At 42.4% G+C, this 72,089-nt stretch overlaps 1 protein-coding gene and 1 long non-coding RNA gene across 7 annotated transcripts; one reads left to right on the top strand and one right to left on the bottom strand.

Annotated features, from left to right (window-relative positions):
• Positions 1–16,667: 16,667 nt before the first annotated feature.
• On the bottom strand, positions 16,668–22,946 carry LOC116545446 (saoe class I histocompatibility antigen, A alpha chain-like). 6 transcript variants are annotated; one of them, XM_032271985.1, is made up of 8 exons: positions 22,603–22,944; positions 22,204–22,473; positions 21,683–21,958; positions 20,844–21,119; positions 20,605–20,721; positions 20,137–20,187; positions 19,983–20,030; positions 19,394–19,818 (listed from the first exon to the last, which is right to left on the bottom strand). In XM_032271985.1, exons 1-8 carry the CDS (start codon positions 22,664–22,666, stop codon positions 19,814–19,816), a joined length of 1,107 nt encoding a protein of 368 aa, XP_032127876.1. In that variant the 5' UTR covers positions 22,667–22,944; the 3' UTR covers positions 19,394–19,813. The 6 variants fall into 6 exon arrangements, with proteins under 6 accessions (XP_032127880.1, XP_032127876.1, XP_032127877.1 ...); XM_032271986.1 differs by having other exon boundaries at positions 20,137–20,169; positions 22,603–22,943; XM_032271988.1 differs by having other exon boundaries at positions 22,599–22,728.
• A 27,999-nt stretch (positions 22,947–50,945) lies between these two features.
• LOC116545451 lies at positions 50,946–64,694 on the top strand. Its single transcript, XR_004266320.1, has 3 exons — positions 50,946–51,110; positions 57,513–57,520; positions 64,658–64,694. It is a non-coding gene; the product is annotated as an uncharacterized LOC116545451 (long non-coding RNA).
• The last annotated feature ends 7,395 nt before the right edge of the window (positions 64,695–72,089 follow it).

Here is a 72,089-nt window from a genome sequence, read left to right as displayed (position 1 = left end):
TTAGATAGATCAACGAGACAGAAAATTAACAAGGATATACAGGACTTGAACTCAGATCTGGACTAAGCAGATCTAATAGACATCTACAGAAGTCTCCACCCCTAATCCACAGAATATACATTCTTCTCAGCACCACATCACACCTACTCTAAAATTGGCCACATAATTGGAAGTAAATCACTCCTCAGCAAATGCAAAAGAACAGAAATCATAACAAACAGTCTCTCAGACCACAGGGCAATCAAAATAGAACTCAGAATTAGTAAACTAACTCAGAACTGCACAACTTCATGGAAACCGAACAACTGGCTCCTGCATGTCAACTGGATACAATGAAATGAAGGCAGGATTAAAGATGTTCTTTGAAACCAACAAGAATGAAGACAGAACATACCAGAATCTCTGGGACTCATTAAAAGATGTGTCTAGAGGAAAATTTATAGCAATAAGTGCCCACATGAGAAGTGAGGAAAGATCTAAAATTGACACCCTATCATCAAAATTGAAAGAGCTAGAGGAGCAAGATAAAAAAAAAAACTCAAAAGCTAGCAGAAGACAAGAAATAACTAAGATCAGAGCAGAACTGAAGGAGTTAGAGACATAAAAAACCCTTCAAAAATTAATAAATGCAGGAGCCAGTTTTTTGAAAAGATCAACAAAATAGATCACTAGCCAGATTAATAAAAAAGAAAAGGGAGAAGAACCAAATAGATGCAATAAAAAACAATAAAGGGGATATCACCACTGATTCCACAGAAATACAAACTACAATCAGAGATTACTACAAACAACTCTATGCACATAAACCAGCAAACCTGGACAAAATGGATAAATTCCTGGACACTTGCATGCTCCCAGGCCTAAACCAGGAAGAAATTGAAACCTTGAATAGATGAGTAACAGGGGCTGAAGTTGAGGCAGCAATAGCCTAACAAAAAAAGTCCAGGTCGAGATGGGTTCACAGCGGAATTCTACCAGACATACAACGAGGAGCGGGTACCATTCCTTATGAAACTCTTCAAAACAATCCAAAAAGAGGGAATCCTTCCCAAATCATTTTATGAGACTGACATCCTGATACCAAAACCTGGCAGAGACTCAACAAAAAAGGAAAACTTCAGGCCAATATCCATGATGAATATAGATGCAAAAATCTTCAATAAAATACTGGTAAACTGACTGCAACAGCACATCAAAAAGTTTATCCATCATGATCAAGTACGCTTCATTACAGGTATGCAAGGCAGGTTCAACATACACAAGTCTATAAACGTAATCCACCACATAAACAGAACCAAAGACAAAAACCACATGATTATCTCAATTGATGCAGAGAAGGCCTTTGACAAAATTCAACAGTGCTTTATGCTAAAAACTCTCAACAAACTAGGTATTGATGGAATGTATCTGAAAATAACAAAAGCTATTTACGACAAACCCATGGCCAATATCATACTGAATGGGCAAAAACTAGAAGCATTCCCTTTGAAATCTGGCACTAGACCAGGATGCCCTCCCTCACCACTCCTATTCAATGTAATATTGGAAGTTCTAGCCAGAGCAATCAGGCAAGAAAAAGAAATAAAATGTATTCAACTAGGAAAAGAGGAAGTCAAATTGTCTCTATTTGCAGGCAACATAATTGTATATTTAGAAGATCCCATCATCTCAGACCAAAATCTCCTTAAACTGATAAGTAACTTCAGCAAAGTCTCAGGATACAAAATCAATGGGCAAAAATCACAAGCATTTCTATACACCAATAATAGACTTAAAGAGAGTCAAATCATGAGCAAACTCCCATTCACAATTGCTACAAAGAGAATAAAATACCTAAGAATACAACTAACAAAGGATGTAAAGGACCTCATAAAGGAGAACTACAAACCACTGCTCAACGAAATAAGAGAGGACACAAACAGATAGAAAAACATTCCATGCTCATGTTTAGGAAGTATCAATATTGTGAAAATGGCCATACTGCCCAAAGTAATTTATAGATTCAACACTATCCCCATCAAGCTACCAATGACCTTCTTCACAGAACTGGAAAAAACCACCTTAAACATCATATGGAACAAAAAGAGAGCCCGCATAGACAAGACAATTCTAAGCAAAAAGAACAAAGCTGGAGGCATCATGTTACCTGATTTCAAACTATACTACAAGCCTACAGTAATCAAAACAGCTGGTTACTGGTACCAAAACAGAGATATAGACCAATGGAACAGAACAAAAGCCCTGGAGGCAATGCCACACATCTACAACCATGTGATCTTTGAAAAACTTGACAAAAACAAGAAATGGGAAAAGGATTTCCTGTTTAATAAATGGTGTTGGGAAAACTGGCTAGCAGTGTGCAGAGAGCAGAAACTGGACCCCTTCCTGACACCTTACACTAAAATTAACTCCAGATGGATTAAAGACTTAAACATAAGACCTAACACCATAGAAACCCTAGAAGAAAACCAAGGCAAAACCATTCAGGACATAGGCATAGGCAAGGACTTCATGGCTAAAATAGCAAAAGCATTGGCAACAAAAGCCAAAAAGAGAAATGGGACCTAATTAAATTCCACAGCTTCTGTTCAACAAAAGTAACAATCACTAGAGTGAACCGGCAACCAACAGAATGGGAAAAATTGTTTGCAATATACCCATCTGACAAAGGGCAAATATCCAGAATCTACAAAAAAACAAAAACAGATTTACAAAAAACAAACAAACAAACCCATCCAAAAGTGGGAGAAGGATATGAACAGACACTTTTTGAAAGAAGACATATATGAGGCCAACAAACATATGAAAAAATGTTCATCATCACTGATTATTAGAGAAATGCAAATCAAAACCACATTGAGATCCCAACTCATGCCAGTTAGAATGGCGGTCATTAAAAAATCTGGAGACAACAGATGCTGGAAAGGATGTGAAGAAACAGGAACAATTTTACACTGTTGGTGGGAGTGTAAACTAATTCAACCATTGTGGAAGACAGTGTGACGCTTCCTCTAGGACCTAGAAATAGAAACTTCATTTGACCCAGCAATTCCATTACTGGGTACATACCCAAAGGATTAGTAAATCATTCTGTTATAAAGACACATGCACACATGTGTTCATAGTGGCACTGTTTACAATAGCAAAGACCTGAAACCAACCCAAATGCCCATCAATGGTAGACTGAACAAGGAAAATGTGGCACATATACACCATGGAATACTATGCAGCCATAAAAAATGGTGAGTTTGTGCCCTTTGTAGGGACATGGATGAATCTAGAAACCATCATTCTCAGCAAACTGACACAAGAACAGAAAATCAAACACTGCATGTTCTCACTCATAGGTGGTGTTAAACAATGAGAACACATGGACACAGGGAGGGGAGCATCACACACTGGGGTCTGTTGGGGGGGCCAAGGGAGGGACAGTGGGGGGAATGGGGAGGTTTTGGAGGGATAACATGGGGAGAAATGCCAGATTTAGGTGACAGGGGGATTGAGGCAGCAAACCACATTGTCATTGTTGTACCTATGCAACAATCCTGCATAATCTGCACATGTACCCCAGAACCAAAAGTACAATTAAAAAAAATTTAAAGTAACTAAACTTGTTCATTAGGAATAAATATGAATGTAAATAACAAAAATAATTAGAAAGTAATACTCATAACATTTGCCGTCTTTATTCCCATAACTGGTCACATGACTATGCCTGGTTACTTATTTATTTAGTTATTTATTTGAAACAGATTGTTGTTCTGTTGCCCAGGCTGGAGTGAGTGGACTGGCATTACCTTGGCTCACTGCAACCTCCACCTCCTGGCCACAGGTGATCCTCCTACCTCAACTTCCTAAGTAACTGGGTCTACAAGCACACTACCATGCCTGACTAATTTTTTGTATTTATTTTTAGTTTCAGCATATTGCCTAGGTTGGCCTCACATTCCTAGACTTAAGCTATCCACTCACCTCAGCTTCCGAAGTGCGGAGATTATAGGCATGAGCCAGCGTGCTGGCCACAACTAGTATTTATAAATTTTTTTATTGCATTTTAGGTTTTGGGGTACATGTGAAGAACATGCAAGATTGTTGCATAGGTACACAAGTGGCAGTGTGATTTACTGCCTTCCCCCCCTTCACCTATATCTGGCATTTTCCCCCATGTTATCTCTCCCCAACTCCCCACCCCTCACCGTCCCTCCCCTATTTCCCCCCAACAGACCCCAGTCTGTGATGCTCCCCTCTCTGTGTCCATGTGTTCTCACTGTTCAACACCCGCCTATGAGTGAGAACATGCAGTGTTTGATTTTCTGTTCTTGTGTCAGTTTGCTGAGAATGAGGGTTTCCAGGTTCATCCATGTCCCTACAAAGGGCACGAACTCATTGTTTTTGATGGCTGCATAATATTCCACGGTGTATATTTGCCACATTTTCCTTGCCCAGTCTATCGTCGATGGGCATTTGGGTTGGTTCCAGGTCTTTGCTATTGTAAACAGTGCTGCAATGAACATTCGTGTGCATGTGTCCTTATAGTAGAATGATTTATAATCCTTTGGATATATACCCAGTAATGGGATTGCTGGGTCAAATGGAATTTCTATTTCTAGGTCCTTGAGGAATCGCCACACTGTCTTCCACAATGGTTGAACTAATTTAAACTCCCACCAACACTGTAAAAGTGTTCCTACTTCTCCACATCCTCTCCAGCATCTGTTGTCTCTGGATTTTTTAATGATCGCCATTCTAACTGCGTGAGGTGGTATCTCAATGTAGTTTTGATTTGTATTTCTCTGATGACCAGTGATGATGAGCATTTTTTCATACGTTTGTTGGCCACATGTATGTCTTGTTTTGTAAAGCGTCTGTTCATATCCTTCACCCACTTTTGAATGGGCTTGTTTGTTTTTTTCTTGTAAATCTGTTTTAGTTCTTTGTAAATTCTGGATATCAGCCCTTTGTCAGATGGGTAAACTGCAAAAATTTTTTCCCATTCTCTTGGCTGCTGATTCACTCTAATTACTGTTTCTTTTGCTGTGCCGAAGGTGTGGAGTTTGATTAGGTCCCATTTGTCTATTTTGGCTTTTGTTGCCAATGCTTTTGGTATTTTGGTCATGACGTCCTTGCCTATGCCTATGTCCTGAATGGTTTTGCCTAGATTTTCTTCCAGGGTTTTTATGGTGTTAGGTCTTATGTTTAAGTCTTGAATCCATCTGGAGTTAATTTTAGTGTAAGTTGTCAGGAAGGGGTCCAGTTTCTGCTTCTGCACACAGCTAGCCAGTTTTCCCAACACCATTTATTAAACAGGGAATCCTTTCCCCATTGCTTGTTTTTGTCTGGTTTGTCAAAGATTGGATGGTTGTAGATATGTTTTGTTGCCTCCGAGGTCTCTGTTCTTTTCCATTGGTCTATATCCCTGTTTTGGTACCAGTACCATGCTGTTTTGATTACTGTAGCCTTGTAGTATAGTTTGATGTCCGGTAGTGTGATGCCACTTTTTTTTTTTTTAAACTGACCGTCTTATATTCCCATTGTCTTCAGCAAGTCCCTCAGTTGATCAGGTTTCTTTTCCTGCTTGGGTGACTCAAATCTTCATTCCTGAAGGGTATGGCTCATTAGTAGTCCTACATGACTTGGGTTGTTGTAGTTTACATTAACTTTAATTATAGGGCAGACTATTATTAAGAGATGCTCTAAGAGATCTTCTATGTTCCAGACGTAGTCTTACTTACTGCCACTGTGTAGTGGCAGACCCATTTCCCCCTCGATGACCAAAACCATTCACCCAGACAGTGCAGTAATTCCTTCCTTTGTTTGCTGATTCAGAATCATAAGGAACTGAAGGGTCTGGGTGGCTGTCTTAGCTTCCAGCTCAATGGAATCCTTTCTGGGTCTCCTGAGGGAGCATTTCTCCTTTTGGTAAACCTCTAGATTCTGGTCCTGTTCCTCCTGACTGGGCAGGACCTCCCAACCAGGTTCTCCAGCAGCTCCTATAGGTGTGTTCAGGCTAGCAACAGGTCTGTACTTTTCTGGAACAGATCTCTCAGAGGAAGACGCAGACTGCCATCTTTGCTATTATGTAGGCTTCAGTGGTGATACCTTCAGGTACTGGAAAATCTGAAGCAACTAGGGACTGGAGAAGGCCCCTAGCAAACTGCTGCAGCTGTATAGAAAAGTGACCAGACTGTTAAAATAGAGAACGAAAGAAGAGAAAAACAAAACCCATTCAAAGGTCAACAACTTCAAAGATTGAAGGTAGACAAGCCCACAAAGTTGATAAGGAATCAGCAAAGGAATGTTGAAAACTCAAAAACCCAGCAAGGGTTTGGAACCAGGCTAAGGTTGAGATGGCTGAAACAACAGGAGTAGAATTCAGAATATGGAAAAGAATGAAGTTCACTGTGCTAAAGGAGTGCACTGTAACCCAATGCAAGGAAGCTAAAAATCATTATAAAACATTGCAGGAGCTGACAAAATAACAGTATAAAGAAGAACATCACCAACCTGACAGCACTAAAAAACATACTATGAGAATTTCTTTTTTTTCCCCGTTTATTTATTTTATTGCATTTTAGGTTTTGGGGTACATGTGAAGAACATTCAAGATTGTTGCATAGGTACACACGTGGCAGTGTGATTTTCTGCCTTCCTCCCCATCACCTACATTTGGCATCTCTCCCCTGCTAACTCTCCCCAGCTCCCCACCCCCCACCGTCCCTCCCCTATTTTCCCCCAATTGACCCCAGTGTGTAGTGCTCCTTTCCTGTGTCTATGTGTTCTCATTGTTCAACACCTGCCTATGAGTGAGAACATGCGATGTTTGATCTTCTGCTCTTCTGTCAGTTTGCTGAGAATGATGGTTTCCAGGTTCATCCATGTCCCTGCAAAGGACACAAACTCATAGTTTTTGATGGCTACATAATATTCCATTGTGTATATGTGCCACATTTTCCCTGTACAGTCTACTCACAAGTATTAATAGCAGTATAGAGCAAGTGGAGGAAAGAACTTCAGCACTTGAACACTGGCTTTCTGAAATAAGACAGGAAGCCAAGAATAGAGAAAAAAGAAGGAAAAGGAATGAATAAAATTTCTAAAAACATGGGATTATGTAAAGAAACCAAACCTAAGAAAAATTGGTGTATCTGAAAGAGATGAGGAGAATAGAACCAATTTGGAAAACATTTCAAGATAACATCCATGAGAACTTCCCCAACATAGCTAGACAGGCCAACATTCAAATTCAGAAATGCAGAGGACCCCAGTAAGTTACTCCATGAGAAGATCATCTCCAAGACACATATTCATCAGATTTTCCAAGGTTGAAATGTAAGAAAAAATGTCAAGGACATTCAGAGAGAAAGGCCAGATCATCTACAAAGGGAAGCCCATCAGACTAACAGTTGATCCCTCAGTGGAAATTTTACAAGCAGAAGAGACTGAGGGCCAATATGCAACATTCTTAGGGAAAAGAATTTCCAACCCAGAATTTCATATCCAACCAAACTAAGCTTCATAAACAAAGGAGAAATAAGATTCTTTTCAGACAAACAAATGCCAAAGGAATTCATTACTATCAGGCCTCCATTACAAGAACTCCTAAAGGAAGCACTAAATATGGAAAGGAAAATCGTTACCAGCCACTACAAAAACACACTCAAGCAAGTACACAGACTAGTGACACAATAAAGCAACCACATAAGCAAGTCTGAAAAGTAATCAGCTAACATCATGATGACAGGATCGAATCCATACATATCAGTATTAACCTTAAATGTAAATGGGCTAAGTGCCCCATTTAAAAGACATGAAGTGGCAATCTGGATAAAGAACCAAGACCTATCAGTATGCTGTCTTCAATATACCCATCTCACATGCAATGACATATAGAGGCTCAAAAAAAAAAAAAAAAAAGAAGGAAAATTGACCAAACAAATGGAAAGCAGAAAAAAAAGGCAGAGTTGTAATCCTAGCCTCTGACAAAACAGGTGTTAAACCAACAAAGATTGAAAAAGACAAAGAAGGGCATTACATAATGGTAAAGGGTTAAATTCAATGAGGAGATCTATCTATCCTAAAAATATATGCATCCAATACAGGAACGCCCAGATTCATAAGGCAGGTTCCTAGAGACCTTCAAAGAGAACCTCACACAATAATAGTAGGAGACTTTAATACTCCACTGACAATATTAGACACATCATGAAGACAGAAAATTGACAAAGATATTCAGGACCTGAACACATCCTTGGATCTAATGGACCTGATAAATATCTACAGAACTCTTCACCTTAAAACAACAGAATATACATTTTTCTCATTGCCACATGGAACTTACTCTAAAATGGATCATACAGTTGGAAGTAAAACACTCCTCTTCAAATGCAAAAGAATTGAAATCATAAAAAACAGCCTCTTGGACCACAGTGCAATCAAATTCAAAATCAAGATTAAGAAAATCACTCAAACCATACAATTACATAGAAACTGAATAACTTGTTCTTGAATGACTTTTGGGTAAATAATGAAACCAAAGCACGAATTAAGAAGTTCTTTGAAGATGATGAGAACAAAGATACAACATACCAAAATCTCTGGGAAACAGCTAAGGCAGTGTTAAGAGGATGGCATTAAATGTTCACATCAATAAGTTAGAAAGATTTCAAGTTAACAACCTGAAATCATAACCAAAAGAACCTGAGAACAAAGAGCAAACATATCCCAAAGATAGAAGAAGAAAAGAAATAACCCAAAAAATTAACTAAGGTATTGTCTCCTCAAGGAGACAGATAAATGAAAAATCACTTAAAATATCAACAAATTCAGGAGGTTTCTTTAAAATTAATAAAATAAATAGAGCCCTAGCTAGGTTAATAAGGAGGAAAAGAGAGAAGATTCCAATAAACACAATTAGAAACAATAAGAGAAACATTATAATTGACCCCACAGAAACACAAGCAACCACCAGAAAATATTATGAACACCTCTATGCACATAAACTAGAAAATCTAGAATACAAGAATCAATTCCTGGACACATACACCAGCCCACCAGACTGAATGAGGAAGAAATTGAATCTCGAACAGACTAACAATGAGTTCTAAAATTGAAGCAGTAATAAACAGCCTACCAACCAATAAAAGCCCAGGACCAGATGATTGACAGGTGAATTCTATTAGATGTACAAAAAAGAGCTGATACCATTCCTACTGAAACTATTTCAAAAAAATGTGGAGGAGAGAGTCCTCTTCAACTCATTCTGTTAGGCCAGCATCATCCTGATGCCAAAATGTGGCAGATACAACAACAAAAAAAGAAAACTTCAGGCCAACATTCTTGATGAACACTGATTTCCAACAAAATACTGGCCAACTGAATCCAGCAGCACATCAAAAAGCTTCATCTACCACAGTGAAGTAGGCTTCATCCCCAGAATGCAAGGTTGGTTCAAAATACGTAAATCAATAAATATGCATCATTAAGTAAACAGAACTAGAGACAAAAATCACATGATTATCTCAGTAGACACAGAAAAAGCTTTTCATAAAATTCAACATCTAATCATGTTTCTAAAAAGCTCTCATGTCCTTTGTAGGGACATGGATGAACCTGGAAACCATCATTCTCAGCAAACTGACAGAAGAACAGAAAATCAAACACCACGTGTTCTCACTCATAGGCAGGTGTTGAACAATGAGAACACATGGACACAGGGAGGGGAGCATCACACACTGGGGTCTGTTGGGGGAAAATAGGGGAGGGACGGTGGGGGGTGGGGAGTTGGGGAGAGATAGCATGGGGAGAAATGCCAGATATAGGTGATGGGGAGGAAGGCAGCAAATCACGCTGCCATGTGTGTACCTATGAAACAATATTGCATGTTCCTTACATGTACCCCAAAACCTAAAATGTAATAATAAAAAAACTCTCAATAAACTAGGTAGTGAAGGAACACACCTCAAAATATTAAACACCATCTGTGATAAACCCACAGCCAGCATCATACTGAGTGGGCAAAAGCTGGAAGCATTCCCCTTGAAAACCAACACAAGACAAGGATGCCTTCTCTCACTACTCCTATTCAACATAGTATTGGAAGTTTTGGCCAGGGCAATCAGGCAAGAGAAATAAATAAGAAGTATTCAAATAGGAAGAAAGGAAGTCAAACTATTCCTATTTGCAGATGACATGATTCTATATTGAGAAAAACCCATAGTCTCAGCCCAAAATTTCTTAAGCTGATAAACAACTTCAGCAAAGTCTCATGACACAAAATCAGTGTGAGAAAATTACTAGCATTTCTACACACCAACAACAGACAAGCTGAGACCCAAATCAGGAATGAACTCCTGTTCATAAATGCCCTAAAAAGAATAGAATATCTAGGAACACAGATAGCTTGGGAGGTAAAAGGTCTCTACAAGGAGAACTGTAAACCATTGTTCAAAGAAATCAGAGATGATGCAAACAAATGGAGAAACTACCTATGCTCATGGATAGAAACAATCAATATCATGAAAAAGGCCATACTGCCCAAAGCAATGTGTAGATTCAATGCTATTTCTATTGAACCACCACTGACATTCTTCACAGAACTAGAAAAAGCTATTTTAAAATTCACATGAAACCAAAAAAGAGCCTAAATAGCCAAGGCAATCCTAAACAAAAGGAACAAAGTTCATGGCATCACACTGATTTCTTTCTTTCTTTTTTTTTTTTTCGAGACAGTTTCACCCTGTCTCCCACGCTGGAGTACAATGGTGCAGTCTTGGCTCACTGCAACCTCTGCCTCCTGGGTTCAAGTGATTCTCATGTCTCAGCCTTCCAAGTTGCTGGGATTACAGGCATGCATGACCATGCCAGACTAATTTTTTGTATCTTTAGTATAAATGGGGTTTCACCATGTTGGCCAGGCTGATCTGAAACTCCTGACCTCATGATCTACCTGTTTCAGCCTTTCAAAGTATTGAGATTACAGGTATGAGCCACCGCTCCCGGCCTACCCTATCTGATTTCAACTATACTTCAAGACTACGGTAACCAAAACACCATGACACAGGTACAAAAACAGACATATAGACCAATGGAACAGAACAGAGAACCCAGAAATAAGACCTGCAATTAGGATCTTTGAAAAACCTGACAAAAACAAGCAATGGGGAAAGCATTCCCTATTTATAAATGGTGCTGGGATAACTGGCTAGCCATATGCAGAAGATTTAAACTGAACCCCTTTTTTACACTGTATACCAAAATCACCTCAAGATGGATTAAAAACTTAAATGTAAAATCCAAAACTGTAAAAACCCTGGAGTAAAAATCCTGGAAGACATCCTAGGCAATAGTCTCATCACCTGCAAACTAGGACACTTTACTTCTCTTTCATTTATACGTCTTTCATTTGTTTTTCTTGGCTTAATGCTCTGGCCAGGGCCTCCAGATAACATCTTTGCTGTTTTTCTGTTCTTAGGTAGAGAGTAATCAATTTTCATCTTCAAATATGATGTGAGTTGTAGTTTTACATAGAAGCCATTTATCAAATTGAAGAACTTGGCTACTATTCCTATTTAATGATAATTTTCATCACAAATAAGTGTTGCAGTCTACATTTTATTAATTTATTTTTTAACTTTTAGGTTCAGTGGTACATGTGCAGGCTTGTTATCTATTTAAATTGCATGTCATGGGGGTTTGATATACAGATTATTTCACCAAGCAGGTTACAGACATGGTACTTGGTAGAAAGTTTTTTAATTCTCACTCTTCTCCCATCCTCCACCCTCAAGTAGGCCTTGGTATCTAGTGTTCCCATCTTTGAGTCCGTGTGTACTCACTGTTGAGCTCCCACTTATATGTGAGAACATGTGGTGTTTGGTTTTCTGTTCCAGTGTTAGTTCTCAAGATAATGGCCTCTGGTTCCATCCATATTGCTGCAAAGGACATGATCTTGTCCTTTTTTATGTCTGTGTAGTATTCTACAGTGTAGATGTGCCACATTTTCCTTATCCAGTCTACAATTGCTGGGCATTTAGGTTGATTCCATGTCTTTGCTATTCTGAATAATATTGCAGTCAACATACAAGTGCATGTGTCTTTAAGGTAGAATTATTTTATTCCATTAGGAATATACCCAATAAACAGATTGCTGAGTCAAATGGTAGCTCTAAGCTCTTTGAAAAATCGCCAAACTGCTTTCCATAATGGCCAAAGTAATTAATTTGCATTCCCACTAACAGTGTATAAGCATTCCCTTTTCCCTCCAACATTGTCAGCATCTGTAATTTTTGACTTTTTAATAATAGCCATTCTGACTGGTGTGAGATGGTATCTCATCGTGGTTTGAATTTATATTTCTCTAATAATTAGTGATGTTTTCATATGCTTGTTGGCTGTGTGTATGGCTTCTTTTGATAAATGTCTGCTCATGTCCTTTGCCTACTTTTTAATGGGGTTGTTTGTTTTCTGCTTGTTAATTTGTTTAAATTCCTCATAGATTCTGGATGTTAGACCTTTGTCGGATACATAGTTTGTAATATTTTCTGCCATTCTGTAGGCTGACTGTTTGCTCTGTTGGTAGTTTATTTTGCTGTGCAGAAGCTCTTTAATTAGGTTCTATTTGTCCATTTTTGTCTTAGTTGCACTTGACTTTTGCCATCTTCATTTGATACCTTTTAAAAATGTTTTAAAAATGTTATTTTTAACCCTTTATTTTAGTTTTGGGGTATATGCCAGTAGCTGAGGTAGCATAGTGGGGTGCAGGCACATTGGCTGGTGTGGGGTACTGCCAGGAGTGGGGCTGTGGTGTTCCTGTGCAATGCTCATGTCAGCAGTGTTGGTGACGGTGGGGATGGAGTTGCTGGTGTCTGTCCTGGCACTGGTGCAGGTGGTTGTGACAGACAGAAAGACTGCTTTAACTTGGAAGGTTGAGGCTTCAGTTAGCTATGATCATGCCATTGCACTCAGCCTTGGTGACAGAGTGAGACCCTGTCTTGAATTTTTTTTTTTTTTTTTTTTTTTTTAGACAGAGTCTCACGCTGTCACCCAGGCTGCAGTGCAGTGGTGCAATCTTGGCTCACTGCAAAATCCACCTCCTATGTTCAAGAGATTCTCCTGCCTCAGCCTACTGAGTAGCTGGAATTACAAGTGCCCACCACCAAGCCTGGCTAATTTTGTATTTTTAGTAGAGACAGGGTTTCTCCATGTTGGCCAGGGTGGTTCCAAACTCCTGATGTGATGGCATCTGCCCAGTTGGGCCACCCAAAGTGCTGGGATTATAGGTGTGAAGCACTGCATCCAGCCTGCTTTTTATTATATTAATTGACTGAGTTGTGTTATTTAATTTGCAGGTGTTAAACCAAACTTAATTCTCCATAAAATAAAAATCAATCTGGCATGACATATTGCTCTTTTTATGTTTATTTAAATTTAGTAACTTTTTGAATAGAATTTTGGGTTTGGGTTCTAGAGTAATAGTTGTTTGTGTTTTTATTTTCTTGTGATTTTGTTGTCTGGATTTTCTTCTTTCTTTCTTTCTTTCTTTTTTAACGTAATGTTGGCCTCATAAATTTAGTTGAAAATGGTTGCTTGCTTTAATTTCTAAAAGAGTGTGTGTAAAGTTGATGCTATTTCTCAATTATATGTTCCATACAATCCATCAGTGAAGCCTTCTGGACCTGGAGTTTCCTCTGTGGGAAGTATTTCCATTACAAATTCAGTTTCTGTGATTTATCTCTGGCTGGCACATTTTCTTTTTCTTCTTGGGTCAATTTTCAAAAACCAGTCAGATGATCACCTGCTGAAGCAGAATCATTGTCTTGTGTAAATACTCGAGATGTTCCTCATCTTGCACCAAGAAGATTAAGGACACTGACACACAAGGAGTGAGTTTAGGAGCAGAGGTTTAATAGGCAAAAGAAAGACAAAGAGGAACAGCTCTCTCTCTTGCAAGAGGGAGGAAAGCCCAAAAGAGAATTCCAGCCCAGAATAAGAGTGCCCCAGATTTTATAGGCAAGCTTGAGGAGATGATGTCTGATTTATGTAGGGCACAAAGATCGGTTGGACCAGGTGTGACTTGTTACTTGCATCTAAAGTGAGGACAGTCTTATGGGATTGAGCCCTTAAACCTGTGGAGTCTGAGGCAAATTCCAGGTAGTGTCAGAATTGTGTCAAATTCTAGGACTCTCAACTGCTGTTGGATATTCAGAAGATTATTTGGGTGGAGGAAAATCCCATCACCATCCCACGGAGAGAAATTTACAGTCAGAGTAAGCAAGTAAACATCTGCCTTTCGGTCCCAAAGGAAAAGATAAAAAAAAAAAAAGCATTTATTTCATGACCCTAATCTGCTAAATACAGGTTGCTAGCAGCTCTTTATTGTCCAGATGTGGAGTAGTCCTACCTCTAACCTAGAAGTTAGAATTTTCTTTTAGGCCTCTGAGGGGGTCACATAAAAACTAAAAAATGGTAGAGATTCTTTCCCTAGAAATATTTCCACACACAAGAAAATATTGATATTAATATAAAACATCAATGTGCACCCAGATCCTCTGAGATATTACAAACCTGGGTTTTTAAAACCTAGTAAAAGACAATGCTGAGGGAAGATGTGTGAATAATCATTTCACCATCACACAATGCCACTCCAGTAATCTAGAGTATGAACTGGGATAGATAAACACTTGATGTAATAACTTATTTTCAAGGGAATGGGTGGAAGGATGTTATTTATTAGTCACTGGTTCATTGAGACACTCTGAGTGCCTACCAGATACCAGATAAAGTTCTCATCTTGAATCACTGCTCTAAGAATTAAAATTTGTCATTCTTTTACCACCCCTCACACCCAGCACTTGAACCCTCTTCCTAAATCAGAATTCCACACTGTCAATAAAAGGAGTCAAACTCTGTAACATATTTGAAGAGATTTATTCTGAGCCATATTTGAGTGACCACAGCCCATGACACAGTCCTTAGGAGACCCTGAGAACATGTGTTCAAGGTATTTGGGGTGCAGGTTGGTTTTACACATTTTAGGAAGATATGAGAAATCAATAAAATACATTTAAGATATACACTGGTTCAGTCCAGGAAGGCAGAACAATTTGAAGCAAGGGGGGGTGAGGGTAGTGCTTCTGGCTTATAGGTAGATTTAAAAATGTTCTGATTGGTAATTGGTTGAGTTATTGTCAAGACAAAGGAATGTCTGGGTTATGATAAGAGGTTGTGGATACCAAAATTTTATCATGCAGATGAGGCCTCCAGGTGGCAGGCTTCAGAGAGAATAGACTGGAAATGTTTCTGATCAGACTTAAGGTCTGTGTTGATAGTAAATGCTGGCCAGCTTTTCCAAATTCTAAAAGGGAAGAGGGCATAGTGAGACATGTTCAACACCTGCTTCCCATGATGGCCTGAGCCAGTCTTTCAGGTTAACTTTTGAGTGCCCTGGCTGAGGAGGGAGTCCATTAAGATGGCTGGGAGGGGTGGCTTTGAAGTTTATTTTTGGTTTACAACATGTAAAGAGTGTGTGTGTGTGTGTGTGTGTGTGTGTGTGTGTGTGTGTGTGTGTGTGCAGGTATGTGGTGAAGTTTCGCTCTTATTGCCCAGGCTGGAGTGCAATGGTACAATCTCAGCTCACTGCAATCTCTACCTTCCAGGTTGAAGTAATCTCCTTCCTCAGCCTCCAGAATAGCTGGGATTACAGGTATGCACCACCATGCCTGGCTAATTTTGTATTATTAGTATAGACTGGGTTTCACTATGTTGGCTAGACTGGTCTCAAACTCCTGACCTCAGGTGATCCACCCACCTCGGCCTCCCAAAGAACTGGTAATACAGGTGTGAGCCATCATGGCTGCCCTACAACATGTAAAGTTTTGAGAGGAGACAGAAACCACCTCCCTCCCTAGAAGAGCAAAAGACTCCAGTCATCCCTGCAGTTGATCATGGACATGAGTCTTAGGCTGCACCAGTCAGAAGATCACCTGCTGAAGCAGCATCTTTCTCTCCAGTAAATGCTCAGGGTTCATTGTTCTGCACCAAGAGGATTAAGGACACTGACACATGAAGAGTGAGTTTAGGAGCAGAGGTTTAATAGGCAAAAGAGAGACAAAGTGAAACAGCTCTCTCTCTTGCGAGACAGAGGGGCTCCTGAAAGGGAATTCCAGCCTGGAATGGAAGTGCATCGGATTGTATAGGCAGGCTTGAGGAGATGGTGTCTGATTTATGTAGGGCTCACAGGTTGGTTGGACCAGTTGTGACATTTACACAGTTTGTGGGGAAGGCTGTTCATCCCACCCTAATCCTATTATGCAAACGGACTTTCCATTTGGGGGGTCCCATGTTGTCTGCTCTTTACTGTACACGTGGCTGGTAAAGAGAAGGGAAGATGGATCCACCATGGTGACCATGCCTAGTCCCAGGTGTCCTTTTCCCTATTGGCATAGTTGCCACATTCAACTGTGAGACTCCCAGTTTGCTTGTCTATGTCTGAAGCTTGATTTTACAGGCTGCTGTTTGTTAGAAAACAAAATGATTTGGGAGCCACTTTTCATTAAAGGAAAACCTTACTGAGGGCTTCTGTACCCTTGCTCTCTGCCTAAATAATGTCTTCCTAACTCCTATATCACTGCCAGACTCTGAGCAAGACTGAGGTGACACAGAGAGGCTGGGACTGTGCAGAATGCATTTTAGTAAAGGTGGCTGAGTGGCAGTGGTGATGTTCAGTTTCCAGGTGCAGCAGTGACATCTGTCCTAGCCTCAGGGCCCAGTGTCCAGCACCAGGGTGTCAGAGGTGTGAACAGTGGCGTCTGGGCTCAACAGCAAAGGCAGTTGTTCCCAGGACGGACCTGATCCGGGGTGGGCTGTTGATTCTGTTCCTGGATGTGTAGTTTTCAGCCTGGTTCTGTGGCCTTCCCCACAATAAAATTAACCCCCAATACCAGCTATACTACTTTATGTGTAAATTAAAGAAATTTGTTTTCCATAGTTTGCTCCAAGAAGTGAGTGAGAAATCAGTCTGTGGAGCAGTGTCAGAGAGCAGCATTCAGAGGTGTTCTTTGTGCAAGAGCCACATCCTGAATTGTCTACGTGGCCTCTACCCCATGGTGGAGAGATCAACAGGGAATATCACATCTCATAATTGATGATGTACATCCTGCCTTTTATTTCTGAGGGAAAAAACCGCTTTTAACCAAGGTTTGGAAAACCACCTGATCCACCCACCCTGGACACTGTCTGATCACTGATGTCAGTGGTTCCCAATCTGTCTGAGCAACGGGATTGCTGGTAGGGGATTAGAAAATACTCAGGCCACTCCCCAGAACCACTGTCTCACAGTATTATGCACAAGACCGAGGAATCATTTATATAACAAGCCCGACAGGTGAGGCTGATGCACGGACATGTGGGATCCTATAGTTCTTGCTGCTCCAAGTGTGATCTGGAGACCAGCAGCAGGACCTCCAGCCTTGTCATTAATCCAGAGTCTCTTGCTTGACTCAACTACCTGGATCTCAGCACCACATCCAGGTGATTCCTGTGCACATGGGAAGTTCTTGTCTAAGTGTCCTCTAGGCTTGGGGTCAAACTGTGCAGTCTGCTCTGGTTGTGGTCTGATCAGATCCCTTAGAACTCGATGTCCAGGGTTCAGTCCTTTCACTGATTCTTTTCCATTGCCAATCACCTCCTTGGTGCCCTCATCCATGCTTGAGGTTTTTAGTATCATTTATATGGTGTGAACTCTTAAGTCCATTTCTCCAGCCCAGTCCTTTCCCCTAAACTCTGGAGTTCAGTCCAACTGCAGCTCCCTCACCTGCATTCCTAGTAGATGTCTCCTCCACTGAGTGCCTGGGATGCCCCCTCCTCAGTGAGCTCCTGCCAGAGTCCCCCCATCTCTACTGATAGCAGCTCCACCCTTCCTTCTACTCACTCATTTTACAATCCTTGATTCTTCTTTCTCACACCACAGATACAATCCATTGGCAAATGCTGTGAGTCCATCTAAAAATGCATCTAGAATCCCCTCACGTCCCACTATTTCCCCTGCTCACACCCCAGTCAAGGTAACCGACATCTCCAGCCTGGAATACTGAACTCACTTCCCACCGTTTTCGCTTCTGCTTGCCTCGTCCCTCACCTCTCAATTCCATGCTCAGCATTGCATTCACAGAAACCCTTTTAAGAGAGAAATCATATCATGGCCCTCTTCTGCTTAAAGCTGTCCTCTAACATCCCATCCCACTTAGAGCAAAGGTCAGATCTAACCCCACTGCCCTCAAGCCCACCTGCTGTGGTCATACCTCTGACCTCATCTAGTTTCTCTCTGTCTAGCATTCCTGGCCTCCTTGCTCTCCTGGGAACACAGACATCTTCCTGCCCTAGTGCATTTGCCCTGGAGTTCCCCTGCCTGGAAAGAACTTCCCCAGGCATCTTCAAGGACACTCACATGTCCCTCAACTCTTTCCTCAAAGGTCACCTTTGCAACGTGGTGCACACTGACCACCCAGCACAACAGCCACCTTCCGTGTCCCCACTCTTCACACCCTGGACTACCAGCCTCACTGCACTTCCCACCTTCTAGCACTTTCCTTCCTTACTCTGGTTATAGTGTATCTATCATCTGCCTCTTCCCACTGGAACATATGATCCAAAAGGCCAGAGATTTTTCTGTTTTTATTTCAGTGATATTCCCCAAATGCAGAGTGATTCAAATGTCAGTGGAATGAAAGATCACTGTAGAGCACCTCCTATTCTAGACAGGATCTTTGTTAACATAGCCTAAGGCCAAGTGCTGTTTTGTGGCAGCTACAGCACAAGGTCCCCTCACACTGACATCCAGGCTGCCTGTGCTTTTCTCAGCAGTGCTGCTTGTGTCCTCCCTCCTCCACCCTCCTTCCACACCAATCCCAATGCACACTGCAGAGCACAGCCAGGTTTCTCTCTTCAGGAAAGAACAATTCTTGACTATGGACCCAAATTAACAAACAAATGTGAATCTAAATTAGCCTCTGCTTTAGATTCATGAGTTGGGATTGGAGCCAGCACCAAGATCACTGGAACCAGGGCAGGGAGAGAGGGCAGGAGAGCAGAGCAGAAGAGGAGCCCTAGAAGGAGGCCAGGAGCTGAAATGGGTCTGAAAATTTGTCTCAGAAACACAGAGACTCCCATGTGCAGGGGCCGCCCTGGGTGATGTGTAACTCTCAGTGGTCACAGCTTTTGCTGGATAAGTTTCCACTGAAGGGACAAGGAAAATGGAGCAGTGAAGCTGGCACAGCTGAGGACTGACTACATAAAGCTCATGATGGACTCAACTGCAACTGGGCACAGGCCCTGCCCACACTCGGCTCCTCACAGCCTTCTCCATCCCACCTGCAAGACTCAGCTCAGCGAACATGTGGATTCTTGAAGGTTCTCAGGTCTTTATTTCCTCTCTCAAATTTTAGGAATTGACTTATTTAATTAACACATCAACCTCTCATTGCAAATATTTAAGGGAACAAATTTATATTCAGATTCTTATTTTCAGTAGGAAGTAAGAGGTTGTAGTTCAGTGCACCATGAAGTTGAGACAGAGATGGAGATGCCCAGCCCCACCTCTCTGGAACAGGAAAGATGACTGGGGAGGGAACACAGGTCAGCATGGGGACAGGGGTCACAGTGGACACGGGGTGGGCTGTCTCTCCACCTCCTAACATTATGCAAACAGGGACGCAGACACATTCAGATATTTTTGCAGAAAGAGATGCCAGAGGATCTTGAAGTCACAAAGGGGAGGCGTGAAGAAATCCTGCATCTCAGTCCCACACAAGCAGCTGTCTCAGGCTACAGAAAACAATAGTCATGAACAAATTCAGTCAGTCATGGTAAGTGATGATGCTCTGAACAGCCCACCACACACTCGAAATGTCCCAATCAAAGAATCCCCATTACCCACTCCTGTCCCCTCTGCCCCTAACCCTGCTCACTTCAGACCCCCAGGATCTCACCTTTACAAACCCTGAGAGACACATCAGAGCCCTGGGCACTGTCGCTGACTGGGGTAGAAAAAAAACAAGATGTGGTCAGAGCCCGCAGCAGGTGTGGGACAGGAGGAATTATGGGGTGGGTGAGCTCCTCCACACTCCCGCCCCCACCACCTACACACAGCCTGAGAGTAGCTCCCCCTTTTTCCACCTGTGGGAAGAAAATGTCCTGTGAAAGGACTGGGAGGAGGCCATGAGATCTTAGCGGAAACTACTAGTCTTGGACCCATGAGAAGTTTCCAGAACTATGACTACAGACCCAGGGCAGGATCAGAAAAGACAAGGAAAGCAGGTGTGGGTCCTGGACCAACCGCCCTCCTAAGGTCTGTCCTTAGCAGGGACCTTTCCCTGACTTGTGAATGGTGGAATCAAGACCCCAACACCACAGTCATCAAGGTGATATCTGTCCTTCATTGTCACATGTACTTCACAAAAAAATAAGTGCTGGCACACAGGGCCCCAGGCTGGGTTGGCCCATATGTGGATGGTCCTTCCCAGTAAGGAGGCAGGGGAACACTTCTAGTTGGGGTTTGAAACCCCAAAAGGGACAAGAAAACCCATACGCCACTCCTCATCCTTTCCCTACCTGAGCTCTTCCTCCTCCACATCACAGCAGTGACCACAGCTCCAGTGACCACAGCTCCCAAGACAGCCAGGCCAGCAACGATGCCCATGATGGGGATGGTGGGCTGGGAAGATGGCTCTGGGAAAGGAGGGGAAGGTGAGGTGCCCTGACCCCAGGCCTCAGCCCTGACCCTGCTGAAGGTTCCAGAAGGGCTCCTGATTTATCTGAGAAGAAACATGACCCCTCATCCCCCTTCTTACCCCATCTTAGGGTGAGTGGCTCTGGCAACCCTTCGTGCTGCACGTGGCACGTGTATCTCTGCTCTTCTTCAGAAGGCACCACCATAGCTGCCCACTTCTGGAAGGTTCCATCCCCTGCTGGCCTGGTCTCCACAAGCTCAGTGTCCTGGGTCTGGTCCTCCCCATCCCGCTGCCAGGTCAGTGTGATCTCCGCAGGGTAGAAGCCCAGGGCCCAGCACCTCAGGGTGACCTCATGGTCAGAGACGGGGTGGTGGGTTACTTGTGTCTTTGGGGGATCTGACGGGAAGAGTTAGAAAATTCAGGTACTTTGCCTTTCTCATGGGACACCCCAACAGCACCCATGTGACCATTCTGAGAATGGACAGGACACCTGGAGTGTCAGAACCCAGACACCAGCCTGGACACAGGCACCTGGGATAGTTTCCTATTCCATGGAAGTTTCTAGTCTCTGAGGGAGCAACAGCGACTTCTGGTCCTGATCTGAGTGGAGGCTGAGGGACTCAAAAAAGCTGGAATCAGACTTTCCAACACATTGAGTGTGAGGCAGAGAACAAGACCTGAGAGAAAAAGTCACGGTGCCCAAAGCTGCTGCAGGGGTCAAAGTGCACCCTGATCGGTATTCCAGGGACTGTCCTCCCCTCCATTCCCTCAGAAACGTTCTCCCTTAATTGTCCTAGAGAGCAGAGGGGGCCCTCAGAGGAATCTCAGGAAATCTCATGCCATTCTCCATTCAAGGAAGGGCGATATTCTAGCGCTGATCCCATTTTGTTCCCTTCCTCGTGGGAGGCCCGTCTGTGAGTTCTACAGGAGATGGAGAAGGCTCCCCACCGCCCCGGTACCCGCGCGCTGCAGCGTCTCCCTCCCGTTCTCCAGGTGTCTGAGGAGCCACTCCACACAGGTGCCCTCCAGGTAGGTTCTCTTTTGCTCAGCCACACTGGCTGCCTCCCACTTGCGCTGGGTGTTCTGAGCCGCTGTGTCCGCGGCGGTCCAGGAGCGCAGGTCCTCGTTCAGCCAGATGTAATCCTTGCCATCGTAGGCTAACCGGTAATATCCGCGGAGGAAGCGCCCGTCCGGCCCCACGTCGCAGCCAGACATCCTCTGGATGGTGTGAGACCCTGGCCCCGCCCCCGCGGTCAGCCCCGCCCACCGAGCCCAGCCCCGCCGGGACCAACTCGCGGGGATTTTGGCCTAAACTGAAAATGAAACCGGGTAAAGGCGCCCGGGGCTCTCCCCGGTCGAGGGTCTGGGCGGGTCCCGCAGCCCCGGGGTGTATCTCGGACCCAGAAACTCGGGGAGACCAGGGCCGTCCGTGGGGCATGGGGATGGGTCGTGACCTGCGCCCCGGGCCGGGGTCACTCACCGGCCTCGCTCTGGTTGTAGTAGCCGCGCACGTTCTCCAGGCTCACTCGGTAAGTCTGTGCGGCGTCCTTGGCTCTTCGTGTCTCCTCCTCCCAATACTCCGGCCCCACCTTCTCCATCCAAGGCGCCCGCGGCTCCATCCTCGGACTCTCGGCGTCGCTGTCGAACCGCACGAACTGCGTGTCGTCCACGTAGCCCACGGAGATGAAGCGGGGCTCCCCGCGGCCGGGCCGGGACACGGCGGTGTGGAAATACCTCATGGAGTGGGAGCCTGGGGGCGAGGAGGGGCTGAGACCTGTCCGACCCTCTTCCCGGCCGGCTCTCTGGGTCCTGCGCCCCCGCCGGGCGGGCCCCTTGCTCCTCGCCGCAGAGGCCGTTTCTCTCCCGACCCCGCACCCACCCATCCTGGTCTCGGTCAGGGCCAGGGTCCCCGAGAGCAGCAGGAGGAGGGTTCGAGGTGCCATGACCCCAGCCTCGGTGTCTGCAGAGAATCTGAGTCCGGGTGGGTGACTGAGGACTTTAGAACCGGGACCGCGGCGACGCTGATTGGCTTCTCTAGAAACCCGGCACCCAATGAGAGTGGGAACTGGGGTCGCCTGGTGAGTATCCTGGAAGGAGGACCCGACACAGGTTGGGAGAAGTGAAACACAGGGAAGTGGGGAATCCGCAACGCTGCTCCCCAATGCAGAGGCGGCTCTTGGAGCCTGACACCCTGAGACCCACGCGCAGGACTTGGGCCTTTGTCCTGATCTCTCACAAGCCTCTTTGTCACACTGCTTCGTGAGTCCTGGTCAAGGATCTGTCTGTGGAAACCAGGGAGAGACCCCCAGGCTGCGCCTAGCCCCTTCCCCTTCACTTCTGGAATCCCCGTCCCTGAACTGGACTCCCTGCCTCCCACTCCTTACCTCTCCCCTTGGACTCTTGTACAAGGAAACTCACCACGGGGAACTTGATGCCAGAGAGTGAGATCGCCCTGGGAATGGAGGTGTAGAGACAATAGTTTTCTCTCTAAACCTGGTCAAGTTTTGTCTGTAGGCACCAGATAGAGATTCTCATAGAGACCAGTTTCCTTTTTGTTTATTAATACAGTAGGTAGCACAATACTGGCAATCCCTGAATGGTTAGAATTCCAATCTGTAAAAGACCTGGGTCAAAACAGCATTACAGTTAAACTCTCAAAGCTACGTTTTACTTTCTCAGACTATGGATCTGTGACTCTGGGTTGTTGCATTTAAAATTATCTTCATTCCCTAGCCCGAGATTCCCCATGTGAGTCCAGAACATCTCCTGAATACAAAGAAGCAGCGTGCGTTACTGTATATTGCAACCTGGAGCCTGGAGCCATGACCTCAAAGTTGCGAGTGCTCCATGCAGTCCCAGTGCTCTTCACTGATGCTCCAGCGCTGCCTGTTGTTGTGAACTATGCACATCTAAGCAGTGTGCATACTTCATTTACACACTTAGTATTTTTGTAACCCCCTTTTTTTAAAAATCGTAAGGAGGCCATTAGTTTTTAGGCAGTCCCACGAAATGTATCAAATATTGAATGCAAAGAATGCCCTCATGGGCTCTTCCACTGCTTTAGAAATTCTTCCCCCTGCTCCTTTTCCTCACCTCCTGCTTCTCCAGCCCTTCTCTCTGCCCCTGTCATCCCTCACATCCTCCTCTCCCCTTGGTCCCCATCATCCTGTCACTCCTGAACTGTGGCACTAACACAGTCCCTCACTTCCTGCCCTTGTCTGTTCTCCCCACAGTGCTCAGCCTTCCTGCTAATGTGACTCAGGTCGTGTCATTTCTTCCCTTACAATGGTTGGATTCTTGTCTACCATTTTGCTATAGGTTTTCAATTTGTCTCATCTCTCAGTTTCTGTTCTTCCTGTAGTGTCAAGTAAACATTTTTTGTTTATAGTTTTAATTCTCCTAGTGGCTTTCAGCTATATTTCTTTACACTAATTTCTAATTGTTCTGAGAATGGAAACTCGATTCCTTGACTTTTCACAGTGAAGTTGAGGTAATGTTAAACTACATCCAGCAAAATAAAGGACACTTCAAATGGTATAGTTTCATTTAGCCTATCATTATGCTGTTTTTGTATATATTACATAAATATACATTATAAACTCAACAATACAGTGTAATATGTTTTGTTTTAGATAAGCAGTCATATGTCTTCAGGAAATGAAGAAAATGAGTGTGCATGTGATATGTGTGTGTGCATCATTTCTGTTGTTAATTGTTCCTTTCTGTGTGTCTGCGTCACCATCTAGAATCATTTCCCGTCATCCTGAAGAACTTCCTTTAAAATTACATGTAGTACAGGACCCCTAGAAAATGAATTTTATGGTTTTGATGATCTAAAAATGTCTTTATTTTTGCCTTCTTCCCCACCCGGTATTTTGTTTGTTTTGTTTTGTTTGCTTTTTAGGACATTTACATATAACAAAAATTTACCAGGTTTAGCTGCACTTTTTGGTGAATACTGGGTAACTACCACACTGCCCAGCAGATAAACATCAAACACAAAGAACTCCCTGCTGGGCTCCTCCACTGCTTTAGAGCCCTTTCCCCTGCTCCTTTTCCTCACCTCCTGCTTCCCCAGCTCTTCTCTCTGCCCCTCACCCCTCACAGCCTACTCTTCCCTCAGTTCCCACCACCCAGTCACTCCAGAATTGTGATACTGTAGAGAACAGTTTCTTTTTCCTAAAAACTTTATTTCTGTCCCTTTCTATTTAATCCTTGCCTCCCACCCTCACCCCTTCCCTTCACTCAGCCACTGCTCTGCTTTGTGTCACTGCAGTAGTGTAATTTCTAGAATTTCATGGACATGCTATTATATGTGATGTAGTCCTTTGTTTGGTCTCTCACTCAGCATAACAATATTTGAGATGATGCCATTCATTCATTTTTGTTGCTGAGTAGCTGCCGAGTATTGCTGGAATCCCAGTTTATTCACTGGATTTTCTATTATCCAGTTGATAGACATGTAGATTACTCAAGTTAGAGTTATACTTATAGCCACTGTAAGTAACTGCTTACAAGTGTGGCCTTATATTTTTATTTCTTTTGGATAAATACATATTTGTGGGATTGCTGGGTCATGTGGTAATGGATGGGTAGCTGTATAAGAAATTGCCACACTGCTTTATAAATTGGCTGCAATATTTTTTGCATTCCCACCAGCAACATCAGATATTGCATTTTTTTCCGTATTTTTGCCAGCATTTAGATTTATCATATGTCTTTTTAATTTTACCTGTTCTAGGTGATGTGCAGTGGCTTCTCATTGTGGTTTTAACTTTCACTTCTTTGATGACAAGCCTTGTTTGCTATCTTTTTATGTTCATCTAAGTTGCTTATTACATATATTTTAGGAACTATTTTGCAAATTCAATGATTAATTCCAGAGACTTTTTCAGAATTCCCTAGTGTTTTCTACATATGAAATGAAGCTGGTGACAAAGAAAGACATTTCTTTCTTTCTTTCCTATCCATTGATCTTTTTCCTTTTAAAATTATTTTTACTTGGTAGATGAGGTATCACTATCAGGCTGGTCTCAGGCTCCTGAACTCAAGTGATTCTCCCACCTCAGCCTCCAAAATGTGTCTATTACAGGCATGAGCTACCATGCTTGGTTCTTCTATTGTTCTTCTTTTATTTCATTTTCTTGCCACGTTGCACTGGTTAGGATGACTGTTAGGTGTTTAAACAAGAATGATGAGAGCTCATATGTTTGTTTACAAGGAACTTAAACAAATTTACAAGAGAAAAAAGCCCCATTCAAAAGTGGGCAAAGGATATGAGCAGACACTTCTCAGAAGAAGACATTTACGTGGCCAAGACAGATATAACAAAAAGCTCAATATCACTGACCATTAAAGAAATGCAAAACCAACCACAGTGAGATACCATCTCTCACCAGTCAGAATGGCAATTATTAAAAAGTCAAGAAACAATAGATGCTGGCAAGGCTGTGGAGAAATAGAAACACTTACACTGCTGGTGGGAATATAAACAAGTTTAACCATTATGGAGGACAGTGTGGCCATTCCTCAAAGATCTAGAACCAGAAATACTATTTGACCCTGCAATTTCATTATGGGTATATCCCCAAAGGAATATAAACCATTCTACTATAAAGACACATGCACATGTATGTTTATTGCACTGCTATTTACAATAGTAAAGACATGGAACCAACCCAAATGCCTATTAATGATGAACTGGATAAAAAAATGTGGTACACATACGCTATGGAATACTATGCAGCCATAAAAATTGAGTTCATGTCCTTTTCAGGGACATGGACGAAGCTTGAAGCCATCAACCTCAGCCCAACTAACATGGGAACAGAGAACTAAACATCACATGTTCTCACTCCTAAGTGGGAGTTGAACAATGAGAACAAATGGACACAGGGAGGGAAACCACACACACCAGGGCCTGTTGGGGAGTAGGGGGTGAGGGGAGGGAACTTACAGGATGGGTCAATAGGTTCAGCAAACCACTATGGCAGGCTATATGTATGTAACAAGTCTGGACATTCTGCACATGTATCCTGGAACTTAAAGTGAAATAAAATAAATTCAATAAAAAAAGAAAGTGCCTGTCTTATATGTATGCATATGTTCATTGCAGCACTATTTACAATAGCCAAGACTTGGAATCAACTTAAATGTCCATCAGTGGTAGACTGGATAAAGAAAATGTGGCACATCTAGACCATAGAATATTATGCAGACATAAAAAACAATGAGATCATGTCCTTTGCAGGAATCTGGATAAAGTTGGAGGCCATTGTCCTTAGCAAACTGACGCAGGAACAGAAAACCAAATACCACATGTTTTCACTTATAAGTGGGAGCTAAATGATGAGAAAAGTTGGACTTGTAGAGGGGAACAACACACACTGGGGTCTACTTGAGGGTAGAGGAAGGGAGAAGGGAGAGGATCAGGAAAAAGAGCTAACGAGTAATCAGGCTTAATACTTGGATAGGTACTAATAGGTATAGAAATAATCTGTATAACAAAACCCCATGACACAAGTTTACCTATATAACAAACCTGCACATGTACTCCTTAACTAAAAATAAAAGTTAAATTAAAAAATAAAGAAAGGGAGAATGAAAGAGCACGTCTGGAAACAGCACGTGGTTGAGTTCTGCTTTTTTTTTTTTAAATTAAGTCACACAAACTCTGCTTCTCTGTTGTTCACTGGAGTGTCGATTCATGTAGGTTTTTGTCATTATTAGTATGATAAGTTTTAGGTCTACCATGTTATTTTGCCAGCTTTTGTTTCTCTAATCCTCTTGTCCTGACCAATGACTTCTTATTACAAATCATAGAAACAAAAGAAAGTAGAATAACATCTTTAAAGTGCTGGAAGAAAAAAAAGTCAACTAAGACTTCTGTATTCAGCACAGATGTCCTTCAAAAGAAGGCAAAACGAGATATTTTAGGTAAAAGAAAATTAAGAGAATTTGTCATCAGCAGATCTGCACAATAACAATTGGTAAAGAAAATTCCTCAGGCTAGAGGCAAATGTTATACCAGGTGGAAAATGGGATTATCAGAAAAGACAAAGATGATTAAAAATGGTAAATATTGAGCTAAGTGCAAAAGGCTATCTTGCTCCCCTCATTTACGCTTACTTTATATACATAGAACTATTCATAGATAAGAAAATGCTTTTTCTTGTGTGACTTACAACTTATATAGACATATTGCATATAATATCTATGCCATAAAATTAGGAAATTTTATAGACGATACATGGTTGCCAGATTTATGTATTTATGGGTACTGGTACTTTATTAACTGAAAGTAGACTATGAAATGTTAAGAATGCGTTAAGTTCTGAAGGAAATTGAGAATCAAAAAAACATTCAAAAGAGCGACAAATCTTGAAGATGGTTTGTTGTTGGTGGTGGTTTTTTCTTTTCTTTTTTTTCTTCTTTGAGGTGGAGCCTCACTCTGTTGCCCATGCTGGAGTGCAGTGGTGTGATCTCAGCTCACTGCCACCTCGGCCTCCCAGATTAAAGTGATTCTCCTGCCTCAGCCTCCTAAGTAACTGGGATTACAGGCACAGCATGGGCCACCACACCTAGCTAATATTTGTATTTTTAATAGAGACAGGGTTATATCATTTTGGCCGGGCTGGTCTCAAACTCTTGACTTCCAGACCTGCCTGCCTTGGCCTCCCAAAGCGCTGGAATCACAGGCATGAACCACCCTGTAATCTGGCGCCTGGCCAGATATTGTTTTTTTTTAAACAAACAACAACAAAAAACTTAGTCTTGAGTTCATTATTCTACAGTTTCGGAACTGTTGTCAATACAAAATAAAGAACATTCCTTCCCAGAAAGAGGAGCTAACCCTAAATTAAAGGCTGGAAAATGCAGCTGTGAACAATCAAAATCACTGTCCTTGTCCTCATAAAGCTTGTATTCTAGAGGAGAGAAAGACTATGAGCAATTAAATACATTTGTAGCTGGGCACAGTGGCTCATAACTGCAATTCCAGCACTTTGGGAGGCTGAAGCGGGAGGACCCCTTGAGGTGAGGAGTTTGAGACCAGCATCAAAAACATAGCAAGACTCCATTTGTATCAAAAAGAAATAAAAAGTTGAGTGTGGTGGCAAACACCTATAGTCCCCAGCTACTTGGGAGGCTGAGGTGGGAGGATCACTTGAGCCCAGGAGTTTGAGGCTACAGTGAGGCAAGATTGCACCACTGTGCTCCAGCCTGGGTGACAGAGCACAACCCTGTCTCTCAAAATAAGTAAGTAGGTAGATAATTCTTAAATGTTAGTAAAAGAGTTGTGAACACTTTGTTGTGAACACATGTTGTCAAGTCTCATACATCCTTCCTGGAAAGAAGTTATGCACGTGTTATTGTTACATGAAGAAGCAGCACTCACAAGAAAGAAGGAGTAGAAGAAAATGTTTCTTTTCAGTTTTCCAGAGTGTTGCCATGAAGGGCTGGAAAGAGTTGCAGGGAGGAGACAGAAACCTCAGGGGCTGCACAAGGCTGGACAGCTTTCCCCTCCTCCCACCGTTGTGGGGTCACTTGCTGCTCAGAGGCGCCTTCACCCGCAATGATGCTCAGCCCCAGGTCAGCCATCTCTGCCTGACTTACAGCCCACTCCTCTCTTCTGCTCAGAGAATCTGAGAGCAGCGCAGCGGCGCCCCCGGGTGGCCACAGGGCTAAGAACGATGGCCCTGAGGTCCCATCTCGCCTGCTCAGCCAAAACCTCCCCTGGGTCTTCCTGGGCTCCCGGCAGCAGGACAGGGGTCTGAACACAAGAGGGCGCCCCTACTCTATGTCAGAATTGGGATCAGACGTATCTGTGTGGTTCTATTCTATTGATTTATAACTGTTTTATGCCAATGTCACACTTTTTATTTCTAGGGGTTTATAGTAAATCTTGAAATTACCCCATACACATCCTCCAAATTTCTTCTTTTTAAAAAATTATTTTGGCTATTGGAAGTTATTTGTATTCCCATAGAAATGGTAGATCCAGCTTGCCAATTTATTTAAACATTTCTTTTAAAGCTCACCAGTGTTTTAGTTAATATGGCACTTAATTTAATAGCTCAGTCTTGGAGAAGTAATAACACTGGGTATTTCAGTTATTGAATACACTATTTCTCTGTTTATTTTGAGCTTTACTTTCTGTCGGTGCCATGTAAATCTTAGGGTACAAATCACACAAATTATTAAAAAATTGATGCCTGAACATGGTATTACTTTAATCATTGTTTTATGAATGTATTTTAAAATTTTTCATCATTGTGATTTTACATTATTTGTAGATACTTTACTTTTGCATAAGAGTTGTACCCTGCAATTTTAATAAATTTACCTATTACTTCCAGAAGTTTTATTTGCCTTAAGATTTTTCCACTTACATAATCTTGTCACCTGCAAACTAGGACACTTTACTTTTTTTTTTTTTTTTTTTCGTTTAAAATTCTTTCCTTCCTTTTTCTTGGCTTACTGCTCTGGCCAGGACCTCCAGGACAACATCTTTCCCGATTTCCTGATCTTAGGTAGAGAGTCATCAATTTTCATCATAAAATATGATGTGAGTTGTAGGTTTCACATATGAGTCATTTATCAAATTGAAGAAATTGCCTACTATTGCTATTTACTGATAAATTTTGTCACAAATGAGTGTTACATTCTATTTTTTATTAATTTATTTTTTTAAACTTTAGGTTCAGTGGTACGTGTGCAGACCAGTTATATATTTAAATTGCATGTCATGGAACTTTGGTGTACAGAGTATTTCACCATGCAGGTTACAGGCATGGTACTTGATAGAAAATTTTTAATCCTCCCTCTTCTCCCATCTTCCATCCTCAAGTAGCCCTTGGTGTCTAGTGTTCCCATCTGAGTCCATGTGTACTCACTGTTGAGCTCCCACTTATCAGCGAGAACACGTGGTGTCTGGTTTTCTGTTCTTATGTTAGTTCTCAGGATAATGGCCTCTAGCTCCATCCATGTTGCTGTAAAGGACATAAACTTGTTCTTTCATGCCATAGATTTTGCACTTTCATATCCTTCAGTTTAGAGAACTTTCTAATTTCTCTTATGGGTTCTTCTTTGACAAAGATGTTATTTAGAATTTTGATGTTTAATTTCCAAATTCTTGGTATTTTTATGATTATCTATCTTAGTCCATTGGCATACCATAGTCTGTGTGGCTTATAAACAACAGAAATCTATTTCTCACAACTCTAGAGCCTGCAAAGTCCAAGGTCAAGACAATGACAGAGTGGTCCTGTGGTTAGGGACAAGTTGGCCCACATTTTAATACTAAGCCAAAATAAGGAAAAGCTGTTTTGCCCCATATTCACTCACCAGGAAGCACTGTCATTGTTAGTGATGGCATCTAGCTCTCAAGGGAGGACAGCAGCTCAGGGCCAGCTCTGTAATTACTGCAGAGTTCCAGTCTGCTTTGGCCATGTCCACAGTTCCCCACTGTTGCACACTTATTACATCACTGCATCCCCCTCTGCAATCTTTACTGATGAAGGTCTGAGATATCATCTTGTTCCTGTGAAATGTTGTAAGTAATCTTACATCTTGTATTACTGGTGGCTGAGATTTCAACAAATGCCAGAAACCCTTGCTTGAAGGGTAATTGACAGAGGACACCCTGAAACCTTCTGTGGGAACAAGTGGGCTTGATGAGCACAGCCTCCTTCCCATGTGGATTCTGCTGTTCACAAAGTCTTGAGCCCTGATGACAGGCTGCTGTCTTCCTAGGAGGAATCCCCAGTTGCAGGTGTTGCTTGGAGTGTTAAACGGGAGCTCAGCCAGCTGGCTCCTATTTCTCTGCTGTGATTTTCTCTTTTTACCCCCTTTTTTGTGAGGATTAAAAGTATAATTTTATTTAGATGTTACTTGTACATAGTGTGTAGTAAATATACAAAGAGACACACATTGTTTAACAGGAGAGTTTTTTTTTTTCTTAACACCACTTTAGATTTAACTTACAACAGCATGGTAGCCCTGCAAAGTGACAGATACTCTGATCTATGTTTAAAAAATTACTTGCTATTCTGGCTGATACATTTCCACTAGACTTTAATGGATTAAAATGTATCAAATATTTCACTTGCAAATTAAGATAAAACTTTCAAAACTTTGGTAACCCTGTTTGTAATTTTCTATGTGGCTATTTTACTTCATTTGTTGAACATCTTAGATATAAACTAAAGTTCGCCATCAAATCTGGGGACCTTTCAACTATCATATTTTCAAATATTCTTTCTGATTCTTGTGTCTCTATCTTTTTTGAGGGTCCACTTGAACATCTGGTCACCTGCTTTATATTCTCTGATGGGTTCATGAGGTTTTCTTCATTTTTTTCTTTAATCTTATTTCAAGTTGTTTTTCTGGATTTTGAGACTGAGCATGTTCTAGAGGTTTCTATTCAAAGTCATGGACTTGTTCTTCATTCTGCCATCTCAAAACTTCTGTGGACCTCATCCAGAATACTTTCATTTTCTTTTTTTCTGTTTGGGAATTTCCACTTAGTATCTTCTGTTGTTTCAGCAGGGGTTTCTGGGTGTGCATCCTGCATCTGTGTAATTTAGAGATTGACCAAGTATTTGAATCATTTATACTCAGATTTTGTGATTCAACTTCACTGTGGTTGCTTTGTTCCTGGAATTCTCTTTGAATTTCCAGTTGTTCTGTTAGCCTCACATCCTGCCCATTCACCCCTCAAGCCTGTAAGGTGTTTGCTTTCTTCCACCTGAGCTCTGCGGGTTGGCAGATGCACTCAGTCCATGGTACTGCAGACCTGCAGATTCGCCAGGATCATTTATCTCTTTGGAGGGTAAACCTCCCTCTAGTTTCATTCTGATTTTTCCCCAGAGTCCCAAGTGGCCCACACCCATGCAGGGTTTAGTGTTCAGCCAGGGATGTATGTGAGCATAAATTGCATTCACATTGTTGATCTGAACTCTTCTGCAGCTCTCTTTAAAAGTTCTCATTTAAATTTCTGGCAGATTTGGGCTCTGAGCTCCATAAACTGCCCACATTGAGCGACTAGGGCTGCAATTACCTGCTGGGAGGCTGGAGAGCGCTCATAGGTAAGAAGGAAAGGCCACCAACTTTCACTCTTTACATAATACAAAAGGAGTCTTTTAGCATTAAAGCTCTTATCACATTTTGCTATTGGAGAAAAACTTGCTGGTCTATCTCTTTATGTTGCCATAACCCAAAGTTCCACCCCAAAAGAGACTTTTGGAAGAAAAGGTTGCAACCCACAATCCAATCTTCTGAGACAAATATGGATCCAGGCACTAGAAGTTATCAGGTTAGATTTCTAAAATTAAAATAAGATTAGGGCTGGATGTAGTGGCTCATATGTGTAATCCCAGCACTTTGGGAGTCCAAGGCAGGTGGATTTCTTGAGCCCAGGAGGTCAAGACAAGCCTGGGCAATGTGGCAAAACCCCATCTATACAAAAAACTACAAAAATTAGCCAGTTGTGGGGGCACATAGCTGTAGTCTCAGCTACCTGAAAGCCTGAGGTGGGAGGATCTACTGAGCCCAGGGCAGTCGAGGCTGCAGTGAGCTGGTTGTACCACTGGACTCCAGCCTAGGCAAGAGAGTGAGACTATGTTTAAAAAAAAAAAAAAAAGATTGAATGAATAATGAAATAAGATTAGGCCTGGTGTCTGTGACCCCAAATTTCTATGGGAATCACTGACTTTGTACAAGCCCCAATGATAAAGAAGGACACCCTATACATGATGGACCTCTTCAGTATTGGAGAGAGCACATTCCATAGCTCAGAATTTTCTGACAGTCTGTGAATCAAGTCACCAAAACTGCAGCTAAAATTGAATGGAGGCCATGGAAGGGGTTCAGTGAAGTACAAAACAAGCACTGCTTTTGTTCTTGATTCTTTCCCCAAACCAGGCCCTCACATGTGTTTTTAATAAACACTGCAGCTGGTTATAGCCGTTGGCAATTAGACCTCCCATTACTGAGGCCCTTGTCTATTTAACTTGAGGAATTTCACTAACTTCAAGGAGTACAAGCTCTATGAGAAATTACTACACTGGTATTATTAAACTCTAATGAAGACAGGTGATTTCACCAATAAAGTGTTATGACTTATTCTGTAAGGGGATTCCTCTGATCCAAAATTCTATTAGCTAGTACAAGTACAGAAACATTCCATAATAAATGGAAATGTCATTTTGATCCAAGCAAAAGTCAAGCATATCTGCCATTTGGCCCTAAATGCTTATTTGGACATTGTTGAGCATGCATGTGTGTGTATTTCTATGTCTGTTGTGTGTGTATGTGTGTTGTGTGTGTATGTGTGTTGTGTGTGTATGTGTGTGTGAGGCAGTCATAGGGTTCATTACCCAAGTTTCAGGGTTTGGGGAAAAAGTTCCATTCTTTTTCTCATTTAAGTAATAGCTCCTGGCTTACTACTGGGCCCTGGAAGATTCTGAATGCTATGATCATGATACAGAAAATGACCAGTTGACTTGAGATGCTCATTACAATCTGAATTTTATATGCTCAGTCATGTTCATGAGCCCTCAGTCTGCAAGGGGAAGTGACATATCAGGCCAGGTAAGTTGCCTAATAATTTGTAGTATACTTCTAGTACCCTTATTACTGCTGGAGAATCCACTATCCCTTGTATCATATTGTGGCCTTGAGGAGTTCCCTAAGGATGACTGACTGTAGAGGAAAAAAATTTGAATATACTTGGATACCCCAGAGTTAATGGTCATGGCATTAGAGTTCCTTTTGGGAATCATCTTCAAAAACAATGGAAATAAAAATACTTACAGTGAGAAGATGTTCAATTAGACTATCTTTAAATCAAGTTTACCAGAAGAAGAAATATCTTACTGTTGGGTCCTAATCAATGCATGGGCAGCAGCTAATAGTTTCCTTAGATACTCAGTGACTTCAAAGAAATAAGATGCAAAGGTTTGTGATGATGAGTTTGGGGAGCAGATGGGAATCACTCATAGGGCACGTTTAGGTAAACATACATACTAATAAAAATGGATGGTAAAAAAATAAAACACAATATGGAATCATTGAGAGGCTGACTTTTTAATAAAAATTGTCGAAATAAATCAAGGAACTCTGCATTTACTTTTTTGCTGAGCTAATTCACTTACTGTAGGATAATCAAGCTTCAGTTTTCATGGCCTCCTAAGGTATTTGTGATAGAAGACAAAGTTCAGGCAGCACTCAAAATGCGAAATTTAATACAGTGTTCTCCCCTATTTAACCAGGTTCCTGAAAGCAGGTTACTCAGTGTAAGAAAAACATCCCATACTTGAAGGTCTACCCAGGCATTCACCTTGGTGCTGAGTAGAGTAGGGCAAAAACCTTGCTCCCAAGATTAAAGACAAGTGGATTTGCAGCCCAAGTTCACACTACCTGGATGGTCTGAAAATCATCAAGCTGTGAATTTATTTTAAAGTAGTGCAGACTCCAAGGAACCTGGGAAAATCAAGCAAAACTTCTTGGGAAAATTTGTACTGTCATTGGTACTCTGAAAACTCCCAAAAGTCATTACACCGGCCAAAGGAGCACTTAACAGTTAAAAACAACAAAGAACTATGTTTGTGAGAGACAAATTACCGTGAAAGAACATGAAAACAGACACAAAATTATACAATCATATAACTGAGAAATCAGAATAATATAGAGGATATACGAGTGTCAAACTGGCTATGATAAAAGAACAAATTGTTAAATATATTCAGTGAATAAGAAACTATAAATAATCTTCAGAAAAATTTGAAAAGACCAACACATAACACTTAAGCATGAAAATAATATAATAAAATTTAAATCTCAATGGATTTTTGCAGGCAAAAACAATTTAACACAAACACACCTAGTAAAATACAAGAAGTTCTAAAGAATGTACTTTAGGCACAAAAAGATATCCCAGGTAGAAGGTATGAGATGAAAGGAAAAAACAAACAAAAAATAAAGGTAAATGGGTGATTAAATGTAAATTGAGGTTTAGAAGGATATTGTATATGCTGAGAATTTATAAAGATAATCAAAATATAAATTGTTATCTCTTTTTCCAAGTCTAATGCTGGATTTATTTTCTTCATATTCTGACTAAAATTCCAAGATAAAGTTCTCATGCATAATGTGTCCTATTCTAGTTTTGTTTTGTACATTTTAGCATCGTGCATATAAAAAGAATATTCTGCTGTCTTTCTAAGGTATCCTTCCAAGCTGTTGTTGGATTGTTCAGTACTTCAGTTTCTCTATTCTTGTAAGTGATGAATGTACAAATTCAATTGTACAATTTTACTAGTGGGCAGTTTTCCACACTATGAATGCCATTCATTTTGCTGGTGGGACCCACCAGTGTGTCTTTCAGAACCATGGACAGATCTACATGTTCTGGGATGTAGGGAGTAGAGTGCTCTCTCAACTGGATGCAATGGAATGCCAGCGAGGAGTTTAAGATAAACTCTGATAGCCACGGAATTGTGATTTTAAGCATTGTAAACATAGTCTCAAATAATGCACGCTTTCCACCCACCCTCTGCACCCAATATTTCATTAGCCCTGTACTTTATAATCACTCTCATAAAAGAAGCTGTTTGGGCAGGAGAGGTAGCTTTAGGTTAGTCTTGCTATAATCCTACAGTGGCCTAAAGCAGTAGCTCTAGGGTAAAATGGCCTGGAGCTGAATTCTGGCCTCATATCTTCAAAATTACGTAACATTGGGCCAGCAACTTAACATCTCCATATCTAATTTTCCTGAATAAGTTACAGTTTACAGATTTTATTTATTTATTGTGGATAACATCCTTCTCATAAGGTTGTGATAAATATTGAACAAAATAACCCATGTGTCTACTAAAGCCAGTGCCTGAAATACAGCAAGAGTCTTTTAAATGCAGCCATTATTGTTATTATGGTTGTTGTTATTATTTTCCACAGAATTCATTCAGGATGTTTCCTTTTTATAGCCTCCCATACAGTATCTCTGAGGACCTGTTTGATCAGCAGCTCTTTTGTAAGATTTGTTGATATTGTGACAATTCTCTAACCGCAGCCCAGCTACAATTTTATAGATGTTCTCAATATCTTATCTGAAGGTTTCTGACATGTCAGATTATTAGTCTTGGTTGAAGGCATCTTCTGGAGTCATGATAATACTCCGGGTATTCTGGGAAAACAATGAGTTCAAAATACAGTTTGTCTGGTGAGTCCAGGAACTTAGAAAATTCCATTCTGTGAAGTGAAGGGAGAGGAGGTACTTCCTTAGCAAGAAGAAGAGACTGTACCAAGTGCAGGGCAGCTAAAGAAATGTTTGTTTTTTTGGTCAGTAGTTATGGCTGTGGTTTTACTAATCAAATTACTTAGGCAGTATATTCTTCCCAGTAAGTATTTTTAAAGGCCTCTGAAAGGAAGGAGAGCATGCTACCACTATCCTCTCAGTCAAGTGGGAAGAATCTTTTAAGCAGAGCAGACACGAATCAGTTCATAAAAATTTCAATTTTCAAGTTTTACAGAACCAATTCTGAAAATGAGAAGAGTATTGGACATAGAATTTAATATATGTGTTGCAGGCAGAAGCTGGTATTTTAGCTTTATAGTCTACAGGTCATTCAGGATGTTTTGCACTTTTCTAAAAATCATAACTGCGAAGATGTCACTTAAATCTTTGAGTGGGACTAAGGTATGAGAAGAGCAATGACGGTGAGCTCACTGGCTACATCACTAAACACAAGAACGTTTTCAGCTCAATATACTGAGCTACATGGAGATTTGATAACTAAAGAGAAAGTGAATGGAGATAAATTCCTTGCTTACCTTCTGCAGATGACACCTTCCAGTTAGCAAATGGTAGACCCAGGACTATTGGGCTAGGAAATCTTTTGGGCTGGAGTAGAAGGGTAGTTTCAGGGATAGAAAAATTAACAGGCAGAGAGGGAATCTCTGAGACTAGGAAAGACTCAGTGTAGCTGGGCCTAGATGATCTGAGCTCCAATTGTAGTTGTTGATCTTAAATTATACACAGCAGCAATGGAATTGTCAGTCAGTCAGTGTGTCTAGCTAGTCAGACAGATCATAACTTCAACCACTGATGCTGTGGGAAATCAGAAAACTCTGGGATGCCTGTGAGGATGTGTGTGTAAATATGTCTGTAGAATGGATGACAAATGAAAACCACCTAAATATTTACCCCAGGGGAGCAGGTGCATAAAAGATACTATGGAATAGCAATAAAATAATGTCTTAAACCTTTTTTTCTGTGAAATTCAAAAAAATATTCTGAATATAATAGAAATAAAAATACCAAATGGTAGGGCACTGTGAATACAATAATGTAATTTTTAAAAAGCTACAATGAGCAACAAGATGAAATAAATGTCATCTAGATTAAAAAGGAAGAGGCAAAACTATCTGAATTGCAGATGATAAAATCTGTATATAGAAATACAAAAGAATTCACTAAAAATGAGTTTAGCAACCACTAAATTACAATAATAAATGAGTTTAGCTCATTGATAGTATACAAGATCAAAACATAAAAATTGAGTGTACATCTATAAATTAACAGTTTATTAACAAAAGTTATTAAAAATCCAACTTACAACAGCATTAAAAAGAATAAAATAGGAACAAAATTGCGGTTCCAGCAATACTCTTCACTTTTATGCTTAATTGGTTTGTGAAAACAGTGCCAACATAATTCAGTGGGGGAAGAAATTTTCTTTTCATCAAGTGGTGCTGAGACAATAGGCTATTCATATGCAAAAGAATAAAGCTGGATCCCTACTTCACACCATATATAAAAATTTCCTCAAAGTGTATCAGAGACCTAAACGTGAGATTTAACACTAGAAAACTCTTAGAATAAAACATAGGCATAAATCTTTATGACTTTGGTAAAAATACCTAATCTTAAATGATACCAATAGCACAAGCAAAAACAGGAAATAAAAGAAATTGAACATCATCAAAATTTAAAATGTGTGTGTCTAAGGACACCCCCAAGAAAGTGAAAAGCAACTCATAGAATAGGAGAAACTTTTTGAAAATCTTACATCTGGTAAGGAAAAGACTCATATCTGGAATATATGAAAAATAATTGTAGCTGAGCGTGGTAGCTCAAGCCTGTAATCTTAGCACTTTGAGAGGCTAAAGCAGGCAGATCACAAGGTCAAGAGATCGAGACTGTGCTGGCCAACATGGTGAAACCCAATCTCTACTAAAAAATACAAAAATTAGCTGGGCATGGTGGCACATGCCTGTAGTCCCAGCTACTTGGGAGGCTGAGGTAGAAGCATTGCTTGAGCCTGGGAGGTGTAGGTGGCAGTGAGCCAAGCTCATGCCACTGCACTCCAGCCTGGCCCCTGGCAACAGAGCAAGACTCTGTCTCAAAAAAAAATTTTAAAAAGAATGATTGTAACTCATTATAATATTAGTAATTGTAAAATAATAATAATAATAAGATAAATAATATACAAAAAGCCCATAAACTCATAGAAATATGTTCAACATCATGAACCATCAGGGAAATGTACATCAACCCAAAAATGAGTTACTATTTCTCACCCACTAGAACAGCTATAATTGAAAAGATAATAATTAGTGTTGATGAGAATGTGGAGATACTAGAACACTCACACTTTGCTGGTGGGAATTTAAGTGACAAAGCCCCTTTAGAAAGCAGGCCAGCAGCTGCTCAAAATGTTGAACATTAAGTTCTTATATGATCCAGCAATCCCCTTCCATGTATACGGTATACCCAAGAGAAATGAAAACACGAATTAACATAAAAACTAATATGCTATGTTTATTGCAGGATTATTAATAATAATAAAAAATGAGGACCAAAATGTCACCAACTAATACATAAACAAATTGTGATATATCCATACAGTGAAATATAATTGAGCAATAAGAAAGATGTGACGTACTGATACAAGCTACAACCCACACAAACTTTGAAAATGTTATGATAAGTGAAAGAAGACAAAATGAACATGAGAACACATGGACACAGGGAGGGGAACATCACACACCGGGGCCTGTTGGGGGGTGGGGGAACTAGGGGAGGGGTAGCGGGGGTGGGGGGAATTGGAAGGGATAACATTAGGAGAAATATATAATGTAGATGATGGGGGGATGGATGTAACAAACCACCATGGCATGTGTATACCTATATAACAATCCTGCACAGTCTGCACACGTACTACAGAACTTAACGTATAATTTAAAAAAATTTTTATAAAAAGAAAATGTAATTGATTGTGGTAATGGAGGCACAACTGTGAATATTCTAAAAACCACTGAATTGGATATTTTGAATATGTGGATTTTATACTATTTAGGTTCTATCTCAAGTTGTCCTGAAAATGATTCAATTACATTTAAAATTAGCAGTTTTTTGCTCAACAAAAGCTATCAATGTGGTTTGCATGCAAGCAAAGAAAGTAGACATACAGAGAGTAGGCTGATATAATAGTAATTAGATTAGTAAGTGGATTTGGATTTAGTGATAGGAGAGATTCGAAAGTCTATTTATGCATATTTTGATTGTTTCATTTCCTATTGTGAGCATGAATTATTTTTGCACTAAAATTTTTTAAATAGAAAGTTAAGAATCTTGAATGCTCTGTAGTCAAATAAACAAATAAACATAGTAACAAAGGATAAAGAGCTGTCTGGAATGTCTTCCTAGAGAATTGGCTGAAGCACATGCATGTAAAAGGAAGGCAATGGCTGAAGAATCAAGGCAGGACTACAGTGGGAGAAGAGAAGAAAAATGTAAACGTGGAGATAGAAGACAAGAAGATGACTGATGCATAAAGTGGACATTAATACTGTGAAAACCTCTTGGGGAGTCAGAAATGACCGGGTCTACATGGGAGAGAAACTGGCTTACAGCCCAAGATGGCCAGCCATCAGGGACACGTGACACAATCGGAGGGCTGTCTAGTCATTCCCTTTCTTCTCCCTCCGACACCCCAGAAAGATTATTGCCTAATTTACAGCCATTTTACATTGAAGAATCAGTAAAATTTGAAGACTTTGAGATCACAGGCAGAAAATTTTTGAGCTCTTCTTGGTGTAGTGAGCTGTTTCCCTGTATCAGAAAAACAGACTGACTCTGGTATTTCAGGAATAAAGTGTTTAATATAGAAATAAGAGCATACACTAATGTTTGGAAACCAGGGGTAGCAAATATTGGTGAAGTCATGTGACAGGCAGAATAATGGTCTCCTCAATATGTGTGTGTCCTGAAACTTATTGAAATGTCTCCTAATAGAGCAAAAGGAACTTTTCAGATGTGATTAAGCTGAGGCTCCTGAGATGGGAAGGTTATCCTGGATTGTCTAGGCAGCTTCAATGTAATCACAACAGTCCTTACAAGTGAAAGGAGTAGAGAGAAGCATCAGAGTTAGAGATGTGACAACAGAATCGGAGGTCAAAGTGATGTGGCTGCTGACTTGGAAGATGGAGGGAGAGCAAGATCCAAAGAATGCAGGCAGCCCCAAGAAGCCGGAAAGGGTGAGGAAATAATTTTCCCTTAGGGCCTCAGAAGAAATGCAGCTCTGATGACACATTAACTTTAGCCCACAGTGACCCATTTTTGACTTCATACCTCCAGAATTATAAGAGGATAAATCTTGTATTAGCATTCAGACTAAATTTTGAACTACAAGTAAACCCCATATTTATTAATTGTTTTGTCAATAGTTTTTGGGAGACAGGTAATTTTTGGTTATGTGGATGAGTTCTTTAGTAGTGAATTCTGAAATGTTAGTGCACCATCACCCGAGCGGTGTACTCTGTCCCCAAAATTGTCTTTTATCCCTCACCCTCTTCCCAACCTCCCCACAAGTCCCCATAGTCCATTATGTCATTTTGTAAGTTTTTGCATCCTCATGGCTTAGCTCTCATTTATAAGTGAGAACATTCAGTATTTCGTTTTTCCATTCCTGAGTTACTTCACTTATAATAATAAGCTCCAGCTCCATCCAAGTTGCTGTATAAGACATTATTTCATTCCATTTTATGGTTGAGTAGTATTCCATGGAGTATATACATCACATTTGCTTTATACTCCCACTGGTCAAGGGGCACTTAGGTTGGCTCCATATCCTTCCAATTGTGAATTGTGCTGCTATAAACGTGCACGTGCATGTATCTTTTCTACATAATGACTTACGTTCCTTTGGGTAGATACCCAGTAGTAGGATTGCTGGATCAAATGGTAGAACTAGCTTTAATTCTTTAAGGAATCTCCATTCTTTTTTCCAAAGTGTTAATACTAATTTACATTCTTATCATCAGCATTGTAAAAGTATTCTCTTTTCATCACATCTATGCCAACATCTACTATTTTTTGACTTTTTAATTGTACTCATTCTTGCAGGAGTAAGGTCGTATCTCATGGTCGACCCCACATGTATTTAGCAAACATTTATTAGGCAGTTACTATGTGTCAGACTCTCCTAGGTCTCAGTGAGTGAAACACCAAAGATTCCACAACAGGACTGAAAAAACCTGGTAAATTCAGGCTACTATAATTAGTGTGGGAAAACTGCTTCCAGGAGGATGCAATGTCTAAACAGAGACCTGGATGAGGAACAGGTAACCCAGGTGAATGGCAGGAGAAATCTTTTAGGGAACAGTATCACAAACACGGGCTCAGAAGAAAGAGCACACAGGGAGTCTGGGGACCTGTCAGCAGTTCAGGATGGAGATTAGAGAGAAAGGAGCACAGGGGCAGAAAGCAAGGTTGGAGCAGTGAGCAAGTTCAATGGCTGAGGCTCATGGGTTTGGGAGAACCTTGGCTTTTATCCCGGGGACAATGTGCAGCACTAGCAGCACTGAAGTCAGGAACAACCTTGATCAGATCTGCATTCCAGAAGAATCACTCTGGTTACATGTGAAGAATGAACTGGGAGATACTAGACTGGATACATGGAGAAGAAGGGGTTCAGGGAAACCCTGGGGGCAACTATAGGGAGAATATTAGGATGTAGGAAAGGGTAGAAAGGACCCTGAGAGTTCTGAGTGCTCAAGACCCAGTGTTTCACACCTGAAAAATGAGGACCCCATGGGACCAGCAGCCCATCTGGAAAAATGACATAAAACAAGGGAATTTGGCCCATGACATAGAGGTTGTTGGGCTCACATACTATTGACTGATCAGGGAGGAGTTTAGTTGAGTTAACCTTTATAAACAGGTATTGAGTGCCAGGTATGGTATCATCTGTGTGGACATAAGAAAATCAAAGGTATATGCCTTATATCTTTGTGACCTACATGTCTGGTCCTGCTTAAGAACTATGCCAATCCCAGACTTTCCAGGACCCCCACTAATTTTGTCTTGTGCCCATGTGGGAAGTGAGCTGAGGATTAGCAAGAGGATCTTAGCACATACGGTCCAAAAAACAGTAGAAAGGTTTCCTTAGAAGACACCAATTCCCTAATTAAATTGACTAATCCATACAAGAGAAATAAAATCACTAAAAAATAAACTGAGTGAAGGAAAAGAAATCAACAAAGTGTAATTGCCGGAAGTATGTTTGTGGAATTCTGCATGAAAACAAGCTTGAAGAAATAAAACAGAAGATTTGCCTGACAGTATGACACACGAACAATAAAAACAGATATGTCTAGTGGTGGTGCTTCTTTAGAGATGCAGGATGTGTGGAGAGTAATAGAGAAAAATATATGGAGAGAACGCCATCCTAGCTTCACACAGAATGCAAGACCAGCCTTTCCAGTAGGCATCTCTGATTCTTGTATCCAGGACTTTGCTTTCATAAACACATCTCAGCTCTGAGGATCATCTGGCCAAGCCCGGGACCAGGTTTGTAAAGATCTTGTTCAGTGATGGTCCAGCCTGTGCATATGGACATGAAGATGATGCTCAGTGATTTTGTCTCTTGACACCTGATCCAGGTGAGAACCTGTGGATTGGTTCTTGGCATCTCATCCAGCTGAGAGCCGCTGGGACCTATAATTTGCTTCTAACCAGTAGAATGTGGCAAAAATGATGTCACTTCTGTGATGAGGTCATGTGAGAGTCCCACTTCTCTATTACTAGATGACTCTGTCTTTTGCCTTGTTTGCAAGTTTTGATGAAACAGAAAGGGCTGTGTGTCAAGGAAATGAAATCAGGCTCTGACCACCAGCCAGTAGGGAACTGAGGCTGTCAGTCTAACAGGCACGGAGGAATGAATCCTGTCAACAATTGCTTGAGCTTGGAAGTGGATCCTTCCCTAATTCAGCCTCCAGATAAGACACAGCCATGGCACTCTGATGAAAATCATGTGAGAAAGCTGCATAGCTGTGTCTTGATTTCTGACCCATAGAAATGCGGAATAATACATGTGTGTTGTTGTAAGCTGCTAAGTTTGTGGCAATTTCTTACATAGCAATAGATAGCTGAAAACACCCCCCACAGCTTTCACTGAGTCAAGTGACCCCTGGGGCCAGTGAGAACTTCTCATCCCCTTCCCTATGGCAACCCTTATCCTTCTCCTAGGTGGACATCCGTTTTCTCTTTACCAGCGTAAAGGTCAAGTTCTCTTACTATCTCCATTGCTCTCCTCTCACACCGTCCAGGAGACCCCACTAGGGACTGGCAGGCAGAGAAAAGGAAGTACCAGGGTGGTCTGGGGTGTGGCTAGACCCCTTTTCATGGTTTGCCCTTTAGTGCAGGTATTATCAGATGGAAGAAGAAAGGTCAGGAACCAGCAGGGATTGGAAGGAGATAAGTGAATACCCCATGGCTCTCAGGCCCATGTGGGCTGTGAAATAAAGCAGTGATGAATAGACTCTCCATGGCCCCTGCTGGTCTTTATAGTTCAGCATTCTAGATAGGGCACCTCATGTACCATGATGCAAATACCACTGACTCCCTCCAGGGCAGATATAAATCTCCCTTTCCCCCACCTCCAGCAAGTTATGGGTCACTTCAAGCCTGGTGGCTCCCCCGTTGGGACTGTGGCAAATGCAATAGACTCCAGTTAAGTCCCTGTGCCTGGAGAAGAAAGGGAAGCTGGTCAGAGCTTACAGGAGGAGGTGACCCACTGGAAGCCAGTGAACAGGTATGAGGGTGAGTATGACAGAGCAGTTACTTGGGCTCAGCAGTCAGACTGTCTTCTTAGAGTCATGGGTCAGCCCACTGACAGTTACTAAACTTCCTAGTGACCTCACTTTCCTTGTCTATAAAATGGTGTTGATAGCTGTCTTTAAAATGGGGCTTTTATGAAGTTTAATCATTTAATCATTTCATTCATGTAAATCCCTTAGGAAAGTGACTGACACTTTTTTTAAGGCACAATCTTGTAAAAGAGTGGGACTCATCCATTTAGCTCCTGTTTCCTTATTCCAAGTGTGATGAGGACCAGCTCTCCCCAAATTTATCCTGACCCCCCTCCCATCCCTCAGATGGAGAGCTGTTTTGTCCCTTACAATCAATGGTGTGGGGGATAAGCAGGAAAAATCCAGAGTGGTGCCAAGTATGAGAAAGTCACAGAGCAACACACACACACACAGACACACACATTCATGCTTATGTACATAAATATGTACAGATACATACATATACACACTTACAAACACACACATACACATAGATGCCTATACTTGTTTATACATCCACATGTACACAGACAGACACACACATTACACACTCCTTTTCAATTTGCCAATTCAGTTTGGGGCCTGGGTTATTCCAACTCAATCTCTTTTAAGAAATTTAGGAATCTGAAAGAGAAGGACCTGAGAATTTTTATCCCACAAGAGACAGACCCGCTTTCCAGACACTGTGGCGCTTTATGAGCTGCATGTGGCTCTGCTCCTGAAAGCTCACGGAGGAGCAGGAAAATCTGACTTTAGATCAAGGTTCTGGCACCCAGAGGCAGTCACAGGAACTGGCCTTCCCATGGTACTAGGCCTCTGGGAGTCCAGCAGGCCCCCTTCCTCCTACCTCACCTGTGGCCTCTCAGCCTGCCTTCCACAGCCAGGGCCCCTCCCAGGCTTTGCTGCACAGCAGGAGTCTCCACGGGCTCCAGAAGGAACAGGGACAGAGTTTAACTCAACCCCCTCTGGTGCTGGTGAGGCACCCTCAGGTCCAGCTTTTGGGTTCTAACATTGGTGATATCACTTTTCACTCTTAAAATGTCTGTTTCTTTTTCTGATTTGCAAAAAGATTTATACCTTTGATACTCCTATCTGCTACGTTCTACTAGAACCTAGCAGTCCTTTGTGGTACTTTCATCCACTATGTCTCTGCTGATTCCGTTTCCTGGTGTTTTACCTTCTGGTTGGGTTAAAGAGTATATATAATTGTTGGGCACAGAGGACCAGGAAAAAGAAAGCTTCCCAGTGAAGGTGGACCCAAGTGCATCACTGTTGACAAGGGTAACTACTGTCCTTTCCTATTTACCTCCCTGCACTCCTTCTCTCTGTCCTCCCTCCCCACCCACCCTCAGGACAGCCTCAGGAGCCTGGGCAGAATCCCGAACCCCACAAGGGAAATGCTGAGGAGGAGGAGGACACTGTTTGGGTCTCCTCTTCCCTCCAATAGGGACGCCTCCAGGGAACATAATTCCAGCTCCGGGGTGTCCTGACGCGCGGTCCCGAGGACCCCAGTACCTGCTTGTAGCAGCATCTCCTTGCCACGCTCCAGGTGTCTGAGCAGCCACCTAGTGCATTGACCCATCAGGGGTTCCCTTGTGGCCTCCGAGACCCAGAACCTCTCCCAGGTGCGCTGGATCCTCTGAGCCGTGCTTTGAACCGCTGTCCAGGTCTGTAGGTCCTCGTTCAGGAACATGAAATCTCCCTGTCGTATGCGGACTGAAAGTGTCCCCCGAGTAAGGTCCCGTCCGGAGCCACCACCCAGCCGCGCAGCACCATCTGCAAGTGTGGGGCCCTGGACCTGCCCAGGGGTGAGCCCGTGGGGGGACGGAAGGGGAGGGAGGTCGCCCCGCCCACCCCAGCTCCTCCCCCGCTCTGTGATTAGTTACAGCCGAAGTCAGTCATGATCCAGATTGAAGCAGAAACGGGGAGCAAAATGTCCCCAGCGCTTCCCCCAACTGCCCCCCACGCCTGGGAGACCCGGGCGGGTCACTGTGGGGTGGGGGGGGGACACCTGTGCCCGGAGCCTGACGTCACTCGCCGGCTGGCCCTGGTGGTGATGCCAGCCCAGGAACCTCAGGGCCGTCAGTAACACATTCCTTGCGGCCTTCAAGAACTTTCCTCAGGGCGCCCACAGTCCTGCCCCATCTTCTCCACCCGCGGCGCCGACTGCTTCACGCTCGAATCCTCCCCGCGGCTGTGGAAGCGCAGGAACCGCGTATCGCCCAGGAAAGGAGCCGCTGAGGACCCCAGGGCGCGCGTGGTGGAGGGAGGCGGAGCCCGGCGGTCTCCAAGTACCCGGGAGTGGCGGCCTGGGCCCCGGGAACCCGCACATTGGGGCGGGAGAGGCGCATGGAGCCTGAGACCTCGCCCCTCTCCCTTCGGGTCCCCACCAGCCTCCCGTCTTCGGGACAAGCTTGCTCTGCTTCCCCGCGGGATCCCAGCCTCCAGGGCTCCCTCCCATACCCTGGGAGCTTCTTACTGTGTGTGGAGAGCTGGGGAGGGGACAGAGGGACAACATCTAGGGGAGGGTGGCGTAGGGCAGCTGCGCTGGGAGAAAAGACCTGAGGAGTCTGCAGACCCCAGCCTGAGGCAAAGGCGCCACCGGAGGAGCTGCTGAGCCCCGCAGGCCGCCCTTTCCCTCCAGCCTCTCCAGCCCAGTTCATCCGGATCCTCTCCTCCCCAGCCCAGCTCTCCGCAAGGTCAGGGCCCACAGAGGTGCAGGATGGGGTTCCGGGACCGGGGATCCGGCTTCTCTGGGCATCTTGAAATCCAGGGAGGATCCTGGAGATCTCCCATTTTATGAAGCCCATTCTCCACTCACTCTGATGACTTCTCTAGAACTTAGGACCCAACGGTCAGTCCAGGGAGAAAAACAACAGCAAAGGATGAGAGGTGGTCATGAGGTCAGGGAAACTCCCGCAGAATTCTCAGGAGAGGAAAATCTTCACAGCTGCGGCTTTGGCTTGGTTAGTCTTCCACTCCCAGCCACCAGTCCTAGAGTTGGAGATGCTTAAGTTTAAACCAGAGACTCTGAATATTTTCCATGAGTGACATAATCCTTGTCTTTCTCTCCTAGAATCGTGGGTCCATCAGAGTGATCCACTCTGCCCAGTCTCCTTCTTCTCTCACCACCGTCTCTCTCCCTGAGCTGGACTCTCCACCACCCTCACATTCTGGAAAAGTGCAGTGTCCTGAGCACGGCCCTGGGGGAGGATTGTCTGGGTAAAACCCAGCTCCACTCCTACTTGTGTGTGACCTTTGTTCCTGTTGCATTATCTATAAAAGGGAAAAATAACAGGCACAAGCCGTAGAGTTTAGTTAGAATAAAATGAATTATTTTTAAAGTGCTAAGATCACTAATTGACAGATATCACAATAAAAGTGTAAAACATTGTCACTATTGTCATTCCTTTAGGCCCTTTTTCTTGAGCTCTTCCTCTTTCCTTGGGGTTCCCCTCAAAATTTACCCTCTGTTGGAAGTTGATGTCAGCAAGAGACCTCCACGTGGGAAATGCTGGCTCACGGTGGGGCCTCCCTTTTAGCAAAGGGAAGAAGTGGTGGTAGACCAGTAGCTAGTAAGTCAGAGACCATTTTATTTAAAAAAGATCACCTACCTAGAATTAACTCCATTTTGATAAGGACATGCATCTCACAGATAAGTCCAATGTCATTTGTCAGGAGACTGCTTTGGTTTATTTGTGTAGAACTTACTCTAATGCCTTTCACAGAGTCTTGCAACACGTTTCAAATCTCTGGTTCTCATTTCACACCGTCTGCCTCATGGAGCGAAGATGATGAGCAGTGTCTTCATACTGTACTCCCATGTTTTTCTATCAGTGTCATAGTCATATTTCATATGTAGATATTTTTCCCTGAAGTTTGAGTTTTACTGATATATATTTCAATCTGGAATAGACAGGTATTAGCTAACATTTTTGTTGTAATGACACCTAAGTTACACATGCTTAAGTGGTCACTACTGATACCTATGCATTTTCTCTCTTGGTGACATTGAGATAAAATTCGTACTCTGTACTTTAGTTTTCAGCAATTACTAATTAGGTAATTTGGATCGTCCCTCCCACTGAGTACTACTGAACAAGTGGGAAAAGAGTACCTATTTGAAAAATCTGATTGAAGGTACGGATGGGCTAACCAAGCAGTGAAGATTTGCCAGGCCAGGAAGCAGGAGAAGGCAGAAGTCTAGAAGCGCAAGTGGAGCTGTGGGGCTGCTTTTGTCTTGGGTGATGTTTGCTGGTCTGGGCAGTGTCTGAGACCCTCGAGGGCTGGGGGGATAAAGGCTACATATAAAGGTTGCAGGGGGCACATGTGGCACCATAAATCTCTGGGTTTTGGATGGGTCCCAAAGAACTAACCAGTAAGAGCAAGACAGTGAGGGAGTTACAGCTCAACTTTTGCATGGGTGGTCCAGCAGTTTTCACTGCTCTTATTAAACATTGTAATTGAAGATCTTCCAAGTGTCGTAAAGGAAGAAAAGAAATACACATAAAAAGGTTTGAAAAGAAGGTTCAGAACTCTTATAATTTGCAAATGGTAATATGCTGAATGCAACAAATACAAATGATTAGAATATTCTTGAAGTTAATATGATAGTTTGCAGGGTAGGAAGAAAAAATTACAGAGGTGTTTTGCACAAATAGAAGATGAAAATTTTAAAAATTGATACAGCAAAAGTGCATATATGTAACTAAACCTGACAACTTCCGTATATCAATTGGGATATTAAAAAAACCCTACTGAGTAATTACAGAAGACAGTAATTAAAGACAATCAATTAACCAAATAGACTTACCAAGATCCTGGCTTGGATGATTCAGTATTGTAATGATATTAATTTTCTACAATGCTCTAAGAACTCAAATACATCTTTTTTTTTTTTTTGAGACGGAGTTTCGTTCTTGTTACCCAGGCTGGAGCGCAATGGCACGATCTCGGCTCACCGCAACCTCCGCCTCCTGGGTTCAGGCAATTCTCCTGCCTCAGCCTCCTGAGTAGCTGGGATTACAAGCACGTGCCACCATGCCCAGCTAATTTTTTGTATTTTTAGTAGAGACGGGGTTTCACCATGTTGACCAGGATGGTCTCGATCTCTTGACCTCGTGATCCACCCGCCTCGGCCTCCCAAAGTGCTGGGATTACAGGCTTGAGCCACCGCGCCTGGCTCAAATACATCTTAATCAAATGTTTATCAAGCATTTGTGACACTTATTAAGCTGAATTTAAGCTTTATATAGAAATAGGAAAGACCAAAAATAACCACGACACTCTAAATAAGAAAAATAAGCAGAGAGAATTTCTTTAGCAGATAGTAGACTTTATGTTAGAGTTATTTTAATTAAGAGAGTTAAGGTGTTAAGCCAGGGGTAATAGACTAGATATTTGGAACAGAATAGAAAGCCCTGAACATATGTAAAGAGGAGGTAGCATTACAGATCAGTGGGTAAAGGAAAGCTATTTAGTAAATAATTTAAATACAATTCGTTGTCTGTATGGAAAAATTCAATTGTACTCATCTCTTGTAAAACATTCTTTAAAATAATATAGTAGAATATCTTCATTGCTTTAGTGTAGAGAAAGTTTTTTGTTTGTTTGTTTGCTTTTTGAGACAGAGTTTTGCTTTTGTTGCCCAGGCCGAAGTACAATGGTGCAATCTCCGCTCACCGCAACCTCCGCCTCCTGGCTTCAAGCAATTCTCCTACCTTAGCTTACTGAGTAGATGGGATGCACCACCACACCTGGCTGATTTTTTTTTTTTTCCGTACTTTTAGTAGAGACGGGGTTTCTCCATGTTGGTCAGGCTGGTCTCAAACTCCTGACCTCAGGTGATCCTCCTGCCTCGGCCTCCCAAAAGTGGGGGATTTCAACAAAGTATTCACCACAGGGTAACCTTTGACAGAATTAAATACATGTTGAGCACCCAGATTATCTGGGATTTTTCCATTCCCAAGTGGACAGGGGTAAGTGACTAAATGTTCCTCTGGGAAAGGCCTGTAGAAAGAATATATGTAGCACAAAATTATAGGATCCTTTCTCAAACGCACCAGCCTTCTGCTCATTTGAGAACCTCTGACACATCAACTGGTTTTGGTGTAGCTACTCGGTAAGAATTTCTGAATACCCAGGACTCAAGATTGGTGACTGTTAAGCAGACCTAGCAGTTTTTATACCTGTGTGTCAAGTGGCACCTTCATGCCTTGGTGAGGGGGCATCCTGTCAGCCCTCCAAGGAGATGTGGTTAGGAGATGGCTAAGCAGATTGCACATAGTGGATACATCCCCACTTTCCCATCTCTCTGAGCTGCATTCAGATACCTTTCTCTGCAGCATGGCTGTGATATGATTCTGTTGATATAGGCTAGTGTTTTTCGCAAACTGCTGCATATGGCAAAATGCGGAGAGATGATTTCTTTTAATATAATTAGGGCTCCAGCCTGTTAAACTAGAATAATATCTGAGCCTCTATAGTTTTTCTACCATTCCCAGATGATTTTGACACACACCAAATATTGAGAACCACTGCTGTGAGCCACTACTTTTTAACTTGGCTGCTGATTGGATTCAAACCTGGAGAGTTTTATGAACAATGCTGTTTCCCGGATCCTACTTTTGATGATGTAGATTGAGTTGGTTTTAGTGTGGATCTAGACCTGGGGCTATTTAAAATCTTCCACTTGATTTAAAGTGCAGACAAATTTGAGAAGCACTGTGCTAGGGCACGGCTGAATTCAGGTTTTAATTGGCTATTTGATTGGCTGACTATTAACATCACTCTTAAGTGTCCAAACCAGCACATTTAATCTGAGATACTGAGTGAAGATTCCGTATTAATTAATCCAGGCCAATCATGTCTCATTTCTCCCTGTGTCAGTACTGAAAGCCAGGGGGAGAAATCCCTCCAACAATGCTCCTCCATCGCCCTCTCCATGGCGACACTCCCATTTAGCCGATCCCAAATAAAAGCCAGACAGCAAGGTTGCCCTTGGAGGTTGGGCAGGCCACAGAGCCCAGTGTCCAGGACAAGGAGCAGGGAGAGTATGTGGAGTGTGGATCAGGAGAGCACAGAGAAGATACCAGCAGACCTGCCCGCTCCATTGCACTCAAAATTACATGGATTTCTAGCAAGTGCAATCAGGCAAGAGAATACATAAAATACATGAATTAAAAAGATATAAAAATTATTTCTATTTATACATGCCACAACCAACAGTGAAATTCAACAAAGAAAGAGATACTGTGAACACTAGCACAATATTTCAAGATCTTTGGAATAAATCCACTAAACGATGCACGAGTAAAAACAGCAATATTTTATTTAAAGGGTACTTAATAAATAAACATTCCATATTCATGAATTATAAGTCTCAATGTGGCAAAATTTGTCAGTGCTCTCGAAATCTGATTACTGAACGAAATCTCTATTAAAAAATAGAAATTTTAAAGGAACATGAATAAGTGCTTGTCAAGCTGGGAAAACTGCCAATGATAGAAAAAAAAAATTTTTAAAATAAAAACTCAAAATCTATGGATTTAGTTCATTGAATAGAGACACATTATAAAACTGTGGATTATTTTGGGATGATGAAATGTTCTAAAATTAAATATGCTGATTTAAAACTCTGAATATGTGAAAAGTCATTGAATTGTGTATTTTAGATGAGTGGAGAGTATGTGATTTATATCTCAATAAAGTTTAATGAATAAAGAAAACATAATGAGATATTTTGGCAAATCCACTAGAATTTCTTAATTAAAATTATTGACTATTCCAAATATTAGTGAGAATATGGACCGTCAACGGCTGCCACACACTACTTGCCACAGCCACTTTGTCTAGCAGTGTGGCATTATCTCTTTGGGTGGGATATCACACACACACACACACACACACACACACACACCAGTAATTCCACTCCTAGGCATATAATTTGACAGACATGTGCTCATTGTACCAACATACATATGCCAGAAGGCTTATATGAGCATTGTTTGTAATTTTCAAAATCTGAAAACAAATGAAATGACCATCACTGAGAGAAGGTTTAATTTAATGTATGGTTTATTTATTCAATGAAATGTTACAAATAACAAAGATGAACACTCTACAGACACCTATAACAACTTAGCAAACATACATTTGATCCAAAATAAGGTCTTATAATGTACTAACCTACCCTGGGCTAACATAAGTGACTCCATTTTAGCTGTAAACTCCAACCTGGCTTCCCCCTCCTTACCACAGCCCTTTTGGGTGCATAACTGGGTCATGCTGCACTTAGAATCATTGAAGTGTACTGTTCTTAACACTTGTAGCCATTGTACTGCATTCTGTTTGACATACACCTCCCCACTGCTATTGTAAGAAAAAAGTTTCCCTTCGATCATTGTGTAGAAGGAGCCTGGTCGTCCCTTTTCTTCCTAATTGTATGGAAACCACCTGGGCCTGCAGCCCCTTCCTCTAACCTGCTTTTCTGCTTCTGTAAAATTCTGCTTCAGCTAGGCATGCCCCTCCCCTATCTAAATCAAGGTATAAAAAACAATCAGGCCCCTTCCTCGGGACCGAGAGGATTTTGAGCATTAGCCATCTCTCAGTCACGGGCAAATCAATAAAGGACTCTTAATTTGTAACTCAGAGCATACACACAGCATGATTCCATTTGTATGAAAAATGCAAAATTTGTATAATGTTTGAGACAACCTATGTTGTTTTATAGATACATGCAGTGGGGTATAGCTTTAAAGAAAGACGTGAACAGGATTCCTATGAAATCGGGATGAGGGTGAACTCTAAGGACAGCAAAGCGATTTTTATTGCTATGGGAATTGGTCAAAACTTCTGGGTTTTTGTTTCTGACTTTGATTCTTTTTCACATGGATCTTCCCTTTAAAACCATATGTTAAAATGTAAATATAATTTATGCCCTTTACTTTTGGTTGTAACTTACAATGTAAAACCGGTTTAAAAAAAAAAAAAAGCAATGTTAACTACTTATCCATAATCAGAAAACAACCTGTATTCACAAAAGAGATGGACTCCCTCCACACCACTCATCAGAGAAGAGACCGTGACTTGGAATGGGAACTTGGAATTGTCATCATCCTGTAATTATACACAGGATTCCGTCCTTAAACATATCTAACTCCCTTCTGCGGTGACGGAATGCCTATATCTGTGCTGTTCATTAGGCAGTCACTGGCCACCTGTGAATTCTGAGTACTTGAAATGTGGCTAATACAAGGGAGAAACTGGAAAAACCAGCTTTTAACATTTACATCATTTTAATTGATTTAAGTGTAAATAGTGCCATGTTGGGGACAAGGCAGCATTACAAAAACGAAATGAGGCCTCCGCTGTCTCTGTCCTTTTGTTCAGCCATCCATCATGTGAATGACAGCTTGATCGTTATTAACTTTGGAAAGATCCCATTTCAAGAGAAAATGGAATTTCAGCTTCTTCAGGATTGAGATTTCCTGGAACTCAGCAACTAATAAGATACTCAAAACATACAAAAATACCGTGTTTATCTCTGTTCTGTCTAGGTATAGAAAAATATATGCTGAATTCTTGTTCGTATGTGAAACAATGGGGTTTTCGATAAGAAATTTTGCTGTAAGATGAGAAATTTATTCAAATTTAGTTCTCTACTTTGAAATGTTTTATCCAAGCTGCTTATAATTATTACTGTTTGGCTACTATAGTGTCAATATTTTTAAATCATATGAAATTTAAAAATATAGAAATATGATTCTATGCTGTGTGGGAAAAAGAATTAAAAACAAGGTAAGCTTGTGTTAGCTTGGTAAATTATTACAATATAAGAGCGTTGTACAATGCACCAAGTTTAATGTAAAAGATGATAAACACCTCACACAGCTCATTAAGTTAATCAGAAACATTTCACTGAAGGTGGACGGGGAAAAGAACAGAATTTTAAACACACTGGGTGTGTGCAGAGGATCAGGACCTTGAACTTAGCATTGTTTTTATATATTTTTTATTTATTTACAGAGACTTTGGAGCTTACTACATCTCAGGCACTTTTCTAGGTGCTTTTGACGCATTAAAACACATTTAATCCTTGTATCAACTTTAAGGAGTAGCCACCATGCTCATCTCAATTTAGAGACAAGTAGCAACTTTGTGTAACTCTAGCCAAGGGCGTGATAAGCTTTTACAGTTTGTTTACAGTTTTTATTCCTAGAACATGTCTTTCATTCACCTTTTTTTCTAATTAATATTCAGATACACCTAGCAGCTGGTTATGTTTTGTGGGATAATTTTTTGTCATTAATTCTACAATGATTTAGCTTAGCATGAAATGTTTATGTAATTTCCTTTTAGTCTGTAAATTAGAGACAAGATAGGCATTTACTTCTTGTTGGTATTTCCCAAGCTTCATAGTACACAACAGCTTCTCTCAAACAGGATCTCACATAATCATTCAAGGCTGAACTGCTAACACTAACATTTTGCATTAACATTTTATTCTCACTCTCTTGCCCAGGCTGGAGTGCAGTGGCACCATAATAGTGATGCAGGATCAGCTGAGAGAAGAGGTCTACTCTTGGACACTAATCCAGGAAGGAAATGAGGTGTTTTACTACTGCCCCGGAGGGAGGCAACAATTCTTTATCTAACAGCCAATGGAGGCTTACACTCCAGATATTACACGTGAAAGGATCTTAGGTTTACAGCCTTAGAAATTACACGTGAGAACATGCGGTGTTTGATCTTCTGCTCATAGGTGGGTGTTGAACAATAAGAACACATGGACACAGGGAGGGAGCACTACATACTAGGGTCTCTTGGGGGAAATTGGGGAGGTATGGTAAGGGGTGGGGAGTTGGGGAGATATAGCAAGGGGAGAGATGCCAGATGTAGGTGATGGGGAGGAAGGCAGCAAATCACATCGCCACATGTATACCTATGCAACAATCTTGCATGTTCTTCAGATGTACCCCAAAACCTAAAATGCAATAAAATAAATGAAAAAAAAAAAGAAATTACACGTGAAAATGTCTTGAGTTTACAGTTTTAGAGATTACATGTGAAAGGATCTTGGTTGATGGAGGAGTGGAGTAGGGGTTTGATCTTGTTTAAGTAAAAACTGTCTTCCGGAGAGACTCCCCCACACCATGCCTGCTCTCTGTAGGAAGGTGATTTAGGAGGTGCCAGTCGGCCAGCCTTTTCTTCTATTGAAATGCAGTGTGGAAGTCAAGGGGGAGATGATCCTAGATGCCTGGGTCTCCTGGCTCAATGGCTTGCTGCAGCCTTGAACTCCTGGGCTGAAGGATTTCTTCTGCCCGAGGCTCTTGAATGCTTGGGACTACAAGGCATGCATTACGATGCCTGGCTTGACATTTTATTTTATCAGGTAGCAGAGTGAAGCACTTGCATTACAAAAACAAAATACGTAAAAATTACAACTACTTGGGCTGGAGTGGTGGCTCATGCCTGTAATCCCAGCACTTTGGGAGGCTGAGGCAGGTGGATCACCAGGTCAGGAACTCGAGACCATCCTGGCCAACCTGGTGAAACCCCATCTCTACTAAAAATACAAAAATCAGCTGGGTGTGGTGGTGCCTGGCTGTAGTCCCAGCTATTTGGGAGGCTGAGGCAGGAGAATCGCTTTCATTGGTGGCAGAGATTGCAGTGAGCTGAAACAGCGCCACTGCACTCCAGCTTGGTGACAGAGTGAGACTCCATCTCAAAACAAACAAAAAAATGTTACAATGACTTTGCCAATCTAACATATGACCTCAAATGACAGTGGTTAAATTAGGAGCCAGTCAGGCACTTTCAAAACATGTCTTTCAAAATGAAATTTTAAAGGCAGTGTCATTGTTTATTTCTACTACTGCTCACAGGTTTAGTTGTGGTCCTGTTATAGAGTTTGTTAAGAAAACTTCCCTGAGTTGTTTTTAATGGTCTTTTGAAAGCCAAATGCTGCAATCCTATAATCATTGCAATTGGGAAAAAAAGATACATTTCTAGGCTTTATTTTAGTATAGATTAAAATCTCAATGATGGTTGAATTATTTTTCCCTATTGATCTTTCTCAAACATATTTAAAACACAGATAATTGTGTTCCATCAGTTGTATTTTATGCTGAATCATTTGACCTTGTGAGGAAAGCGGCTATTTGAACTTTTACCCCATCTTGACCAGAGGGATCAGTAAAAACCTGCAATTAAGAATTTCTTCATGTGCACACTTTTTTTCCTTGTGTGCATTGCCCTTCATTCACATTTCTGTGCATTCACACATTTGTGATTGCATCTTTTTATATTACTTTGGAATCATTTATTAATTCCACAGTCAAGTTAGTAAAATGTCATTAGGAATTAAAGATAAATTTTACATGAATTTTCTCAAAAGTCATTACTTGATCCATTTATTCATTCTAAACCCATATCAAATGCTATTCTTTAAACCTAATATTTTATTAAAATTGATTTCATTTATTAATTCAATCAAATGCCATTGAATTTTATAGCAAGAGACACTAAAGAAGGCAGAATGTTTCTATCTGTTCTGGGATTAATGGAGGTAGAAAGAGGGACAAGAGGCCTCACAGAGGTTGATCAGATATAATGACACCTGCATCCCTGGCCAGAAGCCAGCTTCCAGGATTCAAGGTTCAGGAGTAAAGTGTCCCAATATTTAGAAGGTTTCCTGCTCTCTCTTGAATTCAGTGCTCATTTGGCCAGGACTAAAACCCTCACACACTTTGGTTTAGGATCCAAGCTTAACATGTGGCTGTCTCTGGGTCATTCCATGCTAAAGAAAGGCCAGCAGGTGTAGGCAAAAGGTCTAGAGGACACCAGCCACCCTTCCATGGAACTCTGTTCAAGGCATCTCCCTGTGCTCTGTTACATATGTTGGCCACATCCTCAGGAATTTAGAGAAATGGCCATGTTGTTATTGTACCAGAGCAAGCTTAGAAAGTCAACACCAAGACAAATAATGCCAAATTGTAGTCTTTATGGCCGGTGGCCACGGAGGACTCAAGTCTCTCCAACCCGTAGCCCTGAAAGGAGGGTGTCAAGACCTTTTATGCCCGTAAACCACCTCCTGGGCAGGGGTGGGGGCGAGGGGCTTTGGACATTCTGTAAACCACCTCCTGGGTGGGGGTGAGGGTGAGGGGCTTCAGACGTTCCAAGAGCCAGGGGACTTTGGACATTTCGATTGTTATTTAAGTGGTTCACAGAAGTCAAGATAAGTGTTGGTTTACACATTGCCTGGGTAAGGTGGAAATTACAGACTTTCATTACTTATTACAAGTCGTAGGGGCCAAGATGGCATGGGTTTGGACTGCTTGCCTGTCACATTAGGGGTTACAGAGAGCAACTTCAACAGAAAGCTGAGGTATGGTTGAGGTATGCGGTTTTATGGGGCTTTTATCATGTCACATTTCCCCCTTGTTTTAGTTACAGGAATTAAATAATTAATTCCTCCAGTAGGTTAGTATTGTTTGTTTGTTCTAAGTGGGGTTTGTTATAGGGATTTACAGTACAGATTAGGGTGGCGAGGGTGGTGACCACAAAGATCGCACAAGTCTTAGCTTTAGTGAATCAGGGGCATGAGTGTTTGATGCTCCATTGTCCTTCCGGTGGGGCAGTCTTGACGTGGGTGTGATGAATCCAGGCCGTTAGTCTGTCCAACTTGAGTGTGGTGGATGTGGTTAAGGTAACCATGTGGGGTCCCTTCCAATGGGGGGTGGGGCCAGAGGTGGCAAATCTTTTAACAAGGACAGAGTCTCCGGGTTGAAAGGGGTGTGTCTGCTGGTCTTCGAAGTCTAATGGGGTGGGACGGGTGTCCTTAATGAGCTGCTGTACCTGGGACTGGAGCGCCTGTAAGGACTTAAGGAGTATGTAGTTATGGACTTCAGCATGCGTGGTATCCATGAGTCTGGGGAGTAAGGGAGGGGACCTGCCTAACATGATTTCAAATGGGGAGAAGGCTTTCTGATAGGGTGTGCATCGGACATGGAGAAGGACAAAAGGAAGCAGGCTGACCCAGTTTTCACCGGTCTCTAGGATAAACTTTGTCAGGGTTTCTTTAAAGGTCCGGTTCATTCATTCGACTTGCCCTGAACTCTGGGGATGACAGGCGCAGTGTAATTTCCAGGATATACCCAGGGCCTTGGCTAGGCCCTGAAAATTTGTGCAGTAAAAGCGGGCCCATTGTCTGACCCCAGCATTAGCGGGAGGTTGAACCGAGGAATAAGGTTCTGTAATAGTTTTTTCTGTGACCACCAAAGCAGTCTAAGACCTAGTGAGGAAGGCCTCGACCCATCCAGAGAACTTATCTATAAACACCAGGAGACATTTATAGCCATTTGCTGGGGGTTTTATCTCAGTGAAATCTACTTCCCAGTGCTCCCCAGGGCTGGTGCCTCTGAGTCTCACTCTTGCCTGGCTAGACCTGTTCCCTCCCGGATTTACTCGGGCACATACATCACACTGGGTAGTAATTTTCTTGATAAGTTAATGTAAGTGGGGAATGTAGTATTTGGCTTTTAGCAGCTCAGCTAGTTTGGTCTGTCCTAAAAGAGTGGCCGGGTGTGTGTCCTAAACTAGGGCCTGTCCTAGAACCTCGGGGACCACAATCCTTGTGTCTGGTAGAATCCACCATCCTGTGGAATCTTATGTGCCCCCTTGCTTTTTAGCCAAGTTTTCTTCATCAGGTGAGTACGTAGGGGCAGGGGACAGGATTGGGGCCGGCAGAGTCACAAGAAGAGTCAGAGGTTTTACTGGTCCCAAGGCTGCCTGCCTGGCTTGTAGGTCAGCCGCCCTGTTTCCCCTCGCCTCTGGTGAATCTCCCTTCTGGTGTCCTTTGCAGTGTATTAATGCCACTGCCTTGGGCTTCCATATAGCCTCTAGTAGGGCTAGGAGTTCTTCTTTATTTTTGATGGTTTTTCCCTCAGAGGTAAGTAGTCCTCTTTCTTTATAAATGGCTCCATGTACATGAGCCATAGCAAAGGCATACCGGCCATCCGTGTAGATGTTGACAGTTTTTCCCTCAGCCCAGTCTAAGGCCTTTGTCAGAGCTATGAGTTCTGCCTTTTGGGCCGAGGTTCCATGTGGAAGAGCCTGGGCCCAGACAACCCGCTCTGGGGTGACTACAGCTGCCCTGGCATAACTGACTACGTCGACCATGAAACTGCTGCCATCCGTATACAGTACCTCCTCTGGGTTCTGCAGGGGGACGTCAGTGAGGTCCGTTCGAGCTGCGTGGAGGATGTCCATCATCTGTTGGCAGTCGTGTATGGGCTCCTCCGGCTCGCTGTCTGGTAGCAGCGTGGTGGGGTTTAAAACTGTAGCCTTTAAAAACTTTATGCGGGGCTGGTCCAAAAGTAAGGCCTGATATTGAACTATGCGGGCATTTGACATCCATTTTCCCAGAGCTCCAAGGAGTAGTGACTCCACCGCATGGGGTGCCACTAAATTTAACTCCTGCCCCAAGGTTCGTTTGTCCCCCTCCTTGACTAGCAGGGCTGTAGCTGCCACCGACCTCAGACAAGCTGGTTATGCAGAGGCTATGGGATCAAGTCTTTTTGAAAGGTAGGTGACTGGCTGGGACCGTGGTCCCAATGTCTGGGTCAGCACCCCCTTAGCGACTCCCTGTTTTTCATGCACAAACAACCAGAAGGGTTTAGAGATGTCTGGCAAGGCCAAGGCTGGGGCTGTAGTTAGGGCAGTCTTGAGCTTCTCAAAAGCCAAGGGCTGATTTCCTCCAGTGCAGGCATACAGGGGCTTGGCTAACTTGGCGAATTCCAAAATCCATAGCCTGCAGTACCCTACTGCCCCAAGGAATTCTCAAACTTGGCGTTTATTGGTGGGGGTGGGTATTGGCAGCACCACTTGGACTCAGCTGGGTGCCAGTGCCGGGTTGCCCTTCTCTATGATATAGCCCAGGTACTAAGTAACTTTCGGTTGGCAGAGTTGGGCCTTTTTAGCTGAGACCCGGTAACCCAAAGTCTGTAGGGTCTTTAATAGTGACTGGGTGGTCTCTTTACAAGCCTCCTGGGTTTTTGTAGCCAATAGTAAGTCATCCACATATTGGAGTAGCGCACACTCAGGGAACTCAGCTCAGAAGGCAGCAAGATCTTGGCTAAGTGCCTCATCAAACAGAGTGGGGGAGTTTTTGAACCCATGAGGCAGCCTTGTCCAAGTGAGTTGCCCCAAGACCGCAGTATTAGGGTCCGTCTATTTAAAAGCAAATACAGGCTGACTAACCGGGGCCAGTGGGATGCAAAAGACTGCATCCTTGAGATCCAGGACAGTGTAATGGTGGTGTTCCAGGCCAAGAGACTTAGGAGGGTGTACAGATTTGGAACTGTAGGGTGGACAGTCTTCACTCATTTGTTTACCTCCCTTAAGTCCTGTAAAGGCTGATAGTCCTTTGTGTCTGGTTTTAAGATGGGGAGCAATGGGGTATTCCAGGGGGACTTACAGGTAGTAAGGATCCCTCCTTTCAGGAGTCTGGATATATGTGGAGCAATTCCCCGTCTGGCTTCCTGGCTCATGGGATATTGTTGTACCTGGACTGGAGTTGCCATTGCAATAGCTGGACCGTGACTGGGGTACGGGGACTTGCCAAGCCTGGGGAATTGTCTCAGCCCACACTCTGGGTACATTCTCTTGGAACTGGTGGAGGAGGTCTGATGTTGGTGGTTGATCTGTCTCTGAGGGTAAAGCTTTCTGCAAGAGATACTCGTCTGCCAGAGCACAGGTGATGAGGATTTGCTGAGGTCGCCCTGATGCCAAGGGAGGAGGAATTGAGAGGCAAGCCTGACCCTCACCAAAAGAAATATTTGCTTGAAGTTTGTGAAGTAAGTCCCATCCTAGCAGTGGGTATGGACACTCTGGAATGACCAAGAAGGAGTGGGTGAAGGTGCCATTTCCTAGATCAACGAATCAGTTGGAGGTCCAAGGGCTTCTTGTGGTTTTTCCTGTGGCCCCCTGGATAATTGTTTTTTACTGGATAGTGGTCCCAGAGGCTAAGGACCGAGTGGGCCACCTCAGTGTCCACTAAGAAGCTGACAGGTTTGTCCACAACTCTTAAAGTAATCCTGGGCTCCTGGGGGCTTGGTAAATAAGAGCCCCAGCCCGTCAATCCTGACCTTCTAAATTGAGGATACCCCTCGGTGGCTTTTCCTGAGCAGTTACTCATCTTTTTCTCTCGGGGCACTTTTTTTTTTTTTTTTTTAATGTTTCTATTCTTTACAGTACGCACATTGGTTTTTTCCTAACAAGCACCAGGGACCCCAGAGGCCCTTTTGGGAGGCCCCCTGCCCTCATGGAATGACTTGTGTCTTCTGCAGGGCTGCTATTACTGCCTTAGTAACCTTTTTTGTCTTGTATGGCTCCAGGAGCATCCCTGTTATTGGAAACCTTCTGGGTGATTTCCAGCAATTGATCAAATTCATTCCCTAGAATCCATCTAGTTTTTGTAACTTTTTCCTGATGCCTGGGGCTGACTGGGAGACAAAGGCCAAGTTAACAGCCTATTGATTTTCTGGGGCCTCAGGTTTATAGGAGTATACGTACAGTACACCTCTTATAGGCGCTCCAGGAAAGCAGCCAGCAACTCCTGTGGACCCTGAGTCACTGTTTCTACCTTGGAGAGGTTGATGGGCCTCCTAGCCACCCTCTTAACCCCTGCTAAAAGATACCAGTAAAAAGTGTTCAGAGCCTGGTGACCCCCCAAGGTGTTGGGGTCCTATGGGGGTCGGGTAGAGGGAAAAGCCTTTTCAATTCAGTCCCGGTTCTCTTTACTGTTCCTCCCCTTGGATCTATGATGGCTTTCAGGGTTTCCTGTCTAGTTCTGCCTCTTTCCACTGTGGTAAATGGAATCAGTAATAATTGTTGGCAGTCGTCCCAAGTGGGGTGATGAGTCTGGAGTAGAGATTTCAAGAGACCTGTCAAAGCCTGGGGCTTCTCAGAGAATGGGGAATGCTGAGCCTTCTGACAGAGCTTACTCTATTTTAAAACCCCGCCACCACCTCAAGTTCCCCAGCCTCCCAGCACGACCCCTCCCAGGGAACTTTCCATCTCAGCAGGTCCCTAAACCTCCCCTTCTCACCATCTCAGCAGTTCCCCAGCATGACCCCCTCCCAAGATCTATTAAACTCAGCAGTTCCCCAGCTCCTCCCCTCCTGCACAGCCCCTCACACTGGAGGTATCTGCCTGCTGGCAGGCTGTAAAAATCCCCTTGGCCATGCCAGGGGTGCTGTGCGCCAACTTTGGGTGCAGCCCGGTAGCTTTTCCCTTGCTCTTAATAAAGTTTGTTCCAGCACTTGATGTTTCGGCCCTCTCTTTAATTTCTATCACCTTCCAGTTATAAGTCACTTGACGAGAAGAGGATGTGAACAAAGAATGGGTGACCCCAATTGTCTTCTCCCATTGGGGGGCACCTCTCAGAGAGGAAGGACAGCTGGTGGGTGTGGAGTCCCACCGCAGGTGTGCTGGGAGGACAAGGTTTGGTTACTAGTACTGTCCAGAGGGGTGCTGAGGCCCTGGTTCAGAGGGCCTTGAGTAGGGTGGAGGTAATTCCTGATCCTCCGCTGGGGCAGGGAGGATGGCTGGCCCAGAAGGGGCTTTCTTTGGGCTGGCTAACATGACTTGAAGTCTAGCCTGTTTTATGCAGTGCTTTAGTCAGAGAGGGGGTTGTTGGACTAAATCCAACGATTGGTCAATGTATGGAAACTGGTCAGGGTGTCCAGGAGTTCTTGCAACCATTTTCCATACCGCCTGGGTAATTTTTTTTTTTTTTTTTTGAGTCATAGGTCTCAGTGTCAGGCCACTCAACTCCAAAATATGGCCATTCTAGTTTACATAAAGAGCACAGTTTTCCAGAGGTTAATTTCACCCCATATTGGCCTGAAAACCCAACCTTGAAGTTGGCCGTCATGCATTGGAGGGGGGTACAAGGCTGGGAGCTAGACGACCCCGTTGGATTTTTCCTTTAGTTTTTGAATTTCCCCCCAAGAGCTTTCACTAATTTAAGACTGGCTTCACTGAAGATTTGAACCAACAACCTTGCAGTGGCAGGCCCTATACCTTAACTACTGTGCTAACAGATCACTTGCATTACAAAGAGTCAGAGAGCTTTCTGCCGTATTTTTGGATGCAAATACTGCACCCTGAGGCAGTGTGGTCTGCCTGAAAGCTGGGCAGGGCTGGCGGCTGGCAGAGAAAGAAAAAAAGAAACACTTTTCCCATTAGTTTAAAGCAGAGCTCACAGCCACTTGGTCAGCTGTGAGATCCCCGCCCCTGCAGCTTTTGGTCGCCTTGACACAGACACCCTAAAAAGCATTAAATTTCTCTCTCCCTATCTCTCTCTTTTTTTTCTTTTCCTCTGTCTCCTCTTTCCTCTCTTTCTCCTCTCTCCTCTCTTCTCTGTCTACTTTTTCTCTCTCTTTTCTCTGTCTCCTCTCTCCTCTTTCCCTCCCCTACTTTCTTGTCTCTCTTCCTGTCTGTCTCCTTTCTCTCTCCTACTTTCTCCTCTCTCCTCTCATCTCTGTCTCCTCTCTCCTCTTCCGCTCCCCTACTTTCTTTTCTTTTTTTTTTTTTTTTTTTTTGAGACGGAGTTTCGCTCTTGTTACCCAGGCTGGAGTGCAATGGCACGATCTCGGCTCACCGCAACCTCCGCCTCCTGGGTTCAGGCAATTCTCCTGCCTCAGCCTCCTGAGTAGCTGGGATTACAGGCACACGCCACCATGCCCAGCTGATTTTTTGTATTTTTAGTAGAGACGGGGTTTCACCATGTTGACCAGGATGGTCTCGATCTCTTGACCTCGTGATCCACCCGCCTCGGCCTCCCAAAGTGCTGGGATTACAGGCTTGAGCCACCGCGCCCGGCCTCCCTACTTTCTTTTCTGTCTTCCTCTGTCTCTTTTTTTTTTGACAGAAGAGACAATTACTCCTTTTTTTACCCTAAATGGGCAAAGTGGGCTGGTAGTTTCTTATTTAAAGTTTGACTCCTTAAGACAGAGAAAAAAATTATACCCAAGTTGTCAGGGGCAGAATTTTCTCTCAGACATAATAAAAAGGAAGAATGAGGCCTCAATGATAGAATAAGAAGAAAAGGAAAGAGAACAGAGTTATTTCCAGGGGTTTAAACTCAATTAGAGTTCCTTGAAGTCAATGGTCACTTAGCCAATGGAGAATATTATCCACCTCAAGAGTAACAGGTTTAAACCACTGTATATCAGCCAACAGGAGTCTAACAAAACTGGTGAATCTACAATAAAGACAGAATCACATATAGGATTGACAGACAAAGGATGGGTGCCCCCCAGATGGGAGACCAGACTCATGCCTGCCCGGCCACATGTCCCCAGAGGAATGTTTCAGAGCGTCTTGGGTAAGGTGTACCTGTATAAACCCCGGGCCTGGTCACCTCAGAATTTTCAGTCCTGAGATGAATCACTATTATGCCTTATGAAGTCCCCATAAAACCACAGGTGAAGGCCCATACAAGCCCTGTAGCCTTCCAGCTGTGGGACTACATATATACACACTCAATCTCTCACTCACACCAAGGTTATGGAAAACAATCGAAAACTAAATTACCCGAGCCTCCATTGAGGCAACCTGAGCCTCCAGTGATGTCTCATGATAGGCTTGCCTGGTCAGAGTTGCAATGACCGTGTCCAGTCCCCCAACTCAGGCCCCCCCCGATGGACTGGATCCCTGATTTCCAGACCTGACTTATCTCCGCAGGTTCTCGGGACCCTGAGGAATTTCAGGTGAATGTCAGGGGGGCAGTCTACCGTCCTCCATGGGGCCAGAACTCTGGGGCCCTGGAACGTCTCAAGGGGTGCCTCCCCTAGAGGTCCCTGAGGTGGGAGCGGCCTCCCAGGTGAGACTCTGAGAAGGCTTTTGTCTGGTGATGGACCAAGATAAATCTTGGTGGGACCTCCAAAATGTTGTACTGGAGTGAGCATAGAAAGTCACACCAAGACAAAAGTATGCTAAATTGCAGGGTCTTTATTGCCGGTGGCCATGTAGGACTCGAGTCTCTCCAACTCGTGGCCCCAAAAGGAGCGTATCAAGACCTTTTATACCTATAAACCACCTCGGGGTGAGGCTGAGGGGCAGGGATGTGGATGAGGGGCTTCAGACATTCCGTGGGCCAGTGGATTCTGTAAATCACCTCCTGGGTGGAGATGAGGGTGAGGGGCTCCGGACACTCCAAGGGCCAGGGGACTTTGGACATTCTGATTGTTACTTAAGTGGTCACAGAAGTCAAGATAAGCATTAGTTTACACAGTGTCTTGGTATGGGTGGAAATTACAGACTTTATTTATTACAAGTCTAAGAAGCCAAGATAGCATGGGTTTGGGCTGCTTACCTGTCACATCAGGGTTACAGAAAGTTTCAACAGAAAGCCAAGGTATGGTTGAGGTATGCAGTTTTATGAGGCTTTTACCATGTCACAGGGTCATGTGTTTGTTTTAATTTGCTAAGGTGACCATAACAAAGTACCACACACTGGGTGACTTAAACAACAGAAATGTATTGTGTCACAGTTCTGGAGGCTGGAAGTCAAAGGTGATGATGTTGGCAGTGCTGATTTCTTCTAAGGCTTCTTTCTTTGGCTTGTAGATGTGTTCTCTCTGTATCTTCATATGGTCATTCTTCTGCATGTCTGTATCCTAATCTTCTCTTTTTATAAGGACACCAGTCATATTGAATTAGGGCCCACTCATATGTCCTCATTTTACTAATGACCTCCTTAAAGACCTCTCCAAATGCAGTCACTTTCTGAGTTAGTGAGGTTTAGAACATCAACATGCCAATTTTGAGGGGATACAATTTAGCCCATAACAGTTTATATTATCCTGAGATTTCATTTTCTAAAGAATAAAATAGAGTAAATCTCTTTTGCTTGACTCTGTCTCTTGATACTCTGAAATTATGTTCTTGCAATAAGAAGAAAAAAAAAGGTGAACCAAAGCTTGGTATCACCCAGAAGGTAAGCCCTCCCTAACTCTGGCTGCCCCAAGACCCAGTGCTGTGTCCTACCTGAAAGTCTTGCTCCATTCTAGCAACTCCTGTTCCAGCTTTTCAACTGGAAAGAGGCTTCTTTCAAGAGGAAACAACTTCTCCTGCTGTGCAAGCTTCTTTTCTTTGTACTTGGAGGACAAAAAGTTGATGTAACAAAAAGAACATATTTGTTAAATTTTTGTAGTAATCATTTTTACTTATCAAAACCCCATATTTTCATGAATATGTTGGCTTCATTTTGGCAGAAGGAACATGACAACGGACCTCTTAAGGCAGAGTGACTCTAGGCCTTTCCATGGGATTCAGTTTCTGCCATGGTGGCTGAATGGAGAGCTTTCCATGTAGGATTTAGTCTTTATAGTGAACCCTGCTGTTTGGGCAGCAGGTTTGGCTCTGGAAGCTTGAAGGTTAGGCAGGAGTGCGATCCGCCTCCCCATTCAAAAGGTCAGGGTAGAGCAGGTGTTTGTTCAGGGTGCAGTGAGTGAGAGTAGAAAAAGTGACAGAGCATTCTTTCACCTTTTGTGGCATGCATGCATCCAAGTCTCTGGTGTTTTAAATAATTGAAACAGACATGGACCCCTTATCTGTAAAGCAGAACTGTGGAGGAGGGAAGCATATTATCCCTGCTACTGGAGAGATCCCTGAAGAGAGATTTGTGGGTCCCCATTTTATCAAAAATGACATAAAATTTCATCAAAATAAAGTGACAGTGTGGCTACAGATGGGGCTATATTTAGAGCTTCGACTCCACACCTGCTTCCTAAGACATTGTTCTTCCCCAGGATCTTATAGAGTCACAAAGCTTAAAATTGAGGGATAAAGCTTGATGGTGTTCTTCCCTTTTGGCAGATAGGATGTTTTGGATTCCATGTATTTTTCCAAGAGGGCTTCAGAAATATCTTCCATCGCACTTGGTTTTCTTTAGTTTGACTCACCATTTCCTCATCGAGAGGTAAGGTCTCTCCACCCCCTTAAACATGAGCAGATCTGATATCTGCGTTAGCCAATAAAATATGACAAAAGTGTGGTTGTGTCAGTTCTGGGCACTGCTGTTAACCATCCTGCTTGCATCTGGTTCCTTCTACTTCAATCTCTAAACCATGTAAAACTCTCAGGCCATCATCTAAGTCCAGCCAACACATGAACCCTATGAGATATCATAAAAAATTCTTAGTTGGGTGGTTACCAGAGGATGGAAAGAATACTAGGGGATGGGGAGGAAGTAGGGATGGTTAGTTAACAGGTACTAAAAAGTAGTTAGAAGGAATGAATAAGACCTAGTATTTGCTAGCACAACAGGATGGCTGTAGTAAAAAATAACTTAATTGTATATTTAAAATAACTTAGAGTATAATCAGAGTGTTTGAAACACAAAGGATAAAATGCTTGAGGGGATGGATACCCCATTGGTACTGATGTGATTAGTATACATTGTATGCCTGTATCAAACTATCTCTTGTAACCTATAAATGTATATACCTACTATGTACCCACAAAAATTAAGAAGAAAAAAATATATTTTAAAATAAGAAAAAAATTCTTAGTTACTATTTTGATGAATATCTTTTCTATCCTTCCACTTTCAACTTGTGTGTGTTCTTAGATTCAAAGTGAGTATCTTATAGCCAGCATATGGTAAGATTCTTTTTATTCTATCCATTGTGATAATCTCTGAGTTCTGATTGTGGAGTTTAATACATTTACATTTAAAGTAATTACTGATAGGGAAGGACTTAATTCTGTAATTGTGATGTTGGTTTTATGCATGTCTTATAGCTGTTTCCTCCCTCATCTCCTTCATTCCAACCTTCCTTGTGTTTAGTTGATTTTTTTCTAGTGATATGTTTCAATTGCATTCTCACTTTCTTTTCTGTATACTTTATGCATATTTTCCTTGTGATTACTGTGGTATTACATGTAACAATATAGTTATAGCAATCTTGAATCGAAAACAACTTAAATCAAGTATGAAAACTCTGCTTCTTTACGTTTTTTTCCACCCCTCGTTTTATGTTATTAATATCACAAATTACACCTCAGAAGGCTGGCAGGCTGGAAAGACACAACGTTGTAGTCTTCAGTCTAAAATCCATAGGTCAGGCTGGCAGACCGGAAACCTAAACTGTAGTTGCTACTGTCATCTTGAGGCAGAATTTTTTCTTCTCTTGAAAGTCTCACATTTTGCCCAAAGGCCTTCAACTGATTCAAAAAGTATTACTCACATTTTTGAGGGTAATTTCCTTTTCATAAAATCAACTGAGACTGGGCACAGCAGCTCACTCTTATAATCCTAGAACTTTGGGAAGCCGAGGCGGGTGAATCACCTGAGGTCAGGAGTTTGAGACCAGCCTGACCAACATGATCAAACACTGTCTCTACTAAAAATACAAAATTAGCTGGGCGCCTGTAATCTCAGCTACTCTGGAGGCTGAGGCAGGAGAATTGGTTGAACCCAGGAGGAGGAGGTTGCAGTGAGCCGAGATCGTGCCATTGCCCTCCAGCCTGGGTGACAAAGTGAGATTCTATCTCAAAAAAAAAAAAAAAAAAAAAAGAAAAAATCAACTGACATCAGATTTTAACCACAACTGCAAAATATTATCATAGCAACGTATAAATTAGTGTTTGATTAAATAAGTAGGTACTATGGTTTAGTCAAATTGACACATAAGACCAACCATCCCAGTCCATGCTTGTGAACTTGGCACCCATAAACGTTTTTCTTACTTCGTCTCCAAATAAAAACGATTATAAAATCATACTTTTGTCAAAGATGATACAGCTATCTCGTATCGAACTAAAAACACACTAACACTTTCCTCAGAAAAAGATTCATACTGAATATGTGATATGCACTCTTCTCTTTGATAAACTGTAACCTAAATACCATGTTTAATAAAAATTAAACCATCATTAATAAAAAAAAACTATTATTAGCACATCCTATATTTTATTACAAGATGATAAGGAAATGATGAAAACAAAGGGATTTGCTTAATACATGTATGGATACATACACACAGACATAAATATCATTATAAAAACATAAGGAAATAATGCTCATAACATTTACCATCTTTATTTCTGTAACTGGTCACATGGTTATAGCTGGTTATGTATTTATTTATTTATTTGTTTATTTATTTGAGACAGGGTCTTGTTCTGTTGCCCAGGTTACAGTGCAGTGGCATTACCTCAGCTCACTGCAACCTCCACCTCCTGGGCACAAGTGATCCTCCTACCTCAACCTCTCAAGTAGCTGGGACTACAAACACACCACCAAGCCTGACTAGTTTTCTGTATTTATTTCCATAGAGATGGAGTTTCAGCATGTTGCCCAGGTTGGTCTCACATTCCTAGACTTAAGCAATCTACCCACCTCAGCTTCCCAAACTGCAAGGATTACAGGCATGAGTCACTGTGCCAGTCACAACTAGTATTTATAAATAGTTTTTCTCACTAACCATCCCATATTTCCATTACCTTCAGCAAGTCCCTCAGCTGACCAGATTTCTTTTCTTGCTTGGGCAAATCAGACATTCATTCTGGGTATGAATCATTAGTAGTCCTGCCTGACTTGGGCTGTTGTAGTTTTTATTTACTTTAATTATAGGGCAGAGTATGACTAAGAGATGCTCTAAAAGATCTCCTGTATTCCATAGTCTTGTTTGCTGCCATTGTTTGCTCTGTAAAAAACATGGCCAGACTATGTTTTAAAACAGGTCCCCAATGCTATTCCTTCTGACTGGGCAAGATCTCCCAACCAAGGTCTCCAGCACCTCCTTCAGGTGTATTTGGGCTGGCAATAAGCCTGTACTTCCCTGAGACAGGACTCCCAGAGGAAAGGGAAGACTGCCATCTTTGCTCTTACATAACCTTCACTGGTGATACCTCCAGGTACTGGAAAATCTGAAACTACGGACTGGAACAGGCCCCCAGCAAACTGCAGCAGCCCTACAGAAAAGTGTCCAGACTATTAAAAGACAAAAGAGGAGAAAAACAAAACCCATTCAAAAGTCAGCAAACCCAAGGATTGAAGGTACATAAGCCCACAAAGATAAAAAAGGATCGGCACAAGAATGCTGAAAATGAAAAAGCTAGCAAGGGTTCAGAACCGGGCTAAGGCTGAGATGGCTGAAACAACAGAAGTAGAATGCAGAATATGGATAGGAATAAAGTTCACTGTGCTAAAGGAGTACACTGTAACCCAATGCAAGGAAGCTAAAAATCATGACAAAACATTGCAGGAGCTGAATGACAAAATAGCCAGTCCGAATAAGATTCTTTTCAGACAAACAAATGCCAAAGGAATTCATTACCACCACCACTTGTCTGCATTACAAGAACTCCCGAAGGAAGCACTAAATATGGAAAGGAAAGACAGTATGGATCAAAAGACAGTTACCAGCCACGACAAAAACACACTGAAGTACACAGACTAATAACACAATACAAACCCATACATATCAATACTAACCTTAAATGTAAATGGGCTAAATGTCCCATTTAAAAGACACAGAGTGGCAAGCTGGATAAAGAACCAAGACCTATCAGTACGCTGTCTTCAATACCCTCATTTCACATGCAATGACACATAGGCTTAAAATAAAACGATGGAGGAAAATTTACCAAGCAAATGGAAAGCAGAAAAAGCCAGGGTTGCAATCCTAGCTTCTGGCAAAACAGACTTTAAGCCAACAATGATAAAAAAAGACAAATAAAGGTGTTACATAATAGTAAAGGGTTCACTTCAACAAGGAGACCTAATTATCTTAAATATATGTGCATCCAATACAGGAACACACAGATTCATAAGGAAAATTCTTAGAGACCTTCAAAGAGACTTACAATCTCACATAATAATAGTGAGAGACTTTAATTCCCAAATGACAACATTAGATCATCAAGACAGAAAAATTAACAAAGATATTCAAGACCTGAACTCAGCTCTGTATCAAATGGACCTGATGGATAGCTACAGAAGTCTCCACTTCAAAACAACGGAATATATATTTTTCTCATTGCCACATGGCACTCTAAAATCACACAGTCAGAAGTAAAACACTCCTCAGCAAATGCAAAATAACTGAAGTCATAACAGTCTCTTGGACCACAATCTAATCAAATTCAAAATCAAGAATAAGAAATTTACTGAAACCATACAATTGTATAGAAATTGAGTAACCTGTTCTTGAGTGA

Source organism: Sapajus apella, unplaced genomic scaffold (genome assembly GCF_009761245.1).
Source record: "Sapajus apella isolate SASKATOON/1434 unplaced genomic scaffold, GSC_monkey_1.0 scaffold270, whole genome shotgun sequence".
In the NCBI taxonomy this organism is placed as follows: Eukaryota; Metazoa; Chordata; class Mammalia; order Primates; family Cebidae; genus Sapajus; species Sapajus apella.
This window is presented reverse-complemented; position numbering and strand designations above follow the sequence as displayed.

Coding starts and splice junctions, on each gene's coding strand:
- LOC116545446 (XM_032271984.1), bottom strand. CDS start 22,666: ATGGCACCTCGAACCCTCCTCCTGCTGCTCTCGGGGACCCTGGCCCTG. Junction 20,722..20,843: donor GCCACTCACCCTAAGATGGG/GTAAGAAGGGGG, acceptor CTCCTTTCCCAG/AGCCATCTTCCCAGCCCACC. Junction 20,170..20,604: donor GTGGAGGAGGAAGAGCTCAG/GTAGGGAAAGGA, acceptor TTCTTCCCACAG/GTGGAAAAAGGGGGAGCTAC.